Genomic DNA, 72,089 nt, shown 5'->3' on the forward strand with positions numbered 1-72,089 from the left:
AATCCTATATTTTTTACTCATTACGGATGGTCTTTCCAATGAGAACCTTTTAATGCATATGACAATAATGTTAATCAAAATTACGCACATGAAATACTTAGAACTTTTCAAGTCTCATCCACTCATTCTAAATCATTGCTGAAACAAATTCGGGAATTAAAATAGAAATCCTCCCCAGTGGAGTCGCCAAAAACTGTAGGGAATAATTTCAAGCCTTTAAATCCCACAAGCTCGAACCCACTTTGATCATAAACTAAAGTACGGTGGCGTCCAAAAGTGAAGAAGATAGAGCAAAAGAGTCGCCAACAAGTTTTTAAGGAACTTGTAAACCGATCACGAGGTGAAGGTTACACCCCTTAACGATCCTAGAGATCGTCAACTCCATAAGGTCATGAACCAAATAAGGGTTCGGGGATGAAGGTACAAATCCAACCTAAAAGAGATTGAACCTGCCCTAATAATAGGCCTCTACTTTATTCTGCTCGTATTCATGTGCGCTTTCTGATTAACATGCAATCAATAGGATTAACCCTAAACCTGTTTAATCTATGTTGGTTGAATATAATGCACAAATAAACTATTATTGGCGATCACTTGAATTATAATCAAAGTTAACCTAACAAGATTATTAATTATCTTATTAAGCGTGATTACAAGTACAAAATTCCCTTTAACATGCATAAAAGGCGTGATCAAGCAATAAAGAATAAATAAAGTATCAAGCAGCATAATAAATAATCAATATCATGAATAATAATCATCATCAAAATAATAATAAATTACAACAATTATAATCATAATCATGTTCATGTTAACATTAGAGCATAATTGAAATAGCAAGATCCTAGGCATGATACTAACAAGATTAATAACAAACCCTAACATGTCACTAAGCAATAAAAATCAAAGCTTTAGCCCTAACATGATACTAACAATCATAAATATTAAATATTAGGAAGAATATAGGAAAAATCGCAAGAATTATATTTAATATTAAAATTACCCTAGACATGATACTATGAATATCATAATAACAATGTAAACATGATATCTACATCATAATATCAATTAATCAATTAAAGTACTTACTTTGATGCCTCGTACCTCTTTCTAATAACAAAATACACACGTTAGTAATTTCAAGGAAAATAATAAAACAAAACAATTAAATTAAATAATTGAAATAGAGATTTGGGACCAAACCCTCAGAAATTAAACCTTTCACGTCTAGGGCGAAGGCAACTTCGAATATGGCTAGGTGTTTCTAGATCTTGTGAATGCGGAATTTTGTATGAAAAAGCAAGAAAGAATTAAATGCTAAAGAATACTAAAGAATTAATGATTGTTGATGATAACTTGTGAATGAATAGAATTGGTGAATGAAAACGGAATTTTTGATACGATATTTATAGAGAAAATCAGCCAAAAAAGATAATTTAACAAAACAGAGTCTGAAGATCGCAAAAAACAGGATTGGCGCCAACCCTGGCTAGCTGGCGCCAGGCACCAATGGCTAGCGCCAGGCGCCAAGGCCTGGGGTTGGACGCCAAATTGGATTTCAACGCGTTTTAGAAAATTTGATAAATTTACCATACTGGAAGATAAAATTATATAATTTCTTCGAAAATCCTATTTGATCTTGATTAAAACTCTGAAAAGTCAACAAAGTCAACTTATCAATGCTAATTGGATTAGGAATGAAAAGAACCTTCTAGAAGATTATAGAAGACTAAAACCATTCCTAATTACATTAGGAATGATAAATCACATTAGGCCCTCCCCTAGATCATTGGGCCGTACATAAAGCTCAAACCGGGCCCAGTTTAGTAAATTGGCCATAACTTCCTCAATATTCATCGGAATTGGGCTTATAATATATCGTTGGAAAGGTCTTTGCAAGCCCTATCCAACTACACAACTATTGGACCCATATCATGGACCAACCAAACTGGATAGGCTGTTTTCTTAAAATAAAGTTTTCCAAAACAGGGAGAAGAGAAAAGAAATAAAACTTTCCGCAACACTAGACCTTTCCACACTTTCGTTTCATTCGATTATGATTCGACGTGAAAGGTACTCATCACCGGGTTTGGTTTTGGGGAGACAAAAATGGGTGTCTACACCTTGATATATATGTCAATGTACTAGTTTCATGTTATATACTTAATTTAATATAAAATAAAATAAGTTGATTTTATTGAAATTTATAAAGCCAACTTTTAACAAGAAAATTTGTTTAAATTCGTTGTACAGTAATATTACTGTATATCGGGGTAACTTTTATTGAATTTAGGATAACTTTTACACTTTTTTGGGTAAGTTTTATCAACAAAGTATAAATAACTTTTATTTATATCAGGGCAACTTATATATAGTGGGTAACTTTCATTCATTAAATGGTAACTTTTGATCATTTTAAAGTAATAACTTTGTAGCAAATGTACAATAATTTATTATACATCCGAGTTTCTTAAATGTTTGTGATAATGTACCTATTCAACAAAATATTTCATTATAAATTTTTTTAAAATTTATGAAAAAAAGGTCAAATGGACGGTAGCAATTAGTGGTTTGTTGAGGTGGATGTACCATGCGCATTGTACATCCGTTCCAAAAAAAAGGCAAAAAGAACATTGTATAGAGATGTAAAGAACATTTAGCTAAAATGAAAAGAATATTTAGTTAAAGTAAAAAAGAACATTTTACAGAATTGTAAAGATTAAATAACATACATCTAAAGTGAAAAGAGCATATTGTTAAAATGTAATGAACGTGTTAAAAGAACATGAATAATATAACAAAAGAACATAAGAAATATAAAAAGAGCTTTTACTAACAATGAACATAACACTATCTTATATAGAACATCATCTTCAACCTTTGTCATATTATTCTCAAATTCAACATCCGGATTCCAAATTTCAAAAAGGAAAATAAACAATGAATTTTATGATTACAAAAAATTCTATTTCAAATCTAAAATAACACAATTAATGAAAAAAAAAATTCAAAATTACCTTCGATCTTTGATTAACAAATCCACATATTCACCTTCATTAAACAATCATTCCAATTAACAAACAATGATCTAAAGCACCACGAAACTCGATCTAGATACGCATCCATCGTCTTCTTGATGGGTGTCATAAATGACACCCATTTGATGAGCATTTAGGTTATTTTTATCTTCTTTTCATAGCTTTTCTTCTTAATAAATGCTTAGTTTTATGATTTTGCTCTTTGTTGTACCTTTTCTCTCTTACTTTGTGGTTTTGTGCATTTTAATGGTTTTTCTAGTCTTTTATCCTTTATTTGTTCTCTTTTTCAGAATTGTAGGTGTTGTACGAGGTTCAAGTCTTGATATGGATGGATTAATAAGGTGGAATATGCTTTTGGAGCAAGCTCATGGCAATAGGAAAGCTCAAGATGCAAGGAAGTAGTGGATTCTCCAAATCTAGCTCTTGCACTTTCAATCCGTGCTCTCATGAAGATGGGGTGTTGAACCCACTGTCAAGTGCTTTTTGGGACTGGCACTCTTGGTGTCCATCATCATCATTCGGTGCGCTCATTTGAAGCCATTAGCGAATGCACGAACCATTGAGAAGAACCGAAGAAACCCAGAGGAGCACGGACACGCCCCTCCGAGTCCCTGCTTTGCTCGGTTTCGTTTTGCGCCTCCTATTTAAACCTTTGTAACCCGATTTTTGTAATTTTGATTTAGATTGAAATTAGATCATAATTTTAGCTTAGTTGAGAGCTTCTCTCTTTAGTTTTAGGGTTAGTTTAGGAGTAGATTTTAGAGAGAGAAAGTGAGGAATTTCAATGGTGATTGAGAGATTGAAGATTCAATGGTGACAATTGTGTTGAAGATCTTCTCTATTATCAATGAGCATTTCTAACTCTATCGCATTTTATTGCCTTGTTTAATATTCTTGTTGTTTAGATTGATTTTGATGCTTGATTAGTGTAGTTGTTCTTCATACATTGTTGATTCTTGATTTCCTTAGTTTTTAATTGATTTGATGGTGATGTTAGAGTAGTTGTTTTGCTAGGGATTGGGTAAAACTTGTATGATTGATTGATTGTGCTTAATTTGGGGATGGATTGTGTTGATTAATTGTTGAGATTAAAGTGATTAATGGAAATTATGCATGTATGTAATTCGATAGGCCTTGAGAATTATGCTAGATTGCATTGTAATTGCTAATGATACGGACCATTGATTTAGGAATTGCAATTGTCGATTCAGTTTGATTAGTGACGTTTCTAGTTAGTGTCTCTCGTAGTTGGCGCTAGTTAGACCTTTAGGAGATAGCTTGTCGAGCTCTTTTGATTATTCTTACCATTAGTCTTCGCAACCATTGATTTGCATGTTGTTCCCGAGTTGCTACAATTGTCGTGATTACTTATAGATCCCCATTCCCTAGTGCTTTATTTGTTTGGTTTCTTTGTTTGTTAGTTGTTAGAGTTCTCTCTTTATCTTTGTCTTCGACCTAACTTAAGCACATAATTGAGAGCGTTTGAACATTACCGTTCCTTTGGGTTCGACCCTTGACTTGCCTCTATACCTATATTTAGGTTTGTTAAGTGTTTATAAATTTAGTTTGACCGAGGGAGGATTAGTCAACGGCCTAGTTTTACCCCTCGTCACTTCTATTTGTAGAATTTCTTTTTCTCTATAAATTTTCTATTTCACTCTCTAAGATTTTTATTCCTCTCTCTAAACAATTCAAACAAGTGGAATTAAAATATGAAGAAATATACAAATTTCTAATTGAGATTGGGAAATAATTACCAAAACTCTTCAATTATGCAACAAATAATTCATTTAAAAATTGAAAAGATAGATTTTCTTTAAAAAATACTATTTATTTCTTTCGGTTTCTTTTTGTTGAATAAAATAATATTCATTACATTATATCATCATGTTCTTTATTAATATTACGGAAACAACTATATGTTCATTACAAAACAAGTATATATGATGTTCTTTATATAATAGCTAGTAAAACTTTTGTATACACCCGTTTTACACTAATATTAGTTTACATCGAGTAGTATAAGGGTAACTTTTAGCTAATTTTAGGGTAACTTTTTGCCTTTTTTTGGGTAACATTAAACATAATACAATTTTTATATAAATAGACAATAAGAAAAGTTTTACAAAAGTAATTTAATTACATTCAATCACCAATAATTGATTTTTAGTCACTTAAAATGCGATTATTTACTACTAAAGCGTAGATAATTTTTATTTGTATTGGGTTATTTTTATGCATATTGGAATAACTTTTATTCATATCAGGGGTAACTTTTGATCATTTTAGGCTATCATTATAATGGATGTACAATAATATTATACACCCGATTTTTAAAAGTTTGTGAAATAGCTATATATTCTTTACAAAAGAACTATATGTTCTTTACTAAACAAATATATGTTCATTCCACCTTTTTTAAAAAAAAAGAAATCCGGATGCACGGAGCACGGTGCATCCGTTTTTAGGGAAAAAATTTCACGGTAGTAGAAGTGTCAAAACTTAACCTAACTTGAAATCAACTTAAAAATACATATTTCATTTTATAATCTATATTTAATATATTAAAAGGCGTTTATAAAAACGTCCATGCGCCACGTAGACTTTTCCAAATTACGCCACGTCACTTCACAAACAATTCATGACGCAACGTCAATTCACAAACACTTGATGGCGCCACGTCACCTACCCAATATCACAACATGCCACATCATCACTAATATAAAAAAGTATAAAGATAAGAGGATTTGAACCCCAAACCACTTACAACAAAATTGACTATTTAGCCATCTAAGCTAATTATCAAACATGTTATAAATATGAAAACATGACTCAATTTTAAAATAAATTCATCCCAACTGAACCAAACTCGACGTACAATTGACACCTCAAGACGGAATCACAAAAGGCTTAATAATAATTATTGATGATTTTTCCTTGCTTAAAAAAAAATAAAAATTCAAAAAAAAATTGTAAAAAAAAATTATCGATGATTTCACAGGAAAAAGAATATTCCAAATCAAAAATAAAATAAGAATAGAGGTGCATGATTTGGATTCTAATAATCTATGATTTGTGTACAGAAGATGGGGGACCCTACCCGTTTCAATGAAAGAAAAAGGCAAAACGGAGGCAGCTGAAAAGGAAAGTGGGTCAAACCATATAGCGTATTTGGGACGTGAGATTATATTATAAAACGTCGGCTATCAATGAATTCAATGGGATAAGATAGTAAGATACATACAAGCAAGAATCTATTTTCACACATATGGTTCTCATTTAAGCTTTTTCACAATTAATACTAATCAATTAACCTGGTCTTCCTTGAGAGTTCTACTTTAACTTTAGTTCATCGAAGGTGATAGACAAGAACCGTTTTATATAGGGACAAATTGGTATGTTAGTTGTTGCAATGTGGCAGGATATTTTGAGATCGGTTAAATAACTTAGAAATACGGGTATAAAGAAACCTTCTATTGTTTATTGTATTGGATGAATGTTAACTTATTTGCTTAGTTAAAATCTTAAAACTGGATCAAATATTCTTTACATCATTATCTTATTTGTGCTTTTTCTAAAATAATAATAAAAAAAAAATTGTACAAGTTTTTGAAATTTGACACGATAATAAATAAGTCAGAATTTAATAAACTCAAATGGAAATGTTCCATTTAATTAGTCATATACCAATTTGAATCGAACATGCAACTGAACCATAAGATTGTGATGTTAATGAGATATGCGATAAATCGAAGCATGAAAAGACAATCTATTTCCAAATAGAATTGAACTTTTACATTATCTTGCTAGATTTGTTTGACCAAAAGAAGACTCTACACACACTTACGTTTTCTCCTACCTCAAATTAAATATAAACATGTTGACCTTCTCAGCAGCAATATAATTGTACAATAAAATCTAAAATGTTAATACGATTTTGCACCTTGGAAAGATCATGAATCTACCAAGGCATACTATTGCATGCCTTAGTAACCTTACATAGAATTCTTTTAATTATTACTTCTATATTATTTATTTATCACAGTACCAACTTAAAAAACAAATTTAACCTATGCATTAAAAGGTTAGCTTATGAACTAATCAGAGTATTATAATGGTCCAACATTTTGATTAATTTTTCCCAAACTACTCCAAATCAATTGGCTAAGCGCTCTAAAAATAGTTATCAATTAATTTAATTATATTTAAGAAAGCTCCATATATATATATATATATATATATATATATATATATATATATATATATATATATATATATATATATATATATAGTCTCAAAAAAAAGGTCTCCAGTTTGGGAAAATAAAAAAAATAAAAATAAAGTTGCAAAACAAAGGCCTTGTTCTTTTCACCTTTAAAATATAATATTCTGTAAAAAGTTATTCAGTTTTATATATATATGTTCAATAAATATAATTTTTAACTAATAAAATTGATAACGTAGATGAAATATAATATCGAATCAGTAACATTAGAAGATTATTCGATGACAAAGAAAGTGTATTTTTTATTAGTTTAAAAATAATACTGAACTTATAAGTTAACACAACTACCCTTCTAATTAGATTTTTTTTTTTTTTTTTTTTTTTTTGACAAAGGAAGTTCACAATGCTTATAATAGTTGCAAACTTATTACCTAAAAAATGGAAAAACAGAAATATGCAATAATAATAATGGTCAATGGATGCTGTGTGCCTTTACTCTTCCATAGTTACTCTACCATGGATGTATTTGTCACCTCAGATTCTCAAGAAAGAGCTATCTTATGTAAATTTTTGTCAGTCACCTGCTCCTTTATTTCACATATGCTGCTATTTTGCGAATCCATTGCAACCACCGTCACCATCATTGTAGAAACTTTCAAATTAATTTTAGCCATAGACATTGTCCGTTTTTTTTTGGTTGTTGTTATACCACAGTTGTGATATTGACCATATCGTACTCTTTTCATTAACTGAATTCTACTCGATTAGACCAAGAAAAAATGAAAATAGGTATACATGCATGTGAGTACTTTTGTTAAATACGGATTTGGGACATAGCTGCAAATTAAGAGATAGAGTCCCCTCATAAGTCCAAAGGAAAGTCCATCCTAAAATCATATGGCAATGAGAAATTGAGAGAAGTAAGTCCTTTAACCTTAAAAAATGAACATAACTTTCTCTTTTTTTCAATCTGGGACAACACTGTCACTTACACGTGGGTTTTCTCATAGGCTTAACACTCGCTCACAAATGTGAGTTGCCCATATTACTAGCCCAGATCACAACTCAACTCAACATGGCTTTGATACCATGTTAATTTTTGAGATACTGTAAAATGGACTCTGACAAGTGATAGAATTTAAGAAATTAATTTAATTAAATTGGAACTAAAAAGTATGGTTATCGATGATAAACAATGAATAAAAATTTAACTTAAAATTATAGAAATTAAGCATAAGTAATTAAAACATAAATACAAATGAAAGTAAAAAGTGAGTAAAACTTAAGGAAATGCAGGGAGTGCATAACATTTATTTATGCATGAACATAAAACAATTGTTTTAAAACATTCATCGTTTGTCCTTGGATATTAAACATTCATCCTCCTCGAATGCTCCATTGGCAATTTAGGTGGACCCTATAATTAACCAAAATACCTATAATATATGTTTAAATCGATTTAATTAGTTCAGTTTAGTTTGGTTCAAGTTGGAATCTAAAAACAACTTTAATTTCATTAAATATTAAAAGCCCTATTAAGATATGACTTAGGAGTTAGGAGCAACATGGTGCTAACTTTTCCAACAGTGGACCACAAACTAAAAACTTCATGGGATTTAGAGGCAGTTAAGGACACAAGGGGAGAGCTTCCACCTCTATTGGACTGGATCCTCGCCTAACATTGAGCTGTCCTGTACATTACACAATGGCGCTTTCATTATTAAGAGATCTAATAATGGAGAAATTCCAAACCTATTGGACTATATTCTCATTTAACATTTAAGTGCACATGGTATGCGTCTAAGAGATTAAGACCTCATCCATTTAGGAGTATGCGATAGACTACAAAATCAATCATGGAACTCCAATCGCTAACTTAAGTCTTTTAGTTGAATTGGTCCTTTAACATGAAGGTCACAGTTCAATTCTCATTCACACCACCCCCTTTTAGTGTGGAATATTTAGTACTGGGTGTAAGGAGATCTAAGTTGCATCCACACTTCAAAATCAAAGTCTCTTTTTATGTAATTATATAGCTCAGTCTTAGGATTAATAATTAGTTAATGCTTTTTGTGTATTTCATTTGACAATATGAGATCCTGTAATTCCTTCACTTCAAAAAAAAAAATATATATATATATATATATATATATATATATTCTGTATTTGAGACAGGATATAGATAAAGAAAGAGCAAAAAAAAACTTTAACTTTTTCTAAGACTAATCAAAATAAAATAGCTTCAAAAGTAAACTAGTTCAATTAGTTTTTTTTTTTTTGGTGCTTAGAGAGCCACAAGGGCGGGGGTGATGAAAATCAATCCCAGGATTTTCTGGAATCGGGAGGAAAGCTCTAACCACTTGAGCTACCCCTCACTCTCAACTAGTTCAATTAGTAAGACAATACATACATGTTCTAAGTGAATTTCATTATTATTCTTTATTCTTGGTTATTATCAAACCAAGATTATAAAAGCCACGAATTTCGCATAATCAGCAGAATTTAACTCCGTTCAATTTTAATACAATCCAATCAATAATATAATTTCAATTATGTGATCAAGGGGAAGAGGACATGACCTTATCCAATTAATCTCTAACCTAAAACATATTTCCAAAACAAAAAAACTAATAAACATATATATTAAAAGCTTGTTTATTGGACCATGTGGCTACTTCACATTATGCAAATAATCAAGAATCCACTGGGATAATCTGGTCCCCTTCCTTTCTTCACTTGTTTTTTGTGTGTTTTGGGGTGGGGATTGGGGTGGGGTGGATGTGGGTCATCTTGAGAATTTGGCTTCCCTCTATCTTTAAACTATGAATTGGAATTTGGAAGTCAAAACATCAAAACACAATTAACTCAGAATCTGTCAACTCAATTTCCAGAATTGCCTTTAACAAGTTTTCACAGCTCCTTTTCTATATAAACTACAGAATTTTTTACATATCATATACTACAGAATTTACTGATGCACTTCCTTCCTGCACCACCATTCCACCAATACTAGTCGTACTCGTTAACATTACCATTACCATTACCATCGATGTTAACCGTAAGTCTGTAACATTTCTTCCAGTTTACATCAGGAACCTGTTGGTTTTTTACCCTATAAACTAGCAATTTTCCGAGTGCTTTCCCTATTTCTCGTACCCATGGACCCAATAAAATTATACCAGCAAAAACTTAAAACACAAAAGAGACGTATCTCTGCCACATTAATTGCTCTATATCTCTCTATAACCCCACCCATGATCTTTCTTCTACATACACAAGATCTCTTCCTGGTCCATTTGTACGTATACTTGCTTGCCATTTCTATTGAGACATGTAAAGAAAGTTCGCGTTCACTAAATTTCTTCATCTGTACAAGTACATGGCAGCTACGCGCTACTTCCTTGCCATAATACAGTCATCTGACAAATACAAAAGATTCAAGGAATAGGAATAATAGATTCTTACCTCACTATATAAAACCTTCCAAACACAGCTTAGAAGCCTGCACAATAACTTTTGGACGCTCTTTTACTACGGCTTATCTGCTCTTGAGCGCCACAAAAATTCTTTTAGCACTTAAGCATGTCCTTTTCTTGCACAAAATCATTTTTCAACCGCTTCTACACAGATGAGCTGAGGATCGAAGGAAGTAGCTATGGTAACGTTTTCTCTAGTGATATCTTGCCATCTCTTGGTGCTCGAATGAACCAAGCCATAAAACACAAAAAACATATTGTTTCACCTTTTGATCCTCGCTATAGGTAAGATAGCCACACCCTGCAAAAATGAGAACATATTCTATGGTATATATGCAGTTTCTCATTGCTTACTTTTTAATATTTTCAGGGCATGGGAGATGCTTCTAGTTGTCCTGGTTGTGTACTCGGCATGGATCTGCCCTTTTGAATTCGCGTTCCTTACATATAAACGGGATACAATCTTCATCATTGATCACATTGTCAATGCCTTTTTTACCATTGATATAGTTCTTACCTTCTTCGTTGCATATCTTGATCGTAGGTCTTACCTACTTATTGATGATCATAAGAAAATTGCAGTCAGGTCAGAAACAGGAAGTCCTTTGTCAGTTCTGTCATTTTAGCTGCTGAAATTTGAGCTAAACTTTTTCTTATATCTTCATACAGGTATCTATCAACCTGGTTTATTTTCGATGTCTGCTCAACAGCGCCTCTTCAGACATTCAGCCTCATCTTTACGAACCACAATGGTGGACTGGGGTTTGAAGCACTTAACATGCTCAGACTCTGGAGACTTCGAAGAGTCAGCTCACTGTTTGCAAGGTCCAAAACAGAACTCGGAATAAACCATATTTTATCTATCTGTGTTCTGCATCACATTTCAGAGTTGACAAAAGATACTCATCAAAATTATTTCTTCTTTTCTATTATTGGACTTCAGGCTTGAGAAAGATATCAGATTCAACTACTTTTGGACCCGCTGCACTAAACTTGTCTCAGTAAGCCATCATGAACTTCACTTAACTTTGTCATAGTCAACTACAATAATTGAGTTCAATCATTGAGACGAAAAAAATTCTCATGGCTACGATTTTATTCCAGGTAACTCTATTTGCTGTTCACTGTGCTGGATGCTTCTATTATCTCATAGCAGATAGATACCCTGATCCGAAGAAAACATGGATTGGTGCAGTAAATCCGGATTTTAAATCACAGAGCATAGGGAAAAGATATATTTCCTCGATTTACTGGTCTATTGTGACACTAACTACAACTGGTTACGGTGACCTACATGCTGAAAACACAATTGAGATGATATTCGACATCTTCTACATGCTGTTCAACCTCGGACTCACATCTTATCTTATCGGAAACATGACAAACCTTGTTGTTCACTGGACCAGTCACACCCGAACTTTTGTAAGTAGCTTCAATTTCGCATCTCCTGCCAGCTTTAATTATATTGTAGAATAAGCTCCAATACTGCTAGATAAAAACTGAAGAAACAATACATAGTTCATACCATTCGCATACATTATAACTGAATTGTAGCTTCAAGCCTGCAACGTAAACCTTGTGATTAATTTAAGAACTGCATATCTTCCTTGAGTAAAAGAAAACAAAAATGCTACAACTGTCTTACTGATAAGAAAATAATATTAAATTTTCAAGACTCCGAACATCTTGGATAATAGAATGCACTAATTAGTCTAGAAAAACCAAATAAAATAATGAAAAGGGACCAGAAAGATAGATGTTTCAGACAACGACAATGAGATGGGGAAAGTATACAAAAAAAAAAAGAAAAAAAAAAGAGAGAGATAGGCATTAATTTATTGCTCGTTTCAACTGAATCTACAGAGGGATACAGTCAGGGCTTGTTCAGAATTCGCAACACGCAATCAGCTTCCTCCACGAATACAGGACCAAATGCTGTCACATATTTGTCTGAAGTTCAAAACAGACAGTTTAAAACAGCATGAGACCCTGAATGATCTTCCCAAAGCTCTTCGCTCGAACATTGCACAACATCTTTTTTTTCCCATTCTCCAGAAAGTACAGCTTTTCCGTGGAGTATCACAAAACTTTTTTTTACAACTGGTAAGATATCTTCTAGCTCGTCAAACTTCAAAACTAACAGTAAGACGCTTAAAAAAGATTCACTGCAGGATTTCTTCTAAAATGATGATATACTTATGAAGTCCTTGTATACAGTTTTCAGACATAGAGGCTGAATATTTCCCACCTAGAGAAGATGTCATTTTACAAAATGAAGCGCCAACAGATATGTATATCCTTGTGTCCGGTTCACTGGTAAAGTCTATTTGTCTCAAGCGCTTTAAAATGCCAGGCATTCACAAAAGAGCTGCTAGACTAAGGAACTGTTTTGGTTTTTTTTTTTTATTCACAGGACATGGTAGCTCACATTAATGGGCATGAACAGGTACTTGTGCTTTCGATTTAACAGTGACAGCATAAAGGGTAATCAAAGTTTCATGATGTCTGACAGTGAAAAGAATATGCAGGTTATTCAAAAGATACTTGCAGGAGATATATTTGGAGATATTGGAGTCCTGTGTGACAGACCGCAGCCCTTCACAGTTCGGACCACAGAGCTGTCTCAGATACTAAGGCTAAATAGAACTTCGATTACAAATTCTTTTCACACACACAAGGAAGACGGACACATCATTATGAGCAATCTGTATCTGGTAATTAAGCTAAAGAGTAAACAGGTTGGGCTTGGTTTTGGTGACAGAGTGCTAATGTCATTCTCTTAATCTTTTTTTGCAGAAACTCAAGTCTCTAGAAAGCCTAGGTTGTTTAATGCAGCCAGTAGTTGAGGAATACCTTTGTGGTGGATGGTTTCATGGTCCACACAGATGTAAAATGTGCTCTACAATTGGATGTGAAGCCCGATTCCATGAAAGTTCCTTGACTAATGAAGGATGGAAGGCCACGTACAAGGTGGACGCTAAAGAATTCCACAATCCAACTACATGTGGCATGGGAATTCAATCAGAGATCCAAAACGATCAACCAAAGTTTGGTTCAGCTGTTCAGGATAAAGAACTTGGTGCAGTTAAGATTCTGGTCGATGAAGGTGCTGACACGAAGTGGGGAGCATCAAATTTCTCAGTGCAACAAGGAAGTGAAAATATATATAGTGAACAAATACTTCATAGAAAAAGAGAATCAAGTGATAGGATTAGTGTAGAGGCTGGTGAAATACAATCACCAGGGTTCCAGAACAACCATGAGAACCGAGAATGCAGCAAGAACTATTGTAGCCAGGCAGTAGCAGAGATGTCTAGACCAAGCTATTCTGGAGTAGCAACTACAAACTTAAACAATAATATTAGAGTTATCATTCACGTGCAGTCACAAAGTGACCGTATAGAGAAGCAGTTTGGAAAATTGATTGTTCTGCCTGATAGCATTGAAGAACTGTTCAGTATTGCAGGTAAACTCCTCTTTTAAAAACCTTTACTTTAGAAAGATACAGTTGAATATGATGGATCAGATCTCACTCTTAAACTCAATAGCGAAACTTATCTTTTCCTGCTGCTTCATCTATTGTGTATCCTTCTGATGTCAAACACCTGTGCACTGCAGGCCAGAAGTTCGGTGGATGCTTTACAAGAATTACCAGCACTGATAATGCAGAAGTAGAAGATGTTGGTGTCATTAGAGATGGAGATCATCTATTTTTTCTGCAATAATCGAGGTTCCAAAGAGTCCAATGCAATTTAGCTGCATAATTAGAATGCAAGTTGCAAATAAATGGAACTCTTCTAACCTCCTTCCAAAATAAATTTTGAGGAAATGAAAAGTGTATCATAGAACAGATGGGATAATTGGGTAGGAAACTTGTAAATCAATTAAGTTCCTTAACTTACTGAAATTGAAAGGGGAAGCCCTCATTTGAGTGTTTAATACAACAGTAGATTATTAAAGAGGTCCTTGAACCTCTTCTTCCTTGTGACTGTCTATCAGTATTGTATAACAATAGTTTTTGTTCTACATTGCATTTAGACTTTACTGAAGTGGACTTAACTTTCCACAGCAATTGTCACCAACAATTTGTCATTCAAAGCAAGAAATTCAGTTTGGTCAATTGCATGACTGTATGATAAAACGATGCAACAGAAATTTGAAACATATATATATAAAGTCACAAGTACCCTTGTGCATTAGTCTCCAAATTACAATGGGATCAGTATGCACCTTTAAGGCTCTATAAAATTATAAAATGACGTACTATAAAGACAAGACAGGCGGATAGCTGGTCTTGCATAATAAGTATACCAAGTTCTCACACTATATTATGACATTCAATTATTACATACATATAAAACATCTAAAATTGTTAAAGCCATACCTGGTAAATTCATAGCATAGCCAAAGATTGGCGATACATTAAAAAAGATTGTAACAATCAACAGGCTAGATAATTACATTCGTTCATCATTTCGAATCATGTTTAGTAAATAAACATATCGATGTCCTCCTAAAGGTCCTGCCAAATTAATAACACTAGCATACATATTTCCAATGATAATCATTTTGAACAACATTGAAATTACTATCAATCAGTGATCCAATTCCCTTTACTATATTTAGCAAGCATTACCTTAGTATATAATTCTACACACAAAAGTAAGCAATAAATGGAACAAACACCATTAGTAATAAACCATTTACGTCTCCAACTTAGTCATATAACAACAAACTAATATTTTCCTTATGCAAGGACTCCCTCCTAGCACAATCAATACCTCATTTCTTCGACAACCACCTCATCTACTTCTATATTTAGAGAAACACTTGTGTATGATCGTCGTACTCGACCACTTTTGTAATTAAGTCATGCATGTGACTCTATACCGGTTTTTCTCTTCCTTGGCTTAACGCCCCAACCCACCTACAAAGTGGTCTTATGATAGTTAATTGGTCTAATTTTTTATAATTTGTAATTTTTTTTTTCATTTTCTCTTTAACAAGTAATTAAAAGTGTAACAAGAAAATCGATTACCTTTGTACACTTTTAATTACCTGTCCGCAACAGATTTCAAAACGGAATTAAAAATATGAGTACGATATCCATCCTTTCTAAACTAAACTTTTTAACTATCCTCTAAATTGACCTAGTTTACCTTTCCCTTGAGTAAATGAAACGGTTAGCCATCATACCGATAATGGTGTACCTATTTGGCTATTTCCACATAATTTGTTTAGGAAAAAAAACGTCCCAAAGACAAATGATGTAAACAAGATTTAATATCAGATGTCATGAACCATGATCAAGTACCTAGCATAATTAGCACACACTATTTTGTACCAGAAGTCCAGAAATATCAAGTATCTAAATTTGACAAAAATGTAAGGAAGCAAAGACAATTTCGAAAATTCAAACATGCTGGAATAAAAATGGCACTGTCACTGTTTCAATCAAATGAGATGCAAATGCATTACAAACCACTATAATAAAAACAAGGGAAAAGATATTTACCAACTTTGTTGATTTATAGAAAAATACAAAATAAGTAAATGTAGAAGAAAGCGAGATACAAAACAACGTGCTAGTAGTTGAGAAATTGCGCTCAAATTGCAAAAAGTGAGCAAACATGAAAGAAAGGGAGGGGGTAGTGTCAATTCGGTCCCCAACAAACAAATGATCAATTTAGGGAGCGCCCTTTTTGTGTAGTCATTAGTCATCAGCTGTTTTTGTGTATCGGCCAGTTTATATATGGACCGGTGGGATGTGCGGGAGGGGCTGCCTTAGTGTCTTGCCCTGCCCTTTTCAGGACCATTTTGCCTTTGTTTCGGCTTACACAAGTGGTCCTTGCTATAGGATACTTGTTTCGCTTTGCATTAGTGGTTCAGCTCCTGTTTCTTTTTGTTTACGCCTAGAGGTGATTATGGGTCGGATCGCTACAGGTGAGAACTTGAGGTAACTACATCATGCGAATATTATCAAGTACTTTACACTTCACATAAGATGTTTGAACGTGTTTGGTAGAGAAAATTAGCTTATCTGACTAATATTAGCTAATTAACCACTATAATAAGCTAATTGAGGTGCTTGGTGGTGGGCTGATTCAAAAAGCTTATTCCACTAAATAAGCTCCTTTTCAAAAGGAGCTTTTTGCTTATTCATATGTTAAGATGTAATTACACTTATACCCCATTACTCTAAAACATTATCTCTAACTACCTGTAAATTAACTTATTAGTCATCTCATATACTCAAATAACTTTAAGCAATCAATTATTTACCAAACACTTTTATACAATTAGTTAATACAATCAATTAATTGACCAATGTTAATTGACTGACCACTACAATAAGCTAATTGAGGTACTTGGTAGTGAGCTATTCAAAGAGCTTATTTCACCAAATAAGCTCATTCTTATAATGATACTTGGATGAGCTTTTTCATTAGCTTATTCAAGTATTTTAAGGTGAAATGATAATTATATCATTTAACTAACCCAAAACCCTACCACAATCAAATATATCAATGTCCTTATTGGTCATTTTGCATACACAAACAGATTTAAAAAAAAAAAAAAAAAAAAAAAAAAAAAAAAAAAAACTATTTATCAAACACTTTTATATAATCAACTAATACAATCAGCTAGTCAAATCAATTTACACAATCAGATAGTCAAAATTGGCTAACATAATCAATTTCAACATTCAGCTTTTCACATAACATGCGAGCAATGTCAACCCACAAAAAGTCAAATCAGGTCTTCCGGTTAAAATTGAGATAATTACACATACCAATCAGCATTTAGGTAATGTTAATTTCCTGCAATTTATCATTCAAGACTTGCCTGCAATTTATCATTCAAGACTTGCTCTAAAGCTAGTTATGTTCCAACAAACAAAACCAACGATCAGCGGCGTATTGTGCATGAATCAAAACCGCCTACAGATTAGAAAAATCTTAACATACAGCTTTGCTGATCCAACCTATCTCCTTCAAATTCGGAAACTATATAACAAATTTCAAATTAATTTGATGATCCTGCAAAATTATTTAATGGCTTATGGCTTCTTTCTCAACCTTATCAACCAGCAAATCTGCAATACTCTAAATTGTGTGGATGATGCAATTGCTATGTTTGGATAACAAATTAGAAGGGAAATGGAAGGGAGGGAAATAGGAGGAAGGGGAAGGAAGGAAAAGTGGAGGAAATGATGAGCTCTATTTTCCCTCCAATTCTCTCCAATTTTGAAGGGATGGTCTTTATTAAAGGAGGAGGGAAAATGGATCCCTTCCTCCCCCTCCCCCTCCCCCTTCCCTTCCCTCCCCCAACATATTATCCAAACAAGGAACTTTGTCTCCCTCCCTTTCCCTTCCCTTCCTTTCCTTCCATTTTTTGTTATCCAAACATAGTCTAAAGGTTTAAGAGGGGAACAGAGCAGCATGCGAATACAGATTTCTTTCAAAGATGGTGCATCAAATTATCAATAATTCAAGCAGTCCAAAGCAAATTAATTGCAGAACTACAAAAACAATAAAGCACAGTCCCAAACTGATTTAGGTTCAGGGGTCAGCTTACATGAATTGTCACAAAAACCATCGCGAAAAATGGAATAAGGTAAAGAGATAAATTGAAGACACTAATCAAAGAAAATTGAGAAAGTGAAAGTGGGAGAGGGAAAAAAAAAATTAAAAAAAAATCATTGCTGAGCATAGAATTCCAGATAAATTGCAACTCTATAGATCACTTGTATAAAATGGACGGTGTCTAATACAAATGTCATTTGGGACAGCAAAATTATGTGAGTCTAATTTGTTTGTGAATAAAGGGGGAAGACCACTATGCGTATAACCTAATTTTCCCGTGCATGTAATTTACAACAAAGTCATGTTGGAAAGTGAACAGTCATAAAAACCACGATTCAAAGAAGCTTTACCGGTTTACCCCCTGGAGCCCTTAATCAGCAGCTACCAGTGTAAATCTGCCCTCCGTTGCATGGGATAGACAGGCTCACGTTTCACTTGAAATTACCGTCAATAGATTGTTCAGTAGTGAGCAAAAAGAAGTATTTGAGAATTTGCAAGAATAAACAATAGGCCAATTGTAAGCGCTAGATCCATGCATACCATATTTCGCAGCAAGGTCAAATGCTTCTTTATCCACCATATAAACTCATCATGCATCACTGCCTTTTGACAGAAGCATTAATAGGAATAGGATGTGCCTCTGTGTTAAAAACATATTTGTCTAGTGGAACGATATTGCTGTCTCCAAACAGTAAGTATAGATACTTCAGTGTCTCACCCAAGAAAAAGGTTTCCATCTTGTCTCTTTTATGAGGAGGAAGAGAAGTCACGTCATCAAGAGAAGTATACCCGCCAGAATCAACCTTTGTATATTTCTCAAACGCCTCAAATATCTGCCATCCCCATTCACGGTACCTGCAGAGTAGAAAGTGCTTTTAAATAAAGTAAAAAAAAAAACCCAATAAATCTCTAATAAACAAGGTATTAAAATTTGACGAACTTTGGATCTTCTGTTATGCGGTACAAGACAAACAAGGATTCCACTGTTTCAGGACGTAACAGATTGTGACGGTCAGCAGGCTTGATAATTATGTCATTCAGAAATTTTGAACTCTTGTTTCCACCATCAAACCCTTCTTCAAAGTAATTCTGCTTCAATTGAAAAAAAATGGGTCATAAATCTCTATCAGACAGCAGCCACATATGTATAACAAGGGAGATAAAAGGTGCAAAGTAAAGCAATCAAAACTGCTGCAAGGAAAAAAGTTTAATACTTTCGACAAAGTAACATGAAATCACTGACCTCCACATGAAAATAAACAATTTCTGGAGCAAGACCAGTGGAAGTTACGAAATACGTTTCAACACAAGTCTTAACAAGGTCTTCAGCAAGCCTTAAATTTTCCAGGTCCTCAGAGCTTAGCAAGTTCTCTTTCATAGCTTTTGACTTAGTCATGCCTTTGGTGGCACCAAGAGCAAGAGTGCCCGGAAGAAAACACACCTAAAGGCAGAAATAATAATACAAAATTAAATACATTCAAGTAACTAGCAGCCAACGTAAAAGACCTAAATTATGCAACCTTATTGCTAAATTAGTAAAAAAAAAAAAAATTACTTTTATTATATACGTGGTTTTCCAAAGAGCCAGCAAAAAAGAAGAGGAAATTTAAATAAAACAAAATAGGAAAGAGTCAATACGGGCTATATATGAAGTATTATAAATAAAAGATGTAAAATTATACTCCCTCCGGTTTCAATTATCTGCAACATTTGCCATAATTGGATGCTTCCTATTATCTGCAACAAATTTTTTTATTTCTATTTTTAGTAAAAAATTTTGTGTTAAAAGACATATTTGCCCTTAGTTTTTCTGTTTTAATGTTGTTTAACATTTGTAAAGTATACACACACAATTTAATGACTCCCACCAAAAATTAAGCCCCTTATACCTTCTGATTTCTAAACCCTTTCAACTCCCAACCACCTCATTGATTGATCTTCATTGAAAATGTATCGATTTTGCTACCCTCATTCATCATATCTGGAGGAAATTATTCATAACCCTTCACCCTTATTTCATTTTCGTCACTCTCTCTCCTGTTTTCTCTCGTCTCTCTCTTCTGTGAAACCCTAATTCCATTTTTATTTCTTCTCTCTCTGTAACTATGGACGGAAACGGCGATGAGTCCCCTAAAAACACCACCCCAGAACGTAGATATGAGGGTTCTACGATGTACAAGTTACAGCGAGGCACTGGTATTGCGAAGCCTGTTCGCCGTTGCACAGCTTTTTTCCGCCGTTACACTCGAGGGAAGATCGGAGCGAAATTGAGCGAATACACTTCCAGTGATGAGGACGAGGAGAAGAGGGGTGCTAACTAGGGTGGAGGAGTTCCACATCTGGCCGGAAAACAAGGTACTGATCTAGAAATGGGTCCCGTTGTTACTGCGGAGGGTGTTGTTGGGCCTTCAAACGCTCTTGCTGTGGTGTCGGAGTCCTCTGGTGACTCTGAGGTGGTAGAGGTTGTAGTTCCTCAACCCCCTATTGAGGTGGTGGTGATTCCAGACTCACCAGGGGGAAGGGGAGGGTTTTGCCTGAGTCCCGAAAAGAGTGAGATTTGTCTTCACTCCGGACTACAACGACTGGGACACTTGCTATATGGCTTACCTTAGGGACAAGTACCCTAATGACTTCCCCCCCAACAACTGATCTGCGCAGCGTAACTATTCCTTAACCCTTATTTAATTTTTTTGAATTTTTAAAATTTGTTGGTTGATGTTGAAATGGAAGTAACTACTTGTGCTGCCTTCTTATGTTGATGTTTATGGTCGATGTTGAACTGGGTTTACTGTCCTTGTTTGTTGCCCTTGTTTACACTACTTGCTGGTGATTCATATGCTGCCTGTATACTAAATGCTTGTTCCTTGTGTATACATGTTGTGATGTTGGTGATTAATATGATGGCTGTTTACCGATGATGATTATTGCTGCTGGTGTATGCCTAATTCAAGCTTCATGATTGTGTGAGTCCCACGTATGTTGATGTATGCCTATTTCTGGCTTTATGATTGTGTGAGTCCCATGTATGTTGGTGTATGCCTATTGTTGTCTTCATGATTAGCCTAGGGAATGTTGATGTATGATGAGGCATGTGTTGGTGCCTAACAAGTCCCCATATGTATTTGCCTAAGAGTTCTTGCTAGCCTATGCCTAATAAGGATTTGAGATTGAGTCCCTCATTCACTTTTGTATGATTGAGTCCCTCAGTCAATGATGTTTGATTTGTGACATTCCAAATGATGAGGGGACTCAGTTTGAGTGGGATTTATAGGTTAATTTAGCTCCAACAACTGTCTTGTACAGATGTTGTTGAGGTAACAACCCACAACATCTCACTGAAAATCAACTTATCTATCTGATGGAATATAAATTAAACATAATTGACAACAACACAAACATTTCATGGCAACTGTTCTATTCTAATCATTCAATACATGACTGCCTAATAAAGATGACAGGTAATCTACCAAAATACACATAACCAAACCATAATAAGCATGAAAAAACAAACAGTTGCTTACTTTGACAAAAACAAAGGTTTGAGTACTTGTGTGGTTATGTGTGGAAGTCATGCCTGGCTTGAATGATTTTCTTGTTTTGTCCCTAGTCTGCATCCACCTCATTGGCTAACAGGGATGAATAGAGTGTTTAGGTGGTCAACTGCTTGTTGAATGAGACCCCTTTCACATTCCAATATTTCTGGAAGTAGACCTAGACTGTCTAATCTATACTTGCCCATATGAGGTGGGTTGAAGTTGTTACCCCCTTCCTTTTCTAGAATTTTCATCATGACCCCTTGCAAAGTGATCCATGTATACTTGTTTAGTATAGGATCAAACCACTCATATGCCTCATACACTTTGTCTATGAGTTCATCCAGGGTAGTAGGGAATGACTGATATTGTAGTGATTGTATGACCTTGAAAAGACCCAAATCCAGCACATTTAGGTCTAGGGATTGTGCAACACCATTTGAATGTTGAAACCATCTGATGTGCAGGCTTCAATGAATTCCTCATCCATAAGAATCTGATGTGGCCTAGCATTGTCCCACTGGATGAAAATGTCTTTAGGCAGACTAGGATGCCATTGTCTTTTTATTGCTGGAATGATTTTGTGTTGTAGTATTTTCCTGATTTCATCCTTGTTCACACTCTCCACAACCTTTGTTTCCATCACCCCTGCATCTCTGGTTTTGCTTTTCTTTTTAGCCCTCTGTTGGTAAGTGAATGGGAAAATACCAAACTTTCCATCATGTAACATCTGTCCATTGCAATCATACAAGGGTTTCCCAATGACCCCCATAAACATGGCTTTAACTTTGTATCTCTTTGATTGTTGGCATCTATAGGGGTTTTCTTCCTTTGGTAACAGGTAAAACCTCCTTGTCTCAGGGTTCATATAGAACCACTTCTCATCAATGTGTATATGTTGTTGCATATCCATGAAAGTTGGATTACCAACTGCTGAAATTGGGTGTAGATGTTGTAATGCCCATTTCAATCTTGCCACTTTGTGGTTAGATGTAAGGGTTGGATGATTTGTTGCTGTATGTGTTCTTAACCTGCCTTTTTTTTTTCAATTTATGGAGAAAGGAGTGTGCAATTTTGAGGGCTGAAGCATAACTCCTTTCTGTTGTCCTTTTATACAATGGCACAGACTGCAAGAACTCATCAGTGATGTCCTTTGGTTTTGGACCTGTTTTACCAAGTTTTTTGCTTCTGACATCTAGAACATTCCCTTCTGCTATACTTTGCTTGACAAATTTCCAGAGCCTAAGGGTTGTACTTCTGTGTACCCCATATTTTCTAGCCATGTCTGAGAGAAATCCTCTCTTCAGTTCCCCTTCATGCATGTTGACTAAAATATCATCTACCATTTGTCTTTTTATGTGGACTGTTACTAGTTGCTTGCTGTTGTTGTGGTACATCCTCTTCATTGTTGTTTTCTTCTTCATCACTGCTGTCAGAATCAGAATAATATTCCATGTACTCATCCTCACTTATGTACTGAAGTGGTCCCTCATTCAGTAATTGGTCAATATCAAAAAATTCTTGATCAAAGTACTCTTCCATTTGGTTGGATTCCCTTTTTTTTTTTTTTTCCTTTTCTGCAGGTGTGAAGGAAGGTGATGAAATTTATTATGGCTGCTGAAGTTTTTCTGAAGTGCTGCTGGAAGCGGAACCCTAATGCTGCCCTTAGTTTAGGACTAATTTTAGTGTAGGCAGTAAATATTTTGGACTACTCGAATATGTAATTAATGGGGATTGTTTTTTTTGGGAACAAATTTGAATTTTCAGAATTTGAAGGCCATAGTGGCTGATGGTTTGTAAGGAATGAACATTGAATGCTTGCTGCCTTTTATAAGGGCAGTTCTGAAGTTAATGTGTAGGTAAAAAATTGAAACATGTTAAAATTTGAAAATTTTGAAATTTTTTGGGTGGAAATGTGAAAATTTCAAATTTTCAATCCAAAAAAAAAGAGGGAGAATAACTTCCCCTCTTTTTTTTGGTGACAGATTTCCTTCAAAAAGTAAAGGGGAGTAGGGGACCACATTAACCCCTCTTTTTCCCACTCAAATTACCCACATGCAACACTAAGTCCCATGCACTCCTTTCTCTCTCCTATTTCCCTCCTTTTTTCCATCTTAATTAAATACCCTAATTTGTCATTAAAATTCCCTAAAAGTTTTGCCTAGGTTTCCGTAAAAGTGCTCTTTGTTGCAGATAATTGAAACCGGAGGGAGTACTTAAAAAATTACAAAAAAAAATAGGATAGCTTAGAATTATCGCCTTAATAATAAATAATTATATTTAACAAATCATACAAGCTTCAGTGAGCAAGAAAAGACAAAAAAACTTTGGCAGATTAAAAAGCTTCAGTAGGCAATATACACACTCATTTATTCACAAACAACATTAAATCTAAGGAAAGCAAAGTCAACAGACATTTCATTTAAAAACACATACCAGATGATCCATCTTAGGACTGAAAGAACCACTGGCTCCATAAGGTAACTCCCCAACAAAAACAATCCCATTTGGGATTGATTTTCGGACAAGGAGGTGTCTAACACCCTTCATAGCCTCTTCATACATATCATGTAAATATGTTAAATTTCTGCTTTGACTTGCTCCCTGTTGCAGCCAAACTTTCAATAGATATTCATAATAGCTGTCGCCACGTGATCCCAGTCTAATATTTTCTCCACTAAATTCACCTGTTTGAGGACTGCAAACACAAAAGTTGAAGCAAAACAAAAGAGCTTGTATCAATAACAATAAAATAAAAAAGACTGAGCCAAATCAACACAGCTATCTTTACTTCCTAGGAAGGAGACAAGATGACATAGAATCCAAACTGTAACTAAAAACTGGTTAGTCTTATCTAAAGACATGCATGTGGCTTCTTAGTTCTATGTAAATAAAACCATTAGAATGCCTATTAGCAGCATTTTGTTACTAAAATATCGCCGTAGAAAACACAACGCCTATTAGCAGCATTTTGTTACTAAAATATCGCCGTATATATAGAATGACTCAATGCAAAATTAGAGCGCCTTAGAAAACACATAAGGTGCAAAACAACAATGATTATTAAACTGTACATAAAGATGAAGTAAAGTGACAACACAAACATGCAAACAATCATCAATATACAAACCCAAAAACTACAACATGATTCAGAGTTTGTAAGAAGATCAAAATGACCATTAAATCAAGCAACACATACCATTGAGTCTAATGCCTCTCAATTAATTTCACAAGCAGCAATTAATGGTACCACTGGTAATGGATCTATAATGTAATTTTGTAAGGAGATCCTCATTCCAATGTTTATGGTGATGTTTCTCTACTCCCAAATATTTTTTTTTCCCCGTACACTTTCATTACCACCCATTTCTACTTCTAGAAATGGGATAGGGTAGCAATGGAAGTATATGAAGAATGAGTATTTCTTATGAGATTACAAACAAATTAATCACTATTACCACTTCTTATTACCACTAGACAAGGGGGTCAATTTTTTTCTCCGTGTGCAACATAATCATGTTCCATAACCTCTCTTCTGAATAAACCATTCTAGACACACTAAAGATGTATGGTAACATCAACTATTGACCATACCAACAAATCAGGTTGATGGGACAATTGCTATCTGTCGACTTTTCTTTACTCCTGTCTTATAAGCATTTCTCAATTCAAAGCAAGATGAAATCCATGTATCTAGTGTTGTGTTTCTTATCTCTGAGTATTTCATTTGTGTTATTTTTCACACATTAAAAATTTTGAACCCTGACACAAATGTTCTGCATTAATTCATAAGGACATAATGATATTATCCAACTTCAAAGTACATAGAAAAGGTAAGCATCGGAATTATAAATTTTTCTAGTGAAAAGAAGCATGTCTTCTCAATCTATACACTTTCCACCACTCTATGATAGCAATTTTCTTTTATAGAGGGTAATGATATAATGCTGTTAAATTGACTGTGAAGAGATAAGTAGAAAAAGTTAGTAACTTCTTTTTATCTCTAGCCATTAGATATTTTACAGAATATTCTATTCATTTCAATATTTCATATGTAATTTTCACAAGCCACGAGGGAATACATTAGGGAGCTAACTGAACTGTGAGGCGTTGGGCTTCAACAAGATAAAAAGGTTTACCCAGGGCCAAAATTAAGCATTGTCTAGCTAGCATGATAGACTGATAGTACTACATAGCACATAAACATGGTGAGTGGCATAAATGCATAAACAAGATCCATAAAACATTGAATAGAAACAAAGGCATATGCAATTAGAGCTAAAAACTCAAACCATCTTTTAACTGATGAAGTTTATATTCAATCTAAATTCAATACCTTATATAAATAGGGACTAGCCCTTCTACCTTTGGTAGAGTCTTCATGTGCTCCAATACCTTCATTGCTTCCAAGCTATACTTTTGGTCACCCAGTACATCGCTGAGATAATTGAATTCAAGTTGTAGTGTAGAAGCTTCTGATGTACTACTTAATCCATCAGGGGCAGCATGTGCCGTGTTGTCACGCAGTATAACATCACTAAAGGGAATGGGAGTTGGGCTAGAGGTAAAAGCAGTAAGCAACCTATCAGCTAAGATTGTTGCAGTTTTGAGATATGCACTTGGTTTTGGCCCCACAGATGGAGATGATAAATTAGCTCCACCACTTAAATGATAAGCGCTTAGAAGACCACCTAAAACACGTATTGTAGTTTCAAACAAATTAACCTGGCCTTTCTGACTGATCCTTTCTGCAAGGTGAGTTTCAATCCAAGATCCAGCTTCATTAACAATATCCTCTACACCCATTATCATGGCTGTATCCAGAGCATCCACAACTGTTGCACCAAGACCACCTAAACCATCTATTCCCCTCTTACTTAATGGCATAAGTTCATCAAAACCCATTGCATACTTTTTGTAACCAGACCATGCATGAATAAAAGCCCCTTTAACTTGCTGCTGTTTTCCCATCCATTTTGATGTGTCTGCATCTAGCTGATGGACAGATTTATTATTAGTATGCATCTCATCAGGTGTTAATCGAGGGGGTAGCCTTGGTGGTTTTCTAAATACTCTCCTCAGTCGGGTACTAGTGTTCACTGTAACATTGGCTTTATCCTTTATCCCGTGGGAAGAAACAGCATGTGTTGGTTGTCTCAAAATGAGATAAGCAAGGCCAAAAAGCATAATTATCACCAGAAACTTCCCAGTGCTGCATCCCAGACATTTACGTTTAACATCCTTGGTCAGCATTGTCTGGTTAAGAACCTATGAAATAACAATATCCATTAGTCAAAGTAAATGTACAGCAATGATAGCTTTAGTAACCAAATTTTTCTGATGTACCAGTATGTGAACAAGCAAATGTATATTAGTATATGTTGCAGAGAAGGATAACATAAATTAGTGGCTTACTGACTTCTACTAGCCAGAATGTGCTTATCAGTTTCACATAAATATGATGGTTGCAAAATTTATGAATATTGTTCCTTAAAGAAAAGAATGTACCAATGTATTGCATCAACAAACCAACTACAAAAGAACCAAAACCATTGGAACAGCATGATCAATTCTTCAATTTATTAAAGACCTTTTTTCCACTCTACACTGTACACTCTTTTTTAAAATACAAAGGACAACAGCTCAGTCAACAACTATTAGAACTGGAAATGCAAGAGCTACTTACTAGCTATCTGACAGTATTGAAGATATGCAGAAGAGGGAGCATGCGCTACATCGTGTAAACACAGTAGTTGACGGAATATTTGAAGTGAAATAGTGAAAGACTAGTTGAAACAGTAAATTGTTGGCTGAGGCACTTCTTGGCTCTAATGACCATTCTAGATATCCAAGAATTCAGGTTCTAAAGCAGAAATGAGTAGATGACGTCTCTATACTACTTTTCACTAGCAAGGGATAAATTCATACATACCAAACACCTCAAGTAGGTAATCCATTGCGAGTCTCATATAGGATGAAAAGTTGATATCTAAACTTGTATATTGTTTGGAGTCCTATCTACTCCATCATAAACAAATCCCAAAGATTCACATTCCTCAAAAGGAAATATGTATTTTTAGGATAGGATTTATATATTTTTCTTCTTACTATCGTATCGTAAATAAGAATTCGGAGTACCTAAGCCTGACAAGAATTCGTGAATGAAGTTTAATCCTCAGTAGCAAATTTTACTACCAGCAGTAATTTCAGTATATATTCCACATTCAATTGCATAGTTAAAGCGATTTGTTTGGTTGGAAAACTCATCATCATAATTACTGTTCTACAATTCATTTACACATAGCTGTAACTGACATTCTGTCACAAATTTCACATGTATCCCAGTGAGCTAAATCATGTCTCAATTACCACTGCAATAGCCTCTTACAAAGGTAAACTAGCATAAATTTTACCCTATAATATGCCCCAGTTTGCTAGAGACATTATAGAGAATTTCTCTTACCGTAGAGGCAGGGTATAGTATATTCAGAAGTGGGAAAACTTTCTGTGATACATCAACAGTAATTTTGCAGGGCGAGGTGCAGTAAATCGTTAGTCAATAACAAAGTTAAAGGCTAACCTTAGAAAATGTTGTTAACCCAAATAATCAGTTAGAAGCTGAGAGCTTGATCAATGATCCCTCAGCTACAATTAGATGAGTTGATCGTTACTGAAGAGTTCACATCCGATTCATAAAGCATCTAATACAGGGGTAATGCATTCCAATATCCTTGGTCAGAGTCACTGATCAAAACTTCATAATAGAGTAAGGGTTATGTCATAAAGCCAACCTCAGCAAGTGCAGTACACTTGGTCAGAGATGAAGTTAGATATTACAGGCACAAGTTCTTTCTCAGCAACGAACGATTTTTTAGGCAAGCTCTTGTTAAACCATCAAATAAATAAATAAATAAAGCTTGCCGATTAAATATCATCATCCATACCCATTTAACAAATTCATCCATAAATAAAATATTAAGCTCAAAGACCCTTATGCTTTTATAATTGCATACTTCCCACACAAGCACAACACAAAACGTACACCCCCATCTTTGGCACTGAACTTCAAGCGAATTAAAGTCCTTTAGAACTGTAGAAATTTAGTCAGTTACATCATAGTTTAAATATGAAAAAAAAAAAAAAACACACACACACACACACACATTCAACTCTTCACAGAGATATTTTCCCAATAATCCGAAACATAAATGTGTTTTCTCACATCCCAAGAGTGCATCCATCAATGAGATGTAGGAGGTCTTCTTGAAGAATATATGAAGAGAAATATGGAGGAACATGTATTCCAAAGATACGGTTACATCCCTATATCTTAATTTATTTAACCAACTTCATTGTCAACATAATCCTCTGGCAAATATAATCAAACTATTAGGAAACCCATTTGTATCAAGCGTTCTAGAAACAGTGTGCACCAAATTGCTACTCTCTCAAACAAACCTTTTAAACCCGAAAGGCCGAAATTTAGGGGATACAATAATAATTCCTCCATCAAGAACTAACACTTGGGTTGATAGTATAATTTGAACCAGTAATATGACAACTAAACCCAAACACAGTGAAACTTATATATTCTTAGACATCAACAATAAGTAATCAACCAAGATCATGTGACTATCAAATAAAGTAATCACATTGCTAGTCCTAATTACACTATCAACACGACTATTCACTCTGAACCGCAAACACCAATTGCTCCACCATCCCTATTTGTTTCAGGGGCCTTTATTCCTTAATCAAACACTCAAATTCCCATAAACCGAGCTACGTAATTACTTTGCTAGTCCAAATTACAATATCAACACGACTATTAAATCCGAACCAGAAACACTAATTGCTCCACCATCCCTATTTGTTTCAGGGGGGCTTTATTCCTCAATCAAGCACTCAAATTCCCAAAATCCGAACTACGTTATTACATTGCAAGTCCAAATTACACTATTAACGCGACTATCAAATCCGGACCGGATTTTTTACCCTCACAACATCAATTGCTCCACCATCCCTATTTGTTTCATGGGCTTCTTTCCTCAATCAAGAGTCCAAATTCCCAAAATCTGGAATAAGAAATCTCATTGCTAGTCCAAATTACACTGTCAACACGATTATTAAATCCGGACCTGAGCACAATAATTTTAGTAATTGCATACTAATTATGATAAATTTGCTATATAAAACGAAGATCACATTAGAGAAAAATTAAGTGCAATTGAAAAAAAAAAACAAAAAATCAACCAATGAGAAAATTAAGGGTAAGGAAAAAAAAAAGAAAAAAGAAAAAAGAAAAAAAAAAATCAAACCTTAGTGAAAGAGCGTTGCCGAAACTTAGCATTATCATATTCAACATCTTTCATGGAGTAAGGCAAAGATTTCGACATGCTCGTTAAACAAATGATAAAGGGGAAATCGAAAAACAGCTTTGATTTGGGTGTAGTATAAATGTGTAATACTCAAGTTACAGATTTGTTTTCTGGATCAAAATTTACGACGATTTTTCATTCAAAAGTTTTTTTTTTTTTTTTGGATGAAATATTTTAATGATCTTGAGGAAATTGGATTGAATTTTGGGAGACGAAAATTGGTGTCTGAATTGGGTGTTTGTGAGATTCAATTTAGAATATTGTGAAGAGTAATCAGTGTTGTCGTATGGAGCTGATGTAAATTTATACGGGGGAGATGATGAATTGGGTGTCTGAACGTAACTTATCTTTATTGAACTGAAATTATTTTTACTGAATTGAACTTATTTAACTGAAATGAAATTATTTTTAATCTTTTTGATAAACTTATCAAGGGTTATATTGGTCTTTGTACAACAAACAAAACATCACCATTACAATCATGAGCTGCCACTCCAAGCCCCACCTAGCCTTCATCGCATAGAGATGCATCACACCTCAGCTATCCACTTTTTAGGGCTTCTCTTTCTCTTTCCTTTTGCCACCCCATAAATCTTCTCGTAGTAGGTGATGCAATCATCTGCAAAGTGAAACACTCGTTTGGTAATAATGGAATGATGAGTATTCGAACCCTTGAAGATCATATCATTTCTCCTTTCCCAAATGTTCCACAAGAAAATATCTCCCCTGTATTTCTTTTTTTGATCCAGATTTCGCCAAGAGTCAAAAAGTTCCAAAAAAAACTCATATCTTGAGGCCAAAGGGACATCTCGCTACATTCATAATTAATCCACATATCACGAACTGTGTGACAATAAAAAGGGCATGTCATAGAGTTTCAGGCATCTTGCACACCAAGGACGTTCATCATTCTCTATCATGTAACGATACTTCAAGCAAGCTCGCACAAAGAGAGTGCCCATGCAAACTCTCCATAAGAAGTGTCGGACCTTAGGAGTCACCTCTAGCTTCCAAAATTCCGCCCAAATCTTGTGAAAATCATCGAGATTGCACGATTTGCTGAGCATATAAGCTATCTTAACTGAATAAATTCCGTCCATGGAGAAAGACTAAGCGATGATTTCAGGCCTAGCACTGGAGCTTAAGGGAATTTCTAGTATGCTACGAGTAATTGCTAGCAATTTGATGAAAATCTCACTCCCTTGTCTCATGATTAATGAGGTCAATAACACATTCTATCTCATCAGTCCTTAGAGTAGAAATGAATCGGCTATTTCCGTTGACAACCCACGGATCATCCCACACTCTCACCTATTCTCCATATCATACCCTCCTTAATCAGCAATTTTGCAGACCAAATGCTTCACTTGGAAAAATCCCCTATAGCCAACGTTAGAGTCCAAAAAAGACTTTTGTGCATTGTATTTAGCACTAAAAACCTTGCTAAGAAGAGAATCTAACCTAGATAATAACCTTCAAGCTTGACGACCAAACAAAGCATCATTAAAGACATTTAACTCTCTAAAGCCCGTATCTCCCAAGCATTTGGGAGATCACAAATCACGCCAACTCCTCCAATGGACCCGTTTCTTGTCTACACCCTCACCCTAAAAAATCTATCCATTATTGCTTGAATCTCGATCATCGATAACACACATAGAAATCTTATGAACTTCCATATGATAGGTTGGGATTGCTTGTATCGTCAATTTGAGGAGAATCTCCTTTCTGGCACGGGATAAGATTTTTTCCTTCTAACCCATCAATTTCTTCAATATTCAATCCTTGAGAGCTAATAAAACCATCTTTTTTAACCTTCCAACAATGGTTGGGATACCCAAGTACTTCGAATGTTTATCAACTCGCCGCATTGCAAGAATACTCAAGAGTTCCTCTTGCGTTGTGCTACTAAACCTTTGCTAAAAGAAACCTCAAATTGTCATAATTAATTTTCTATACAGAAGCTACTCCATATATGTTGAGAATTTGGACAATCTTCAAGCATTCTCTTCAGTTGACCCTTGCATAGAGTAGACTGTTATCCGCAAAAAGGAGATGAGAGATTTTCAGCCCCCTACGGCTAGCTTTGGCCCCATGGATAGAACCATCTGGCATAGCTTTCCGCATAAGAGTATTATAGTACCCTAGTACTTTACCTATAAATATCCAAACTAAACCTATTTTTTCGACGGTATTATTTAACCCTAAAAAAATTGTCATCTTTCCTCTTTGCCAACATTAAGGGTGTTTAGATCCGAGTAGTCGGGTTTTCGGGTACCATCGGGTACCCAGATCTTCGGGTAGTTTGAAACTCGGCCCATGACCTGACCCGAGAAATCATGTATCCGAAATCCGAATTTGATGTGATAGTAAATTGTCCAAATTGTGAAAAATTATAAACAATCTACAAATTACCACCCAACTTCACACAATTAGAAGAAGTTGAGTACAACTAAAATTACATACAATTGGAAGAGGTCAAGTACAACTAAATTAGATCTTTTACTTTAATGGACATTAAATAAAAAAAAAAAGCCCAGAATTTCGTTAGTAGCTTACATCAACACCAACACCAACACCAACCATCATCATCAACACCAACCATTATACACCATCTTCCTCCCCTGATTCTCACCCAGAAATTGAAGACCCACAATCAACTGCCATCTTTCTTTGATTATTACCTAGAAAATGAAGACCCCCTCACAAAATCAAACCACCCACCTCCTCCATCACGAGATCTACCGAAGAATATTGCATTAAAAAGGCTTGTTTGGTTCACATTATTTTTGTGTATCTGAACTTATCCGATCTGATTTGATTTGGTCCGATATGATCTAATAATCTGATTATCTTATTTGACCAAACTTTGACCTTAAGTGTACAATAATCTATAAGGAAATAAAAAATATATCAAGTGGGGTCTTGTTAGATTCATAATAATGTGTATTATTAATATGTAATTTTCATATTTTTTTTTCATTACGAAATTAAAGATATTTAGCGATAAAAAAACTGCACATGAAACGATGAACTGATCTAAATTTATTTTTTCTAATCTAGTCTGGTCTGAACTTAATCTTTTTTATTTGATATGATCTAAACTAATTTTTTCCCTCCCTCTAAAGGGAAAGTTATCTTAGTACCCTCGCTCCCGAACTCATTTCTGGTTTATGTAGATCAATTTGGGCATGGGTAAACTTACGATTCGTGCTAATTATCCCTTGAACTCTACTTGGGAGAAAGGCATGAACGAGGTTTATGAGTTTTCCTAAAACTCAATGGCGACTCCTACTTATTTCTTATAAAAAAGCGTGATGAGAGTATCATTTATAATTCAAGTTCTCCCAAACTGTCAGGAATTCAAATCCTAATACACCCTAACAAGTGTAAAGTCCTAGGCTTTTAAAGGACCATGGGCATCTAAGGAGAATGATCCCCTACGATGGGAACACCCTCCTTACAGTGGCGACTCCACTGGGGACTTAGAGGTTACAAGATTAGTTCTTAGTTATGATCCAAGGTTTCAAACACTAGGTTGCCTATGGGTTGTAACGAGAACTAACTTGGATAATCTCTAGTTAGAGAGCGAGGCTCGAACGCATAATATCTTCCTTTTTCACAAAAGTAAAAATCAAACAAGTAACATTGCATCACGCATAATCATAGCACACTTTAACCATTGGGGATTGACTCATTGACTAGGGGTTGCCAACACTAGGCTCCTATCCCAAAATCAATAACAATCATCCCACCTATATCGCCAACAAAATGTTGGGAGGGCTATGTTATGGGTCAACACATTGAGTGATTGATTTGTGCATCATCCCTTAAGATATGGTACCTTTGGACACCCAAGCCTTTACCTTAGAATGACATTGTATGCTTTGACGGTTCCTTTTATGTGCTTATGTGACTACATGAATATGTGCTAATGTGACTACATGAATATGTGCTTCGTGTCTAATCTAACTAATTCCAACTTGTTAGATAGAGATATAATAAAATAAAATAAAATAAAAATTGCAAAAATTATGGTTCGAAAAAAAATGTTTTTATAGCTCTTTTTGCGTTTTCGAAAAAAAAATTGTCGAACCTACCAGGTGGCACGCGCAACTGTCAAAGTTGTGTGCGCCCTCAAGCGCAAGTTTAGAAGTTGCGCATGGCACCTCCGCGCAACTCTGTGTCTTGCACGCGCCCACTGTTCAACGTTGACTTTGACTCGCTACGAGCAATATCATACGGAGAAAACGATATTACTGCTTCAAGGTTAATCGTTAAGTAGGTGCTAAAAAAATATCTTTGGCTAACAACATTGTCTAACTTAGTTATCTTTACTTTGATCGTCGTTTTCGTTTTTTTCAAAAAAAAAAGAAAAAAAAGAAAAGAAAATATGTTTTTATTGAAAAAAAAATTGAAATTTTCTTTTTTCGTTCTTTTTGCATTTTCAAAAAAAAAAAATCAAAAAAAATGTTTTTTTCGCAAAAAAAAAAAACGTATGTGGTAGATGCTACTCTTGAAGATGCACTTTCCACCTTAGTGCAAGACGGAAAATTGCGCACGATACTGTTTTTTATTATAACGGTTCGTTTACGTACTTTATAATCGAACTAATGACATTACTTTTATGAGGTTCGTCATTAGAAGTTCGCATCCCATAATAGGACGTCATCAATATGTTTATTCTTAAACGTGCCTACTTTCGTGGTTGACAGGGTAAAGTCGTATCCCCTAATCAAAAGTAAATACCTAAGTCCTCTAACTAAAGTAGATAGGGAAGTAGGGTCGATCTCCACAGGGAAACAAGTCTTTTTACTCCTAATTAATTATTATAATCTAAATTATCTAAGTAATTAATATTTATAATTAAGTATGAAACTAAACTACAAAGAATAGGAATAGGGAGAAAACAATATATAAAAGGATCTAGGGCATAGGTTCACCAATAAATAATACTCCAGGGTAAAACATAGTAATCAATCATTGACATTGCATAAATAACATGATTAATAGGCTCTCGCAATATATTAATCAACATAGATCTAACAGGCTCTCGCAATTTACTAGATCTAAGTTCTTATTGAAAATAGTCTTTAATATCAAATTAACATCTGCTCGATTCATCAATTTAATATTGCTATACTTTTACAAGCCGCAATTGTAAAACATTAAAACAATCCAATAAGAAATTATCATGCAATACCAATAATCAATAATAGTCAATCATCAATGCATCAATTAACCTGATTGTAAAGGGCTCTTGCTACTTATTACAATCACACAATTAATTTACCGGTATTAAATCTCATCTCTCGAATCTTGACTTAACCATTTATAAATTAACTTGCCTATTGAAACTAGACCTAAACATTTATTCTCATCTCTCGATTCTTGAATCAATATTGTCAAACTCATGCATAAAAGATAGGCCTAATCTAGTCACAGAGCATTAAATCAATCAATAGGAAATTAATCTAGCATTGATAATCAACAACAATAATTTACCCCTTCATATTATTTATTAGATCCCCGTAAACCCTAGAAATAAAACTACTCACACATAATAAAAACTAAACTAATCAAAGTAATAGAATAAATCATGATGAAAGAAATAAAATAAATAAGATTAAAGGAAGAGAAATCGTTACCAAAATAATCTGGAATTAATCAAAGAAATAAGAACAAAGGTTTAGAGAGAGTTTAAGAGAGAGAAAACTAAGTAGAGAGAGAAAGACTTAGGAAGAAGATTAAGAGAAGAAGAAGAAGTCCTAAAATCGTATTACGGAGGAGTATTTATACTCCGTACAAAAATCCTAAACTAAAACAAATTAAAACGACGCTAATCATCCCCTAAAAATACACGCGTCCAATCGGGCGAGGCACCGCCCGATCGGGAGCGCCTTTTTTTTTATCTCTAATAGCAATCTCGTGCCCGGTCGGGCGCATCACCGGGCGCTTCTCCCGCCCGACCGGGCGCGCCTCCGGGCGCCAGCCTTTTTGGCCGGGCGGCTCATTTGGGCCAATATTTGGACTTCGATTGGGCTCCAATTCTTCGGGCCAATCTGGGTTTCCTCTTTGGGTCTTGAATACTCGGTCCAAATGCCTTGGTATCACCTATACCGAGCCCTTAATCACCGGTTCGATGGCTCTAACCGGCCATGGGCTATAAAATCTGGTCGTGTTTCTCCAATGCTCGTGATTGCTCCAAAATATCTCGGGAAAATACTCCAAAAGCATAAATCCCTGCAAAAGTCAACCAAATCTACGAAAACACTGGAAAACACCAATTAGTAATAAAAGTGGATCCAAAGAGGTAAAAACACTACTAATTATGACCAAGGGACGGGGGTAAAATACTATATAAAATGGACACATCAGTGGTCATCATGTTTTAGTTGTAATTGATCAACCTTGATTTAAGAGTATAATTTATTTACCTCTTTTATGTTTAAAAAGAAAATCCCGAGAACCTTACTTGGGATGTTTGCCTCACAAAAAAAAAAAAAAAAAGAGAGAGAGAGAGAAATAGAACAAAAAATATATATATTCTAAAAAAAGAAGAGATAATGAATGATAAAACCAAGAAAATAATTTAATTATTTCTTAGATTTTACATTCGGGGGCCATCATTCTATTTAAGAAAATAGTAATATATTATCCTTTTAAGATGAGCAATATGAGAATCATAATTGAAAAAAAATGATATAGATCTCTATTGCAATCTAAATGATCAACAAATACCATAGTATATTGATCATTTTAAGGAGTATGTTCGGGTTGATTAATATTCCTAAAAATTTAATGAGCATTTTCAATCCAACTTTCTTGTCTTTATCTTCTATCTTTTTCGAAAACAATTCATTTAAAGTAAAATCCTTAGATGATTACCTTGTTGAAGTCAGCACAAATCATGACATTCCATTAATGATTGTTCGTGAATTTTTTGACATTCTTCATCAACAAACTTGCTTAAAGTGAATTCGATTACAAGGATTAAAATAAAAAGAAATAAAACAATTGTTTGAATGCTTGGCAGAAAAGGTTTAAGTGAACGCGCTCAATTTCTCGTGATACACATTAATAGATCATCTTCCACAATCGCGTTCTAGTCCAATCATGGGTGACAAAGCAGCATTGGAGAAACTTAGAGAGGAACTCCAAAACCTAAAGGCCCTACGAGAAGAAGAAGCCCAAAGGAAGGCTCATAAAAAAGCAAAGAAGGCTAAAATAAAAGCAGAAAAAGAAAAAAGAAAACGCTCTGCAAGAAAAAGCAAGAGCCGAAAGAGTAGAGGCCTTGGAGAAACTTGTCCTTCGAGCTAACTCAGGGAATAAGTACTTTAATTATGAGGTTGCACCACAACCTAATGGCAAGATTCTCCCATAAAATTTATTGAATACAGATTTATCAACCTTTAAGGTTACAGACAATCCTAGGAATCACTTAATGAGCTTTATTGGAATTATGGCATTGAAAGGGGTTGAGCCAAGCCTATATGCATGTACTTTTCCTCTTTCATTGCTAGATCATGGTTTCATAACCTCGATGCGAAACAAACTTCCACTTGGAGTGACGTTGTAAAAGCATTTTTAACCCAATATGGAGATAACATCGAGCTCACAGCTACCTTGCACGATCTCGAATTGCTTAAGCAAGGGGAAGAAAAAGGCTTCATTGACTTCTTTTCCAGGTGGCGATCAAAGGTTTTGCTTATTTCACAAAGACCTTCGGATCATGAACTTGTCCCAAAGTTCATAGACAATATGACTCCACCATACATGTGTCATTTACAATACCTTGGTTTAGACACATTTCAAAAAGTCTATACTGTGGGAACATTAATTGAAAGGGACTTGATAAATGAAACCATGAATCATATAGATGGACTTGATTTTTAGAGATGATTTCACCTACTTCGGAAACGGACAAAGCTCAAAGACGCAATCTCAAGAAGTTGTCAACAATTGAAGATGTAGCACCCTAGGCCTTGTTTTGTTTCTTTCCTTTTTTTTTTATGATAGACTAAGAGATTCATGCTGTCGAATCTACTTATTTTATACTCTCATTAATTAATGAATAAAAAAATATATTTTCAAGTACATCTATCTTGTTCTCTTTTCAATCTCTTTATTGTCATTGACTCGAATTAAATAAAACGTTCACATACAAACAGGGAATATCAAAAGGCATACATACTCAACACTTTAAGAATCTTGATGAGCTTTGGCTTACAAGATGTATGTATTGAATGAAAAGAGGCCCATCTTAGGCCCACAAAGAAAGGATATAATGATTTCACCAACACAGGAAGCAACTTGAAACTCCACAAATATAATCCCATGCTCTTAACCTTGGAGAAAATCCATCTTTTTGGCAACCCATTTGAGCCTCATCAATTGAGCATTATTTATTCAACCTACATTATCCATACCTTGGGATGAGAATTGTGCAAAGAGATACAAATAGGAAATTGGGGGAACAAAACATAAGAGGGGGACACAAAGTTAGTCTAAACCCAAAAGCCCAATGCAAAAGAAAAAAAAAGAAATCGTTCTAAACCCAAAACAAAACTTGTCAAAAAAAGAAGAGAAAGAAAAATACAGAGAGGACAAGGAAAAGACACCTAATGTAGGAGTTGTCACACAAAGCAGAAAGGTTTTAATTTGATAAGCACCAAAAGTAAAGGATTTTGGGTGTATAGTTGAGCCTGTCCATTCTTCATAACCCCAAGCCTAGCCACGTTACAACCTTGGAAAGGCCCTCCTTGAGGTATACCATAACCATATACCAAAGTCATCATTCCATGAAAATATGGCCAATCATAGGCCTTTGCACATATGGACCTACTATTGAGTAGTCACGCACATATATAAAATGCATGAAGTGTTGGGTTATGATTACAAGATCATATAAAAAAAAAATTCAAATGATTGGATGATTTGATAGTCATTGGCTTGATTACATCATGTTAGTAAAGCAATCAAATCAAACTAAATTCGATGTTTTCCATATCTTTTTCCAAAGAAAAATGAGATGACTATCACTTAAAAAAAAAACAATCATCTTATTTTCTTTTAATAATAGGGCTATTTATTACCAAGGTAATTCAGGTTCTATATACATTGCCTAGAAAGAAAAAGAGTTAATACAATAAATTGATTTGATATATCGACAGCCTCGACGTCAACTTTAGATGTCTTTTACAACTCTTGAGCATTGGTCTTCTCACTTATCATGAGTAACTAATATATGCCCGCCAGTGTGGGATATCTTCATCTTCTCTAAGCGAGGAACATTGATTGAACATTGATTGCACATGATCGCTACATGAAAAAATGATCGTTATCGCTATCAGATGTATACCTCACAACCAAGTCATCACAATGATTCAATTATTAAGTCAATAATCCTTGCTTTTCGAAAACATGTCCAATTCTCTTTCTTTATTCTTCTATGGTAAAGTTGGATTCCCCTTCCTTTTTATACAAATCTGTCTTTTTTGTTCATTTCTTTTTCAGGGGGTAAGTCGGGATGATCCCTCCCATTTGGCAACTAAATTACTCGAAAATAGTATAAATCTTTTGTTCTTTGCCTCAAATTGGGGGGCTTAAAAAAGCCAAGACATCCCCACTTCTCTCTATTTACAGATTTGAACACGCTATTTATGCTGCGAGATAAATGTCATGCAAAGCTTATTACAAACCATCTTAATAACTTTAAATGACAAAGGGAAGAATACCATTTCCTATTAGTTGACCAAGATAATTAATTATGTTACTTGATCAAACAATTTGTGATAAACATATGCAATATTCCACAAATTGAAAAAACAAGTCTTAGGGCTTTAAATAAACATGAGAAACATCCCCTAGCATATGTATACATGAATCCCAAAAGCCACCTAAGTCTACAATTGGGGGCTTCAAATTAAAAATATAAGTCTCACCTTAACTTTCATTTTAAAATAAGACCATATTTTTAAAAGTGATTCGAATGATTTTATAAATTATTCTAACACTTCACCAAACCTAGGTTTGATAAACATTCATTTTCAAACTATGGTGCTTATTTAATTGAAAGAACTTCCCTTTCAATTAACAAAATATGACAATGATGACAAACAAAAAAACATAAACAAAATCAGATATACGAAAGTTTGCTCACATTTTCATATCTTTGTTGAAATAAGCTGCAAATTACAACTAATCTTCATCAATCTTGGACAAAAAAGTCACACTCAATTACGAGCTAGACTTTTCTTTCCATTTTGGGTCTAGTTTTGAAAATAATATAATTATTGGACCCCTTTTCAAATTTTGAATTCTAGTTCGAAATAACATGTTTCTAATAAAAATAGTATTCAAAATTTCCTTTCTGAATTTTTGTTTTCTCAAATAATAAATTTTCAGATTCTCAATAACCGTTTGGGTAATACATATATACATAAATATTTCCAAAAGGAATGAATTAAGATTCGACTTCTTCTTGACTCGAACTTGTTCTCGCTTAGTTCTCCTGCAAAAATTGGCTAAGGGATGGTAAACAAACCACCTACAAGACCAAAATCAAAGATTGATAAGAACAAAAGAAAATATTTGATGTTTTAAATCAACTTTGAGAATAAAATCACCGCAATGATATTGACAACCGTTTATACATTAGGTAACATTACTAAACCTTAAACACAATTGTTTTTGTTTATAAACAAGCAAAGAACTAACTTGCTTTCTTGAACATGACTTTAACTAAAATGTGAAAGCCATGTCATTGTCCTAAATATCCCAAAACAAAATAGGACATATACATAGGTCCATCTCAGTATCATATGAATGGCCTAAACAATAGCAAGTCATTAGAACTACCTTAAATTGGGGGCTCCAAGACTTGTAAAATAGCAAGAATGCGTATAACCCGACACATGGGGGCTCCAATATCCACAAAAAAAAATCACAACAACAACAACAAGAACAAAATGAGATATTCATGCCATTCGAGCTACTTTCGATAATCTCCTAAGCTACAAATGGTTTACGTAGATCTCGAGCCTTACAATTGTCAAATGCATCACAATGATTTAATAATCATTTAGTTCCTTTGAAAACTAAGTTTGCAACTGAACTTGGCCATTAAACAGGTTACATATTCGATCCATTTTCAAGTTCAACTTCAAAAACTAATCTTAGTGCATAATTGTTGTTTTGATACTTCAATTTACTCTAAAGGTTAAAGAGTATGACTAGTATAGAGCAAAGAAACAAAATCATGATACATAAAAAGATACTTGCTCATACGAAAGTGTAGTACTCTATCATTCAACATGAAAATTGTATAAAGACACTTTATTAACATAAGACAAATAATTTCATGAGTTAAAATGTAAACAAAAGACTCCTAAATTCTAAATTAAGGAGTCTTCATTTAAAATTATTCTATATTGTTGCACACATTGGAATTTCGCAAGGAGGATAACATCTACTTTCTCGAGCTTCAAAACAGTGACAAAATTTGAACTCAAAAGAAAGAATTAAAAAGTAGCAAGAATAGACGAAAAATTTGAACAACATTTCATTTTTCCTCTCACTTGCTCTAATGAATGACCAATATTACTAGACTTAGCAAATTTCCTTTGTTAAAACTATGAATGGTCGAAAACGATTTAAACACACTAGTTTAATCGTTTCCAAGATCCTAGTTGTTATCATAATAAGAAGAAACATAGGATTTTTATACCCATTTCAAGCAACATGAAAGGGTCTAATTATTAACAACAAGAAAATCATCAAAGTCACCCAAAATTAGGGGCTACAACATTCGAAAATATAAAATGGGGGCTCACGAACCCGAAATATAACCAAGCTACACCATTTTGATGATCTCTTCAAGAATTTCCTAAACTAAGGGCCTATTCCGATTGACCGAACTCAGCTAAACTGAACTGAACTGAACTGAACTGAACTAAACTGAGCTGAGCTGAACTGAAATGAACTGAACTGAACTTATTAATTAGTGATTTTTAACTACGGATTAGTGATATTTGATTATTTATTGATTATTTATTACTATGCATATGTGTATATACAAATGTACATATTAATAATAATAATAATAATATTATTATTATTATTATTATTAATTATTGATTATTATTATTATTATTTATTGATTATTATTATTATTATTATTATTATTATTATTATTATTTATTGATTATTATTATTAGTATTATTATTTCAATTATTATTGTTATTATTATTATTATTATTATTATTATTATTATTATTATTTATTGATTATTATTATTATTATTTATTGATTATTATTATTATTATTTATTACTTATTGATTATTATTATTATTATTATTGTTATTATTATTATTATTATTATTGTTGTTGTTGTTGTTGTTGTTGTTGTTGTTGTTGTTGTTGTTGTTGTTGTTGTTTTTGTTGTTGCTGTTGCTGTTGCTGTTGCTGTTGCTGTTGCTGTTGTTGTTGTTGTTGTTGTTGTTGTTGTTGTTGTTGTTGTTGTTGTTGTTGTTGTTGTTGTTGTTGTCGTCGTCGTCGTTGTAATAAGAGCTTAAAAGAATGAAATTTGGCTTTATATCATTAGCAATATCATTAGACGTAAATTAAGAGCTGAACTGAACTGAACTGAACTGAATTGAACTGAGCTGAGCTGAATTGAACTGAACTAAACTAAACTGAATTTCAACGGAAGATAACAGGCCCTAACTAGTTTTGTGCAAATCTTGAAATTATAGTTTTATAAGTGAATAATAATAACCATCGGTTATTTTTATCATTGATAAAGCCAATTTTGCAACTTACGCATGAAAAAAATAAACATGAGTCGCAAGAACAAATTCATGCTATTATCAAAGTTCAAAATTTCATTTATAATTTTAATGCATAATTGTTGTTCTAAACACTTCAATTTACATTAAAATTAACAAGTATAGTCTATGCGAGCAAAAAAGAAAAATAAATTTCAAGCACAAATTTAAAATTAGAATGAAAAAAAAACACATATATGCTTGACATGCTCATACAAGATCAATACTTTACTACTCGCATGAAATTTGTTGCAATATATTTCTTAAAACAACGACAAATAAACAAATTCATGAAAACAAGTCGAATTTAAAACCCCAACTCCAAGTTAGGATTCTTCATTCGATTTCTCCATTTTATTGACCAAGATCAAAGTCTGGTAAAATAAAAGGAGCAAGATTTACTTTCCTTAGCTTTAAACGACAACCAAAAAAATGGGAAGAGATCAAAATTAGAGAAAGAGGAGAAGAAGAAAGTGAGCTACAGATCGCGCTTCTCTTACTCTTTTACTAATTCAAATGTTGCGCGCAACATATCAAGTTGCGTGTGGCATCCCAACGCAACCTAGTTTCTTGTGCGCGCCTGGCCATCGCGACTTACTATGTTGCGCGCGGACACTTGTCACTTAAAGACCAGTACTCAGATTTCGATCTGTTTTGAATTTTTCCCAACGGTTTTGTACGTTGTTAGACGTAATAACGCGCGAATTATCGAAATCTTTTTAAATTGGTTCGCATTTTGTAGTTTTTTTCTTCTTTGATAGTTTTTTGCATCATTCTGCATGCACACCGTGCTTTGTGCCTTTCCTAAGCATACGTTTTGAACGTTTTTCGTAAGAGTGTCTTAAGACGTTCCGTAGTGGTGCTTTACGTAAAAGCTCCCATAGACAGGTTTGTCATTTTACTGTACTGACGTTATAAATGACCAACTTTTCTTCTTTTTTCATGTCCACAACAAAAAGGAAGGCGTCATCATGCAGCGTAAAAATGCAAGGCGTTATCATATAGCGTAAAATTGTGTGGCGTAGGTGTTGCGTAAAATTTCACTTCTTCCTCAGCTTTGCGAGATCTACCTCTCAAAACTAAAAGGTAGAGAATTACTTTACTTTAGGCGTTAGCTCACGAGTCGACAGCCACGCCGAACCATTCAGGAACAGGCACTTCTTGATTGGAAGCAAATACGGTAGTTAGTGAGCTTACTAGCTTGTCAGACAGTTAGGGTGTCGTCCACCCCTGTATAAAGAGCGACGAGACGATGTCGCACCTATGTAGGCACATGCCCCCAGTCTCGAGACACGTGTACGTTGTACTCATCTTGTGGACTAAACTACTGAGAGAGTTGCCGATTTTCTTCTCTCTCACAGGATTTGGATATATGTCTCTAGTCTTGAGACATCTATTTCTATCTTGTGGACACCGAGTATTGCGTTTTTACAAGCGAATTGTTAAGAACTCTATTCAGGCTGCGAAAGCCGAAACACTTTTTATCATCTTTTCAAATTGTTAAAATCAGGCTAAAGTTTCAATGACGTATCGAGGGACTTTAGACCAACGATTACATGATTGGGAGGACATCATCCCCTTTTAATCATCTTTAAACCGATTTCTTCTCATGACATGACATCACCCAGAACACCTTTACTTATGAAAGTGTTCTACATTTGCAAAGGATCAATCTATATTCTTTAGCGCACTAAGACTAGAAAATAATTTTTCTTGCCTTAATAGCTACTTGTCTCGAACACTTAGCGACTAAAGGATCGTTTCGACATCCTTAACATTTCTGAAAGATTCTTTAGTCTTTGAGAACTTCGCAGAATGAGTCTCGGATTTATTTCCTTGACTACTTTGATTATCTTCTATTCTAGACTCGATCAAAGTGGGGGCTAATTGTAGACACCTACTTTTGTTCTCTTGTCCCGAAAGGAAGTGCGATGATGTTATAAAAATCCGTTCTTCATGTTAGATCAAAGTTGAAGTGTTTATGGACTATGAAATGCATTATGAAGTAAGTTAAAACTCATATTTGAGACCAATTAATCTTAGAGCCTTTTTTGATTACTAATTAGGCCTAAAACGTGCTCATACATGTTTAAACTTGATTAATAACGGACCCAAATGCGGCAAATGCAATGATTCGATCCAATGGATCTTACATTGTTGAAAACCGAGCTAAATAGATAAAACAACCATCATATTTCCATTCATGGCATATACAGATGGATAGACCTTTCAAAGAGCTATCCAACGGTACATTATAAGCCCAATTATGAGTTAAAATGAAGAAGTTATGATTAAAACACTAAACCGGGCCCTAAAACCGACACTCTTGCACTCCAACGGCCATATCTTTTGATCCATAACATATTTTAACTTTTTCTAACAGCATTGGAAAGTACACATAAGATCTTTCCAATGATATCTCACATGCCTAAATCCGAATTCGCAATCAAAACTTATGGAAGTTTTAAAAACGCGTTTTGGTATAAGGCAAACTGCATCCTAACGGAACTCCGTAAGTTGCGCACGCCAGGCGCGCGCGACTCATTGAGATGTGGGCGGACACCCAACGCAACTCAGAGATTTGCGCGCGCCACCTGATGACGCGGCTCTAAAACCCTAAACCTAGATCCCAATGCCTATAAATAGGGGTCTTCGTTCAGCGTTACGAGGACCGAAAAATCAGAATTAAAACCCTAACAATCTCAAAACCCTAATCTCTCAGCTTCTCTTACTATCTGTAGGGAATATTTTAAACGTTATCCCTAGCTTGAACCCCACTGCGATCATACACTAAAGTACGGTGGCGTCCAAAGGGAAAGAAGATAGAGCAAAAGAGTCACCAACAAGTTTTAGGAACTTGTAAGCCGTTCACAGGGTGAAGGTTACACCCCTTAAAAATCTAGGAGAATGTCAACTCCAATAGGTCCGGAACCATGACTGGTAGTTTAGGGATGAAGGTACAAATCCAACCTAAAAGAGATTGAACCTGCCCTAATAAAAGGCCTCTACTTTATTCTGATCGTATTCATGTGCGCTTTCTGACTAACATGCAATCAATAGGTTTACCCTAAACCTGTTTATCTATGTTGATTGAATATTAATGCACAAATAAATCTATTATTGGCGATTACTTGAATTATAATCAAATTAACCCTAAACAAGATTATTAATTATCTTATTAAGCGTGATTACAAGTATCAATTCCCTTTAAACATGCATAAAAAGCGTGATCAAGCAATAACAATAAATATCATCAAGCAACATAATTATAATAAATAATAATTATTATAACAATTATAATCATAAATCATAATAATTATAATAAAAATTCATCATCATCATGTTAAAGCATAATAGTAGCAAGATCTTAGGCATGATACTAACAAGATTAATAACAAACCCTAGCATGTCACTAAACCATAAAAATCAAAGTTTTAACCCTAACATGATACTAACATGCTATTAGGAAAGACAATAAAAGGCATCATAGAAATCATAATTAATATAAGCAAATCACCCTAAATATCATACTAAAGAAAGCATCCTAACATGATACTAGGAACATCCTAAACATGATACTAGGAATCATAATAACAACCTAAGCATGATTTCTATATCATAAAATCAATATATCAATTAAATCACTTACTTTGATGCCTCGTATCTCTTTCTAATAACAAAATACACACTTTAATAACTTCAAGGAAAATAATAAATAAACAATTAAATTAAATAATTGAAAGAGAGATTTGGGACCAAACCCTCAGAAATTAAACCTTTCACGTCTAGGGCGAAGGCAACTTCGAATTATGATAGGTGTTTCTAGGTCTTGTGAATGCGGAATTTTGTATGAAGGGTGGTTTAGAAAAGAGAGAGAGAGAGAGAAAACTTCTAGCTTTAAGAGAGAAAAGAATTAGAGGATTGATGATTGTAGATGATTGAAACGGAGTTTTTAGGAGGCTATCTATAGAGAAAATCAGCCAAAAAGATAGAAAATCGAACCAGAGTTCTGACGCAAAAAAACAGAGTTAGCGCCAGATGCTGACATTAGCGCCAGACGCTAATCAGGTTTTTGACGCGTTTTCTAAAATCAGATAGAATTTAACCGTACAGGAGGATAAAATCGTATTTTCCTCAAAAACACTTTTTTATTCTAATTAAAATTCCAAAAAGTCAACAAAAGTCAATTTATCAATGCTAATTGAATTAGGAATGAAAAGAACCTTCTAGAAGAATCTAGAAGACTAAAACCACTCCTAATTGCATTATGAATGATAAATCCATATTAGGCCCTCCCCTAGATCATTAGGCCGCATATAAGGCTCAAACCGGGCCCAGTTTAGTAATTTCGCCATTACTTCCTCAATATTCATCGGAATTGGGCTTATAATATGTCGTTGGAAAACACTTTTCAAGCCCTAACCAACTATCATATTAATGGACCCATATCATGGACCAACAAAACTGGATTGGCTGTTTTCTTAAAATAGGTTTTCAAAAACAAAGAGAAGAGAAAAGAAATTGAAACTACCCGCAACACAAGACCTTCCACACTTTCCCTTCATTCGATTACGATTCGACGTGAAAGGTACTCATCACCGGGTTTGGTTTTGGGGAGACACAAATGGGTGTCTACAGAAGCCCCCACTTTGACTGAGTTTGGAGAAACGCAAGTTTTGAAAACAAAAGTCATAGTATCGATAGGGACAGAGAATGATTCAGAACGTTTTGCGATCCTAAATCATTCTTGTAACGCCGATACCTGCAAAACTAGCGTTAGTTAAACAGATAAAAGAGTGAAGAAACGCGTATCTTGCACCGTCGAGCATACGTCTCTGAAGGTAACCGATTTGTTGCTGCATTGTTGTATTTTTGTATCTTTGACGACCTCCTGCAATCTAGAGAATGCCGCCTGAAGACTGTTGCGCTTGTAATTGCCTCCAATTCATCTATGATAGACTTCTGCAAGCTAGAGAACCCTATTGAATATTGCTTCGCTTGAAATGACCTTCTAACATTTTGTGACCATCTTCCGCAAGCCAGGGAACACGATCGAAGACAACTTCGCTTGAAATCACCCTCAGTTGTTTGTGACAACTCTCCGCAAGCTAGGGAATGCTGCCGAAGATATCCTCGCTTGAAGCTATCCTTATTTGTTGCGATAATATTTCGAAGAAAAATTACCGAAGATCCACGCTTGTCGATCTTTAAAAGCTCGCTTGAGCTTTGCTTCCGTTATGCCTGTATGCCGGCGCTTCTGCTGCTTTTGAACCTGTATGTCGGTGCCTTTTGCTGAATGAACCAGTATGTCAGTGCTTTTTGCTGAATGAACCAGTACGTCGGTGCTTTGCAATGAGCCAATATTTAGGCGCTTTAAGCTAAGTGAGACGATCATTCATCAGGTCGATCACTTTATGTAATTGTAATCAAACCGATTACTAAAATCATGTGAAATTGCTTAGAGGGGCTAACTGGCATACCAAGGAACCCAAAATATATTGCAAGAGGTTGAGTGGCTGAACAGTCTGGTGCCGCTGAAATATTGCTAGCGCCGCATATTTGGCTGTAGCGCAAGACGCTGGTACTAGCGCCAGGCGCTAAGCCTTATCGACTGGCGCTAAAGTCTGTCGCTTGGCGCTAGAGTCGGGTTTTTAATAAATAGCCTTCTCTTCTTCATTTCCGCTGCTGCTGCTCATGTTTTGCTCGAGAATTTGCTCAGAACTTCATTTGGCTCGTTCTTGCTCGTTTCTCAACCGAATTCGCTCAAATTTGTTGCAAATCAAAGCTTATTCCATCCATTTTCCCGATTTATGTAATTTTTCTTCAAACTTACCCCGGTTTTAATGAATTTCTTATGTTTTTGTTCACGAATATCTTGAAAATTTAAAACTTAAATTGCTTAATTCTCTTTGTTTATCGAATTTTTTGCCATGAAATTGCTTGATCATGTTTATATATTTCTTTGGGAGTAATTTGAGACTTGTTTGACTCAATTTGGTGAAGAAACGAACAAATCACAATTGTTGGACCTCTTAAGGTCGGGAAGACAATGTGGCTTGTTCTTGACGTTTTTGCTAGCAATTCTTGTCCAATTTGTCACAATAATTACTGTAGTATTGTAAGAAATTGTTTGATTGCTTGAAAAATGCCGCATATGCTCAATTTGAATTCGTGCTCTATTTTAGTACCACGTACTCTGTTTTTCGCGAACATAGTATCATGCGGCTAGGCGAACCTTAGATACTATAAAACCTTAATTTATGATAATTTTGCACAATTTAGCATGGTTAGATAGCGAGGTTCAGGTTCACGGTCTCGAGACGTTCGACGGGAGCACGAGCCCGTAGAGGACGACGCCGATCCGTCCACTTCACTCGGCCGACTCCCTGAGTGGGATGAGCGGACTTTGTACTTCTCTCCCGTCCACCACATTTCTGAGAGGGTGAGACGGGGTATCATAGTTGGGAAGACGCGCTGCCATGGTTCAGGTTGCGATACCTTGGGCGACCTGTACAGGGTGTACATCAGCAACGACGAATGGGGGTCACCATGTGGTTCGTGCTCTGGTGGAGTTCTTTTGGGACACCACCAACACTTTTCACTTCCCTTGGGGTGAGATGATGGTCTCCCCGACCGACTTCAGTCTCATTACGGGATTGGAGTTTAGTTCTATTGCGCTCCCGTTTGACAACGAGATCAGCGTATTTTCTCTCGAGGTTGAGGAGCTGTTGGGTTCGATTGCTGTTCGAGCTCGAGCTGAGGTGGAGTCGACTTAGTTAAGCGGGAAGGGGATTCGCCGCTCGACTCTAGCATCGGCTTTTGATGATGATGCGACTACGCGAGAGCAGCGAGTGCGCATCTTTGTACTTATCTTGCTGTCAGGGATGTTTTCCCCTGACAAGGGTAGTACGACGCTGCTTTACTACCTTCCTGCTGTCCGCTATCTTCATTTGATCGGGACTTAAGACTGGGCCAGCTTGGCCTATGCTGACTTCATCCGAGCGTTACGGGACTCGTGTCGACATCGGTCCTTCACGGGGAACGTTGCTTTATCTGGCTTTTGGAGAGTCGTAAAGATATACTTTATCTCCTGTAAAGTTTAGCTCTAAGCTTTAGTCAGCACTCGCTGATAATTTTTGCCTTTTGTAGATCTGGTTCTACGAGTACTTTCCCTCAGCTGCGCCGGCGAGACCGTCGCCGCGCAGGTTTCCAGTGAGTGCTTCGTGGGGAAGCCGTTGTGTTGGGATGTCCCCTGCTTATGTCCGAGATTGGATCATCTCTGTATGGTTCTTTACATATTTGAAAATTTTGTAACACCTTTGATATATTCTTGTTTGATAGGCGTTCTTGTTTGATAGGCGTTCTATGTAGGAGCCTGACGTGCTGTACCGGCCGTGGGTCGACTTAGCTGTCCCGAGGCTAGCTGCGCAATATACTGCCGAGCGTCGTTATTTATTGGGGACATATGGAGCGATCACGTATCTTGAAGAGAGGGTTGCTATTCAGCATTCCTCGGACACTTTTGTCGTTCCTGCTCCTCCACCGCGTCACATGTTTAACGCCGCGAGCTTGGTGAGCATGTTAGAGGGAGCTGGTACCCCTTGGCAATCTTACACGATCCCTAGGCGGTGCTATGAGGAGGAGCTACTGCCGTTGTTAGCTCCAGTTCTTGTACCTGCTGTGGAGGTGGCGGTATGATTTTCAGCTTTTACCTTTCGTTAAGTAGCCCCCAAGTAATGCTTTACTGATTTTGAATTGCTTTGTTAGGGTGGAACTACTGAGTTCGTGCCACCTCGTATGTCCATCCACTACTAGAGGACATACGGCCCGATTGAGGAGATGATTCCTCTAGCTCCTGAGGGCGAGCGCTTTGTGGAGTGGTCGATTCCTCGTCACCAGACTCGGGTAAGCTTATTTATTTGCAACTTTTGTCCATATATGTTATGCATGTTTACTAACTTTATTTTCTTGACAGTTCTCGCGCGAGGTGGTCGCGGCGATGGCACGATGCATAAATGCCTTTCGGAGCCAGCACGTCCGGATGAGGAACGTGGCTACATGTCGTCGCGACGACGCCGTCTAGGAGGTAGCTTCCCTTCTTATGTTTTGCATTACTGCTTCTATTTTGCATGTTTCTGATTTTGGTTTCTTTTGCAGGGTCAGCCCATTCCTTCTCATACCCGTACGAGACCTGAGGTGCTGACAAGGTAAAGTCGTATCCCCTAATCAAACCCTAGAAATAAAACTACTCACACATAATAAAAACTAAACTAATCAAAACAACAGAATAAGACATGATTAAAGGAATATAATAAACAACTAAGATTAAGAGAAGAGAAATCGTTACCAAATAAATCTGGAATTAAGAATTGATTAAGAACAAAGTATAAGGGAGAGAAACTAATCTAAAAGCTAAGTAGAGAGAGAAAATCTAAGAAAAATAATTAAGAGAGTAAAAAAGTGAGTAAAGAAAAGTACTAAACTCGTTTTACGGAGAAGTATTTATACTCCGTAATAATCCTAAACTAAAACAAACTCAAACGACGCTAATCGTCTCCTAACAATAACACGCGCCCGATCGGGCGCGCCTTTTCTCTATCAGGTATAAACTCGCGCCCGGCCGGGCGCGTCTTTGGGCGCCGACCTTTGCTTCTCTCGCCCTGCCGGGCGCGCCTCCAGGAGCCAGCCTCTTTGGACGGGCGGCTCTCTTGGGCCACTATTTGGACTACGATTGGGCTCCAATTCTTCGGGCCAATGTGGGTTTCCTCTTCGGGTCTCGAATACTCGGTCCAAATGCCTCGGTATCACATATACCGAGCCCTTAATCACCAGTTCGATGGCTCTAACCGGCCCTGGGCTATAAAAACTGGTCTGTGCTTCTTCAATGCTCGTGATTGCTCCATAATATCTTTGGAAAATGCTCCAAAAGTGCAAATCCTTGCAAAAGTCAACCAAATTTATGAAAACACTAGAAAACACCAATTAGTGATGAAAATGGCTCTAAAGAGCCAAAAACACTAATAATTATGACCAAGGGACGGGGGTAAAATACTATATAAAATAGACACATCAAACTCCCCCAAGCCAAACCTTTGCTTGTCCCTAAGCAAAGATCTCATCAATGAATAAATAAATATGCTTCACCCCAAAAAGTAAAAATCAAGCACGATTAATTCAGGGTAAATCAAATAAACATGCTTCAAAATCAACCAATCAAATCCATCCAATTACCTTTCCTCCTTAACAATTGTCAAATAGAGCAAACCACAAGAGCATATAGAATTCAAGACTAGTGCTCACACGCTCAACGCTCAACCTACTAGTCGACTCGAAATATGTCAAATCATAACTTGCATTGACAAACAACACTTTCACATTCATACAACTCTATGCACAAAGGTCGAAAGGTCTTTAAAAATTGTAATGTAAGGTTAGGGTAAAGGGTAGGATAAATTTGGTAATAAGTGAGAGAAAAGCTATGCTTAAAGGGAGCAAATCCTAATAAAACCCATGATCAAAATAAATAATGATCAACATCTCCAACACAGCCAACTCTACAAAAGTTCACCAAACAATCTCATGCATAACAACAATCCCAACACTTACATATTCACTCACAAAGTATAATAATGAAAAAGTGGAGTGAATAAACAAACTTTATTTCCAAACTTGAATTTTTCATTGATGCTCTTATTTTTTTCTTTTTATCAACCTCCAACTAGAACAATTGAACATTGAACACCTTCTTTTTTTTTTTTTTTTTCTTTTGATTGAAGTTCACTTATTTTTTTCTCTGTCTCTCTTTTTTTTTTTTTTTTTTTTTTTTTTTTTTTTTTTTTTCTGAACTTCTCTCCTTTTTTATAACATCATGCTATATTTTTTCCAAGAAAATATAACTTTCAAACTCATCAAAAATAAATATGATAAAAAACAAAACAACGTCTCAAATCCCACCCAAATTTTGCAAATAATAAGCACACTACAAACTACCTCACCTCACTCACTAATAACTTCCCCAAGCCAAGCTTGGGACTAGTAACCAATGGGGCAAAATAGGCTTGTAATATGACTAATAAACAACAAAAAGTCAAGGTAACAAAATGGGTAGAAAGAAGGGAACAAATGTATCGACAATCATCTGGAGGCTACCTAAAAGAATGAACATGTAGACACCTAAAAATGTCTCCCCAAAACCAAACCCGATGATGAACAACCTTTCACCGCCATTATTGGTCGGGTTGAGTATTTAATCTTGAAGTGATTAAATCTATATTTCCATTTCATAAACCAACCCAACTTCTAGCCCATTTCCCCAAACCATAAGTTATTTTCCACTTTTCGTGCCTTTATACCCAAAATAATTCATTTCGTGTCCTTTAAAATCATTCATTTCATGTCCTTTTTATAAAACGTTTAATCCAGTTTATTTTGGTCCATTATCTGGGTTCAATTATTGAATAGTTGTATGGGGATTTAAAAGAGCTTTCCAACGATATATTATAAGCCCAAATCCGAGTTATAACGAATAAGTTATGGTCAATATTAAACTGAGCCCAAATCGAACCTAAGCCCACCTTACCTACGACCCAATGATCATGTGGAGGGTCCAAATTATTTAATCCCATTCCTAAACCAATTAGGATTAATTAGAACCTTCTATAAGTTTCTAAAATATCTTGATTATCCTTTTTGAAAAGATAAGATTAAATAGTTTGAAATTGAATAAAACTCCTTTTTTTGAAAGTCCTAATTCTATTCGAATCGAAAGGCGTTCAAAGATATACCGATATTATTTTCATGCCTCTGTAGGGAATTAATTCAAGCGTTAAACCCCTAGCTCGAACCCCACTGGATCATACACTAAAGTATGGTGGCGTCCAAAAAGGGAAGAAGATAGAGCAAAAGAGTCACCAACAAGTTTTAGGAACTTGTAAACCGTTCGTAGGATGAAGGTTACACCCCTTAACGATCCAAGAGATCGTCAACTCCATAAGGTCTAGAACCAAATAAGGGTTCGGGGATGAAGGTACAAATCCAACCTAAAAGTGATTGAACCTGCCCTAATAATAGGTCTCTACTTTATTCTGATCGTATTCATGTGCGCTTTCTAATTAACATGCAAGCAATAGATTTACCCTAAACCTGTTTAATCTATGTTGGTTGAATTTAATGCACATATAAATCTAATATTTGCGATCACTTGAATTATAATCACAATTAACCCTAAACAAGATTATTAATTATCTTATTAAGCGCGATTACAAGTACCAAATTCCCTTTAAACATGCAATAAAGACGTGATCAAGCAATAACAATAAATATATAATCAAGCAACATAATAATAAATATAAAAATAAATAATAGTTATAATCATCATAATAATAATAAATAAAATAATCATCCTCATAATAATAATAATAATATTCATAATCATCATAAATTATAACAATTATAATCATAATCATATTCATGTTAATATTAAAGCATAATAAAAATAGCAAGATCCTAGGCATGATACTAACAAGATTAATAACAAACCCTAGCATGTAAGTAAGCAATAAAAATCAAATCTTTAACCCTAACATGATACTAACATGAATAAATATTAGGAAAAACATAGGAAGCATCGTAACAATAATATTTAATATTAAAATTACCCTAGACATGATACTAGGAATATCATAATAACAATGTAAACATGATTTCTACATCATAATATCAATAAAACCAATAAAGTACTTACTTTGATGCCTCGTACCTCTTTCTAATAACAAAATACACACGTTCGTAACTTCAAGGAAAATAATAATCAAAACAATTAAATTAAATAATTGAAATAGGGATTTGGGACTAAACCCTCAGAAATTAAACCTTTCACGTCTAGGGTGAAGGCAACTTCGAATATGGCTAGGTGTTTCTAGATCTTGCGAATGCAAAATTTTGTATTTGAAAACAAAGTTTTGAAAAAGAGAAAGAGAAGGATGATTGAAATAATCAAGAAAACTTGATGAGAATTGGTGAACGATTAAGAGAGAGTTAGAGACTTAATGATTGCGAATGAAAACTGATTGTACGTCCGAATTCGTCAGAATTGGCGAATTAAAACGGATTTTTTAATAAGTTATTTATAGAGAAAATCAGCTAAAAAGATAAAATAAACAAAACAGAGTCTGACGCACAAAAAACAGAGCTGGCGCAAACCCTGGCTAACTGGCGCTAGGCACCAACACTGGCGCTAGGCACCAACACTGGCGCCAGGCGCCAATGGCTAGCGCCAGGCCTGTTTCCAGGCGCCAAGCCTGGTTTTAACGCGTTTTCGAAAATCAGATAAGTTTGGCGTACTGGAGGATAAAATCATATAATTTCCTCGAAAATGCTATTTGATTTTAATTAAAACTCTAAAAAGTCAAAAAGTCAATTTATCAATGCTAATTGAATTAGGAATGAAAAGAACCTTATAGAAGAATCTATAAGACTAAAACCATTCCTAATTGCATTAGGAATGATAAATCATATTAGGCCCTCCCCTAGATCATTGGGCCGCACATAAGGCTCAAAACGGGCCTAGTTTAGTAAATTGGCCATAACTTCCTCAATATTCATCGGAATTGGGCTTATAATATATCGTTGGAAAGCTCTTGTCAAGCCCCATCTAACTACACTACTATTGGACCCATATCATGGACCAACCAAACTGTATTGGATGTTTTCTTAAAATAAGTTTTCAAAAACAGAGAGAAGAGAAAAGAAATTAAAACTATCCGCAACACTAGACTTTCCACACTTTCGCTTCATTCGATTATGATTGGACGTGAAAGGTACTCATCACTAGGCTTGGTTTTGGGGAGACACAAATGGGTGTCTACAGAAGCCCCCACTTTGACTGAGTTTGGAGAAACGCAAGTTTCGAAAACAAAAGTCAAAGTATCGATAGGGACGGAGAATGATTCAGAACGTTTTGCAATCCTAAATCACTGTTGTAACGCCGATACCTGCAAAAATAGCGTTAGTTTAAACAGATAAAAGAGTTAAGAAGCGCGTATCTTGCACCGTCGATCACACGCCTCTGAAAGTAACCGATTGCTTTGATGACCTCCTGCAAGCTAGAGAATGCCATGCCGCTTGAAAACCGCTACGCCTGTAACTGCTTCCAATATAAAAGACTGCTTCGCCTGAAACGATCCTCTTCCGCTATGATAGTATTCCACGTCCAAGGGAATACCATCAAAGATTATTTCTCTCGAAACAATCCTCATCCGCATTGATAATATTCCACGTCCAAGGGAATACTATCAAAGATTGCTTCTCTTGAAATAATCCTCAGTTGTTTGTGACAACTCTCTTAAATCTAGGGAACGCCACCTTGCTTTTTCGATGTTCACTCGTCTCTGAACAAAGAGCTTCTTTTTGATATGTTCACGCATCTCTGAACAAAGAGCTTCTTTTTTATATGACTTCAATTTTCGCTGTGATAGTCTTCGAAAAGATCACTGCTTTTTAATGCTTAATGTTGTTATGCCAGTACATCGGCGCTTTGTTGCTTGTGAACTAGTATGTCGACAATCCTCTTTTATTTGGGAATAGTTGCCAACACAACTCTTGTATGATGTATGACAATCCGATTTAGGGAAAGTTGTCAATGCCACGTAACAATCCATCCTTGGAAATGTTGCCACGATGAAGCGACAATCCGTTCCTCGGAAATTTTGCCAAAATCCAATTTTTGGAACAGTTGCCAATGCTTCGTAACAATCTTTCATAAGAACTTTTCTACGATCGACAATCCATGTCTTGGAATATAACTCTTGAAAGTAATCCGCCTTGGAAATTTGCCAACGCTATGCGACAATTCTTTTAGGAAAATATTGCCATTATTGACAACCCGCGTCTTGGAACTTTTGCCGGAATTTATGATGAGTAGAGACCTACGACAATCCTTTGGAAAATTTTGCCATAGGGAACTGGGTGTATGACAATCCAATCTCGGAAAACTTGCCAGCGATCTATGAATGAAAGCAATCCACCTTGGAAATTTGCCAACGCTATGCGACAATTCTTTTAGGAAAATATTGCCATTATTGACAACCCGCGTCTTGGAACTTTTGCCGGAATTTATGATGAGTAGAGACCTACGACAATCCTTTGGAAAATTTTGCCATAGGGAACTGGGTGTATGACAATCCAATCTCGGAAAACTTGTCAGCGATCTATGAATGAATGACAATCCGAACTTGGAAAAACTTGCCAAACAAAGAAGGAGCACGACAATCCACGCTTGGAAACTTTTCCAAAGATGACAATCCAATCTTGGAAAAATTGTCGTTTAAGAAGAATGCACAACAATTCATATTTGGAAATATTGTCGTTTAAGTGCTTGCTTTTAAACCAATTGTAATGAGCCAGTGTTTTAGGCGCTTAAGCTAAGTGAGACGATCTTTTGTCAGGTCGATCACTTAGACTGTAATCAAACCGACTACTTAATCATGTTCAATTGCTTATAGGGGCTAACTGACGTACCAAGGAACCCGAAATTGCTGTATGAGGTCGAAATCACCTTTCTGAGAGGCTTCGAGCTCTATCGTTACTGAAAAGATCTAGCGCCAGGAATTGGAGTAGGGTCTTCCTTGTTTTGCTACGCCTGTATTTATTTTTGACTATAGAACTTTGCCAATCTCTTTAACCATCTTAAGGTTTACCTAAGGCTTAATGTTGATTGACTCAACTCATTGACTTGACACGACTCAAGGTATAAACTTGACTTGTTATGATTGACTGACTCGAGGTTGACTCGACTCAAAGTAAAATGACATGTGTGTTATACTCAAATCAAAGTGATATGACACAACATGACTCAATGTGTACATGACTCGTGTGTGCATTGTAATGTGATCGTGCGACTCAAAAATGCAAAAAAGCAAAAATTTTCCGTCAGTTCTGTGGAGGGTACCGACATTCTCCCGAAAAAGAAAGACGTGAAACAGAATCGAAGTTTTGAAGATGCATGTTGAATGAGATTAGTCAAATGTTGTGCAAGGATTAATCCATCCTAAGCTATCCCAACTTTTGACTCAAAGAAAGTATTAGGGTAACTTAGGCACGGAGGCTAAGCACTTTATACTTTGTGATGCAATGACAATTATGACTGATGAGTGATGTTGATATGATAAGGCATGCTTCAGCGTTGTGTTAAGATTTCATGACAAAGGGTTCCTAAGGGAAGTATATTTGGTCATGTATCTGTGATGTGTGTGAAAGTGACACTAAAGTTAGGCCGCAAAGGCTAAGTGTGTGGAAAAATATTATTATTAGAAGAGTCAAATAATGGTGACTCTTAGGCTAGGTAAGCTAATGATGTAGGGATCAAGCCCCCAAGTCTAGCTCTAAGTGAATAGGGATGAGCACAGGGGATCCCTTGATATGATCAATTGTGAATGTAAATATGAATGCATGTTTATTATGGCCGCACATCGATGTGAGGTTGCCTACGTATCCGTTAGGAATCAGGCCAAACGTAGCTCTAGCCGAACCTCGCACAAGTATGCGTATACCTCAAAAAGGTCTTTTTAAGGGTTGTAACGTGGTTAGGATAAAGGTTTGAAAGAAGAAGGAGATAAAGGCTCAAGACCCTAGATAAGCCCCCAAGGTGTGTAACCTCGCTTTCGAATCTTTATATTTATGCTTGAGTTTCTACTCTTTTTTAGCTCTCTTTTATCTTTTTCTTTAGCATCTATTGTATTTTTATAAGCGTGGGCAATCCCGATCATGCGGTCTATCACTCACTTGGAATTTATGTTTCTCAGGCACGGTACCGAGCACTCGATAAGAGACGCAATCTAAGACGTGTTCATATCAAAGATATTTTCATATCAAAGACATTGGAACACTTGCCCTTTTGTACACTTTTATTATTTCCTTTTTGCTTATTTTTATTTTGATCTTTTGAAATCACTCAAGCCTTTTATGATATTGAAAACTGCATAAGTTACACACCATCCCATCCCAAGGTTAGGTAGATGTAGGTTGAAAAAGAAAGGTCTATCGTTAGACGAGGCTCAAAGTGGTTTATGAAGAAAGGATGTATAATTGAAAGGTGAAAGGGGATATGAGGTGGCTACAAGGGGTGCCTTAAATCATTGGTATACCTTGTTCTTAATTCGACATGGATTTTTTTTTTGTTTTTGTTTTTTTTTTTAATACAATAAAATGAAATGATCATATATAAGTAAATAAATGCTCATTTTATTAAAAGGGAAATAGAAATAATCTACAAAATTAATCTAAGGGAAAAGAAAGGTGCCTATGCTAGACTTATTGGGGAAAGGAAAAAATGAAAAAGAAATAGAAAAAGAGATCATGAAATCTTGTCGTTGAAGCTCGCCTCTGCCATGTGTTGTTTGCTCCGACATCATCCAGTCTTCTCGCTAGCTAGAGGCAATGGGATCTTATTTGCCTCTATGAGATCTTGAATGAGGTTTTAAAACCTGTAGCATTTATCAGTAGTATGACCGCGCCCTCGATGGTACTTGCAATAGGAGTTTGGATTCCATCTCGAAGATCGATTTTCTAGTGTTGGATCCTCGGTAGGGCCAATAGGTTTTATTAATCCTCTATCATAGAGACGATCGAAAGCAGCATCGTAGGTCGTTCCAATGGGTGTGAACTCTCGCCTGGGTTTCCTTTTAGATCCTTGATTTTCCATGTCTAAGACACCATTATGGTCAAAGGTACTAACATTATTACTAGAGTGGGCGTTTTCGGAAGAAGAAGGATTGTCGTTCTTCTTCCCTTTCCAGCCACCGTGGTTACTATTGTTAGTAGCTTTTTGCTTTGCGAGGTCATCTTCGATTTCAATTCCGATGTCATAAACGGCCTTGAAAGTATTCAGATTGTGTTGATATTTTAAATTCTTCGAATACTTATCTTGGAGATTCTTGATAAACATCCTCACAGACTCCTTTTCGGTGGGGACCTCAATCATCTTGGCGGAAGTTTCCCTCCATTTATTAAAGAAAGAAGTAAAGCCTTCATTCTCTTTTTGTCTTAGCATCTCAAGTTGTCTATGGTCGGTTTCAACTTGGATATTACACTTGTACCTATCAACGAAAGCGTTTACTATTGATTCCTAGGTAGAGGTTTTCTCCTTGTCAAGGGAGAAGAACCATTGTTGGCAAACGGTTTCAAGAGATAGTGGGAACAGAGAGGGGAAAACCTTCTTATCGATACCCTTAATGTTCATTATAGTTTCGAAAGCTCTTAGATGGAAGTAAGGGTTATCTGTTGCCTTGAATTTAGGGATGTCAGTGGCGTTGAACTTATGCGGAAGAAGTTCCTTGTCCAGCGAGACCCCTTGTGAACTCATGCCTTGAAATTTATAGTCGCTAGATAGCTTGCTTAGACTCTCTTGCATGAGGTCCATTTGTTGTTGCTTCACGGGATCATCGATCTTGAGTGTGAGTAGCTTCAGTGTCTCAGTCACGTTATTCAGTTGACTCCTAAGTTCATTAACTTCCTCTTGAGGTTCCATTATCTTCTTAGCCTTCCTCTTTTGACGAATCGGTTTATCAAAAAGTAAGACTTGAACAAAGGTGTTGTCCTTGATTAATCGCCCTTCTCTCCTCGACCAAGTACTGTGGAAAAGGAATTTGGGGATATCCATTGTTAATTGTTTGACTCAAGCTTTATTCAACATGCAATGGATGGAGGAAGTGAAGAAATATTGGAATAGAATGTGAAAGAAAAATGATGTAGATGGAGGGGTATGAAGAATTAGGAATAGAATATACCCCCCCAACTCAAATGACGGAAAAAAAAAACCGACTTATGCATGAACTTAAAACATGGTCATGGTGACATATACAAAGTGTGTACTAAGACTAGTGAATGTAAGTGATATGTTAAGACTCGTGTCATGACCATGTGGCTAGACTATGTGACTAGACTCAAGCAAAGACTAAGTTAAGACTTCACGTATATGCATTAAACTGGACAGACTGTGGTATTTTAGTCATAACTTTTTATCTGTGACTCTGATTTGGATGAAATCAACGCCAAATTAAAGATAAAACTCGGGGCTACAGATCCATAGGTTGTTCGTCTCGTATTTCTTCCTATAAATCCGGCTATGACCAAAACAAGTTGACATTTGTGCAGTATACGGGAATAAAAATCCGGGTTGACTTAAAGGAACCATGACTCGATTTTATATTTATTTACTAGCTCAAATTATTTAATTAATTCATTAAACAAATTTCTTTAGTCATTAATTAGTTTATTTAGTCTTAACACAAGTCAAACAAACGGTTAAGAAAACATAGAATATATGCACAACAAATAATGCACAATTAGTCAAGTAGGCACAGTATGATGCAATGAGTTTGCAACCTAACCATGGCTCTAGTTCTCTAAAGTTTGGGATATGGTTTAGTCAATAGAGGGTCCATGGTTAATTGTCCGGATGCACCGCGCGGAAGCCTAACCGTGAAGGGTTGGTGCGAGTGGATGGGACACCGCGAGTTTTAGAAAAAACTCGCTTCCATGGTTTGGTGAATTCAACAATCTCGGATGTACCCTTTGTTGCACGGAGCGTTCAATCGAGTAGATGGAGAATGAATTCCCAGAGGATTATGTCCATATATAGAACGCATATGGGTTTCAGAAAAGTGAGAAAAAATTCAATTAGGAAGTAGAATCGAGCAAACAATACGAAAAACTGGTCGAAATTAGAACGCATATTTCTGGCTCGGTATTGGGGGAAATTAGCGTCAGCAAATAGAGACTGGCGCCAGTTTTTAACTATAGCGCCAGGCACCAATACTGGCGCCAATCTCTCGCCCCTGGCGCTACTTCCCACATGCCTCAGCAGCTTTGTGTGCTCGATAAAATTTTCCAGTTTCGCACGGTGTTATTTCGGTCCTAGTTGTGAAAGATATTTCTCAAATTTCCTACGTGTAAAATCCTATGTTTTTAACTCATTACGGATGGTCTTTCCAATGAGATCTTTTTTATGCATATGACAATTATGTTAATCAAAATTACGCACATGAAATACTTAGAACGTTTCGAGTCTCATCCACTCATTCTAAATCATTTCCAAAATAAATTTCTGGAATTAAAATAGAAATCCTCCCCAGTGCAGTCGCCAAAACCTGTAGGGAATAAATTCAAGCGTTAAACCCCTAGCTCGAACCCCACTGTGATCATACACTAAAGTATGGTGGCGTCCAAAAAGGGAAGAAGATAGAGCAAAAGAGTCGCCAAAAAGTTTTAGGAACTTGTAAACCGTTTGTAGGATAAAGGTTACACCCCTTAAAATCATATAATTTCCTCGAAAATGCTATTTGATTTTAATTAAAACTCTAAAAAGTCAAAAAGTCAATTTATCAATGCTAATTGAATTAGGAATGAAAAGAACCTTCTAGAAGAATCTAGAAGACTAAAACCATTCCTAATTGCATTAGGAATGATAAATCATATTAGGCCATCCCCTAGATAATTGGGCCGCACATAAGGCTCAAAACGGTCCCATTTTAGTAAATTGGTCATAACTTCCTCAATATTCATCGGAACTGGGTTTATAATATATCGTTGGAAAGCTCTTGTCAAGCCCCATCCAACTACACTACTATTGGACCCATATCATGGACCAACCAAACTAGATTGGCTGTTTTCTTAAAATGAGTTTTCAAAAACAGAGAGAAGAGAAAAAAAATTAAAACTATCCGCAACACTAGACTTTCCACACTTTCTCTTCATTCGATTATGATTGGACATGAAAGGTACTCATCACTGGGCTTGGTTTTGGGGAGACACAAATGGGTGTCTACAGCCTCATAGTTTTTATCCAAATTTTATATGGTTGGATAGCCCTTGAAATTATCTTTCCAATGATATATTATAATATCAATTCCGAGCTATAACGGAAAAGATATGAATAAAATGTCAAACTCTATCCAAAACTGACACCGTATCACTATTTCGGTAATATCTTTTATTCTACAAAATATTTTAATCTGATTCCAATTGGGTTAAAAAGTATACTTGAAGAGATTTCCAACTATATCTTATTAATCTTATTCCGATTTTTGGATCAAAAGATATGATAAAAACAAAAATCGCAAAAACTGCTGTCTATAGAGTTTTATTCTGATTTAATTCGGATCTTGTCTTGTTTTTTCGACCCTTCTTTTTTTTCTCTACAAATAGAGGTTATATCACCCCTTTTTCAATCATCAACAAGCTTGATCATAAAGTTTATTCTCTTCTCCCTCTTTAGCCTAAACACTAGCCTCCCCATTCTTTTACTATTCCTTCATTTAAGCACTCCAAGGAGTCCATACAATACCTGAAGTTCTATACTTTAACCAAGGCGTGAAAGGTATAATTAATTGAGGGTTTGGACCAAATCAACTCTACTTTTAATTTAATTATTTCAATTTGATTTATATTTTTATTGAAGTTACTAACATTTTATTCATGATGTAGCAATTCAAGGAAACGCGGAAAGTGAGTAATTAATCACTTAATTACTCTTATTTTTATTCTTGTTGCTAGCATCATGATCAGTACTATAATTTATATTTGATTTGACTAATGATATTATTGTTAAATTGCTTCCAATATTAATGTTTATTCTATTATATTTATTGATCACCATATTGGATGTTAAAGGGAATATGTAATTGAAAATCACGCCTAATAAGATAATTTGGACAAACGGTTTAGGTTCCTTTTTAATCTTGTTGTTAATTGAAGTGATCACAATATTTTAGAATTATATGTTGCATTAATATTAAACCAATTTAGCTTAATAATAGTTTGGAGCAAATTGGATATTTTGTTTGTCTGCCTTTGAGATCGCAGGAATCACTTTTCACTATAAGAATCGAGTAGAGGCCAATACGGGCGAATGTGACTCCATGACTCACTTCGTACCATCATCCCCGATCCTCCTTTCGTGGTTCCGAACCATATGGAGTTAGTAATCTCATGGATTATGAATGGGGTGTAACCTTCACGGGTCAATCATTGTTGCCTATCGTTGTCCCTTTATTCGTGGTTGCCTTTTATGATCCGTGAACGGTTTACAAGTTCCTTAAAAACTTGTTGGCGACTCCCTACTTTCCTTGTCCCTAATCGTATTATGTCAATTCCCACTTCCTATGAGTGCCAAGCATATTTACCACATGCTTTAAACGTAGGCGCACTTCGAGAAACGCCTACAATTTGGCGACTCCACTGGGGAGGATTCTTGGTTATTTATCAATTTGAGTGATCGGTATTTAATTAAGATGAGTGGATGAGACTTGAAAGATTCTTGAATTGTATTCCTGCAATTTAATTGGCATTGTCACATATGCATATGATTTTTTTAGGTTACCTATTTTTCCACAATAGTACGTGTTCTACGTATGTGGCTAGCCCGGGGGATTTATGCTCTATCAACCCGAAAACGCTCATGGCAATAAGGGTTCATCCGATTTTTTAAATCCACCCAAACCATGGAGTCGAGTTCGATATCATCACGAACTCGCGGAGCAGCCTGTTGGCTACACCCTCAAGGGAGGCTGCCTTGCTAACTCTTAACCATGGTACCCTTTGACACCCAAAAGTTGACCATAGTCGAACATAGAACTTGATTTTAGGTTGCGAACTTCATTGCATCATGTGTGACGATATGCTTATGTGTGCATTTTTTATTAACCTTTTTTTAATTATTTATTTTTTTCTCTTTTCAAACATTTTTTTTATTATTAGAGTCGAGCCATAGATTTTTTTTTTAATTTTTGAGTCACCCGGATTTTTAATTCCCGTATACTGCACAAGAGTCAACTTGTTTTGGCCATAGCCAGAGTTCTAGAAAGAGTTACGTGTCGTGCCACCTATGGATCTGTAGCCCCTGGTTTTATATTTCATTTGGCGTTGGTTTTGTCTCAATCAAAGTCACATATAAAAATTTATAACCGATATACTACATCTTGTTCGGTTTAGGTGTCTTTTTAGCGTCAACTTTCTTTTGTTTTATTTTTAAAATTTTTTTTTTATATCTTTTCGTTTCAAGTTAGTATTAGACAAATCCTTTAATCCGTGTCAACTCATATAACATAGGATTATAGATTTTTATTTTTTATTTATATATTTTTTATACCCATGAGTCAGAATTCTTCTAAAATTCTAGTCCTCTTCCTTGTTTCTTGTGATTTTTTGTGCTAACCTTAACATGTGATTTTCTGATTTGATTGTTGATGATCGTTTTTATGACTAATGATTGCGAATGGACCGTTTTCACCTAGTAAATAGCATAAACGTTAAAATTGGACAAAATTAATCAAGTTAGTTTGTCTTTTAGTCTTCCGTGCTATTTGGTCATTGGGTCCTTTGTTTTTCACAACATCCTCATGTCTAGCCATGCGATCATACCATGAGTCTTAATAAACTCACCTAATCTCACATGTTGAGTCATTGCACACACTTTGTCTTCGAGTAATGCATTATATTGTTTATGATCGGACCATGCATGCGTCGTTTTCCGTCGTGATAGGAATGAGTGGAGTTTTCTCACCTGTTTTCAAATGTCTATTTTTTACTTCCTTTCCTATCTTGAGCAATGAGTCAACAATTAAGTGAATTTATTTAATTTCACAGTACTTGGTCAAAGAGGAGGGGTAGATTGGTACAGTTTGAGTCATTACTACATCAACCTCGTAGAAGAGAACTTCACCATCTCCACATCACTCATCACCTTCAAACTACTTTCAATTTGTCCTAGTGGCCACTAAGGAAGATATTGAGAGAATTAAAAAGTCCATTGAAACAATGTCTACCATGTTGCAAGCACTCACTACCAGAGTCAACACAGTAGAGCAAAAAAATGTTTCTGCGGCTGCAATGGACAAGATCAAAGAGCAAATGAGCAAGATTTCTGAGGATTTCACCTATGTGGAACGGCCTCCCACTCCTTTGGATGTGAAGGACAGACTACCTGAAAAGTTCTCCACTGCTGATATTCCAAAGTTCAAGCCTTATGACAATCCAATATTCCATTTGAAGGCGTGCTCTGCTACCATAGCTCTTAAGGGATTGGACGTAACACTCTTCCCTACGGTGTTCCCTCTCTCCTTAGAACATGCTTGCCAACAATGGTTCTATTCCCTAGATGCCAAGCGTACTGCGACTTGGCAAGATGTCACCGAAAGTTTCATGAATCGTTACAAGTGTAACATTCAAGCTAGAACTTCTGAAAGTGAACTCTCCATTCTCAAACAGAAAGAGAATGAAGGCTTCACCGCTTACCGCTTATCTGAACTGGTGGAGGGAAACAACTGCACTCTTGGTAGATCCTCCCAAAGAAAAAGAGATGATTCGCCTCTTCATCCAAAATTTGACTCACAAGTACAAGCAACATCTCAAATTTCTTCCTTTGAACACTTTTGAAGCTGTATATGACACTGGCATCAATATCGAGGATGATTTAATAAAGGCTGCCGGTAGTAACAATAATAACACTTGGAAGAACAAGAAGAACGAACATCCTTCTTCTTCGTCTTCTAAGCACGAAAATAATATAAGCCAAGTTGATCTCAATGAAGTGTTAGCTCTTGATGCTCCATTGCCCAAGAAGTGTTAGCTCTTGATCACACCTATTAGGCCATTTCTAGAGCCAAAACCTGAAGAAAGGAACGCCAAATGGAATCCCAATGCCCATTGCAAGTACCATTAAGGAAGGGGCCACACTACGAAGCAATGTTGGAATTTGAAGGACGTCATTCAAGACTTGGCGGATGCAAAAAAACTTCCTGTCCCTCTAGGGGGCAAGAAGTAATGAACACAAGGCGCACAACAGATCCTTTGTGCAAGATTTCATGATTTCTTTTTTTTTTTTTTAATCATTCATCTCCATTCCCCCATTCATGTGTAGCATAGATTTTCCATTTCAAATTTTTATATGTTCCATGTGTTTTATTAACCTTATTCCATTAATAAAATGAGAAATTTCCTTTACATCTCGATCATAGCATTTTTCATTCACTCATTCAAAAAAAAAAAAAATCAATTACCGAACTAAACACAAGGTACACCAATGACTTGAGGCACCTCTGCAACCCTGTCATTCCTTGTTAACCGTTCAATCACTTTCCATTTCTTCATCAACCACTTTGAGCCTCGTCTAATGTTTGGCCTTCATTTCTTCAACCCACATTTACTTAACCCTGGGATTGGAAAATGTGTAATTTTATAACATTCAAAAAGCAAGTAAAAAAAAAAGAAAAAAAAAGCAGAAAATCAACAATAGAACAATGTCTAAGGGCAAGTGTTCCAATGTCTTTGATATGAACACGTCTCAAATTGAGTCTCTCATCGAGTGCTTGGTACCGTGCCTGAGAAACATGAATGCTAAGTGAGTGATGGACCACATGATCTGAGATTGCCCACATTGATTCAAAAGAATGAAAAAAAAGCAAAAAAAAAAGAAGAAAAAATGAAAATAAACTTGCAAAATTCAAAACAAAAAAATATATGAAAAATAAAACTTGCAAAGTCTAATACACAATTGCATATCTTAAGGGCTTCTCTCGGGTCTTGAGCCTTTTACCCCTTTCTTCCTTAAACCTTCAGCTTAACCACCTTACAACCCTTGAAAGACCTCTTTGAGGTGTACATACACTTGTGCATAGTTCGGTTAGAGCTACGTTTGGCCTGATTCCTAACGGATACGTAGGCAACCTCACATCAAGGTGCGGCCACATTCATATTCACATTTATATTCCTATCCATGCATGATCGAGTCAAAGAATATCCAATGCTTATCTCTATATCCCTATCCATTTAGAGCTAGACTTGGGGGCTTGAACCCACATCACATTAGCTTACCCAGCCTAAAGAGTCATCATCTTTGACTTTTTACACATATATTTCCATCACCATAGCCTTTGCAGCCTCACCTTAGTATCACTTTTACACACTTCTTTCTCACACATTTATATCCATATGAATCATCCTTCTCTTCAAGAGCCCTTTATCATGAAATCCTTTTTCAACACTGTGCATGTTTCATCATATTTAAAGACAACATTCATTAGAAGAAACATTGTATACTTACTTAGCTTCCTGACCTGAGCAATATTCATTGTTTCATGCATTGCATAATGTGCTGAGAAACATTTATATATCAATGATTTTTAATCATACAAACCATATCGTGCTTAGCTCCTTGACCTAAGCAACGTTCACTATGCAATAATCATTTCATCTGTATATGTGCTTAGCTTCCAGTGATGTTCAAGATCGTTTCTTTACACCATAAATGATGCTTAGCTCCAAGACCTAAGTTAATTCATCTATCGTGTCACATGATGTAATTATCCTTAGCCTCCCAGCCTAAGGACATGCATCATGCATACATTACTTTCAAGAAAAGCAATTCAATCCATGCGATTCATTTTGTCTTGCTCAACGAGGTAGTTCAAAACTTCTTTCCTTTTATTCGCGTCTTTTCTTTTGGGGAAGTTTAAAAAAACTTTTTCAAAATTTTCTCATCGAGGGAGTTCGAAAATAAAAGTTCAGTTTTCACATCTTTCTTTTACGGGAGAAAGTCGGTACCCTCCACTCATGACAAAAATTGACGGAAAATTTTTGCTTTTGCATCTTCGTTTGCTTGTGTCTGCACACACACATATACACACACACACTCACAAGTCATACACATGTCATGTCACATCAAGTCAAACTTGGTCAAGTTAGTGGTTAAGTCAATCACAATATATACGAGTCCATTGGCAAATTTATTTTTGCAGATCTCATCTACAACCCACGTTCGGGGACAAGCGAACTAACTACAACCCACGTCCGGGGACAAGCGGACCATGTACAGCCCACGTCCGGGGACAAGCGGACCATCTACAACCCACATCCGGGGACAAGCGGACCATCTACAACCCACGTCCGGGGACAAGCGGACCATCTACAACCCACGTTCGGGGACAAGCGAACCATTTACAGCCCACGTTTAGGGACAAGCGAACCAACTACAGCCCACGTCCAGGGACAAGCGAACCATCTACAGCCCGCGTTTGGGGACAATTGAACCACCATCATTTCATGACGCAAGGTTCTTGATACACAGAGACTTGCAATCTCATCATCTGTCAACTATCCTCAAGCATGGAAAGTATTATCCGGTGGATTTCTTCAAGCATAGAAAACCGCCAAATTCCTTTGTCGGATTTCTCAAGCATGGAAAGCATTATCGGTGGATTTCTTCAAGAATAGAAAAACGCCAAAATCATATGACGACTTTCCTCAAGCATGGAAAGTGTCATCCGGTAGGTTTCTTTAGGCTTAGAAAGCTACCAAACTTATCTGTCGACTTTCCTCAAGCATGAAAAGCATTTCAACAAACGTCATCCAGTGGATTCCTTTAAGCATAGGAAAATACCAAACTCATTTGTCACCGATACACTGGTGTCAGATAAGCGTTATATCCCTTTACTCTTTTATCTGTGGAATTAACATTTTCGGCAGGTATCGGCGTATACAAAGTGATTTAGGATCGCAGAACGTCTTAAATCATTCTCCGTCCCTATCAACTACTTTGACTATCGTTTTCGAAACTGACGTTTCTACAAACTCGGTCAAAGTGGGGGCTTCTGTAGACACCTAAAAATGTCTCCCCAAAACCAAACTCGATGTTGAACAACCTTTCACCGCCATTATTGGTCGGGTTGAGTATTTAATCTTGGAGTGCTTAAATCTATATTTCCATTTCATAAACCAACCCAACTTCTAGCCCATTTCCCCAAACCATAAGTTATTTTTCACTTTTCGTACCTTTAAACCCAAAATAATTCATTTTGTGTCCTTTAAAATCATTCATTTTGTGTCCTTTTTATAAAACGTTTAATCCAGTTTATTTTGGTCCATTATCTGGGTTCAATGATTGAATAGTTTGATGGAGCTTTAAAAGAGCTTTCCAACGATATATTATAAGCCCAAATCCGAGTTATAACGAATAAGTTATGGTCAATATTAAACTAGCCCAAATCGAACCTAAGCCCACCTTACCTACGACCCAATGATCATGTGGAGGGTCCAACTTATCTAATCCCATTCCTAAACCAATTAGGATTAATTAGAAGCTTCTATAAGTTTCTAAAAGATCTTGATTATCCTTTTTGAAAAGATAAGATTAAATAGTTTGAAATTGAATAAAACTCCTTTTTTTGAAAGTCCTAATTCTATTCGAATCGAAAGACGTTCAAAGATTTCCAATGATATATTATAATATCAATTCCGAGCTATAACGGAAAAGATATGAATAAAATGTCAAACTCTATCCAAAACTTACACCATATCACTATTTCAGTAATATCTTTTATTCTACAAAATATTTTAATCTGATTCTAATTGGGTTAAAAATTATACTTGAAGAGATTTCCAACTATATCTTGTTAACCTTATTCCGATTTCTGGATCAAAAGATATGATAAAAACAAATATCGCAAAAACTAGTGTCTATCGAGTTTTATTCTGATTTAATTCGGATCTTATCTTGTTTTTTCGACCCTTCTTTTTTTTCTCTACAAATAGAGGTGATACCACCCCTTTTTCAATCATCAACAAGATTGATCATCAAGTTTATTCTCTTCTCCCTCTTTAGCCTAAACACTAGCCTCCCCATTCTTTTACTATTCCTTCCTTTAAGCACTCCAAGGAGTCCATACAATACCTGAAGTTCTATACTTTAACCAAGGCATGAAAGGTATAATTAATTGAGGGTTTGGACCAAATCAACTCTACTTTTAATTTAATTATTTCAATTTGATTTATATTTTTATTGAAGTTACTAACATTTTATTCATGATGTAGCAATTTAAGGAAACGAGGAAGGTGAGTAATTAATCACTTAATTACTATTATTTTTATTCTTGTTGCTAGTATCATGATTAGGACTATAATTTATATTTGATTTGACTAATGATATTATTGTTAAATTGCTTCCAATATTAATGTTTATTCTGTTATATTTATTGATCACTGTAGACACCCATTTGTGTCTCCCCAAAACCAAAACCAATGATGAGTACCTTTCACGTCGAATCATAATCGAATGAAAGTGAAAGTGTGGAAAGTCTAGTGTTGCAGATAGTTTTAATTTCTTTTCTCTTCTCTCTGTTTTTGAAAACTTATTTTAAGAAAACAGCCAATCCAGTTTGGTTGGTTCATGATATGGGTCCAATAGTAGTGTAGTTGGATGAGGCTTGACAAGAGCTTTCCAACGATATATTATAAGCCCAATTTCGATGAATATTGAAGAAGTTATGGATAATTTACTAAACTGGGCCCGGTTTGAGCCTTAATATGCGGCCCAATGATCTAGAGGAGGGCCTAATATGATTTATTATTCCTAATGCAATTAGGAATGGTTTTAGTCTTCTTGATTCTTCTAGAAGGTTCTTTTTATTCCTAATTTAATTAGCATTGATTAATTGACTTTTGTTGACTTTTCAGAGTTTTAATTAAAATCAAATAGCATTTTCGAGGAAATTATATGATTTTATCCTCCAGTACGACAAACTTATTTGATTTTCGAAAACGCGTTATAAACAAGCTTTGCGCCTGACTCCAGGCATTGGCGCCTGACGCTAGCCATTGGCGCCTGGCGCTAGTGTTGGTGCCTGGCGCCAGTTAGCTAGGGTTTGCGCCAGCTCTGTTTTTTGTGCGTCAGACTCTGTTTTGTTTATTTTATCTTTTTGGCTGATTTTCTCTACAAATAACGTATTAAAAACTCCGTTTTCATTCACCAGTTATCATCAACAATCAGTTTTAATTAGCATTCGCCTACAATCAGTTTTCATTCAATTAATCCTCTCATTCTCTTAATCATCCATCTTTCTTTCTTTCTCTTTTTCTAAACTTTGTTTTCACATGCAAAATTCCGCATTCGCAAGATCTAGAAATACCTAGCCATATTCGAAGTTGCCTTTGCCCTAGACGTGAAAGGTTTAATTTCTGAGGGTTTGGTCCCAAAT

The 72,089-nt window shown here is 35.6% G+C and overlaps 2 protein-coding genes across 2 annotated transcripts; one reads left to right on the forward strand and one right to left on the reverse strand.

Annotated features, from left to right (window-relative positions):
* Window positions 1-10,108: 10,108 nt before the first annotated feature.
* On the forward strand, window positions 10,109-14,821 carry LOC110698317 (potassium channel KAT1-like). Its single transcript, XM_021875729.1, has 11 exons — window positions 10,109-11,024; window positions 11,110-11,325; window positions 11,409-11,564; window positions 11,683-11,740; window positions 11,844-12,161; window positions 12,603-12,842; window positions 12,957-13,055; window positions 13,153-13,185; window positions 13,268-13,453; window positions 13,536-14,205; window positions 14,358-14,821. Exons 1-11 carry the CDS (start codon window positions 10,846-10,848, stop codon window positions 14,462-14,464), a joined length of 2,262 nt encoding a protein of 753 aa, XP_021731421.1. The 5' UTR covers window positions 10,109-10,845; the 3' UTR covers window positions 14,465-14,821.
* A 3,635-nt stretch (window positions 14,822-18,456) lies between these two features.
* Window positions 18,457-30,751, reverse strand: LOC110698318 (mannosyl-oligosaccharide 1,2-alpha-mannosidase MNS3-like). The gene is made up of 6 exons (XM_021875730.1): window positions 30,177-30,751; window positions 26,195-27,126; window positions 24,295-24,556; window positions 19,569-19,766; window positions 19,266-19,414; window positions 18,457-19,180 (listed from the first exon to the last, which is right to left on the reverse strand). The coding sequence occupies exons 1-6, from the start codon at window positions 30,252-30,254 to the stop codon at window positions 18,922-18,924; spliced, it is 1,878 nt and encodes a 625-aa protein (XP_021731422.1). The 5' UTR covers window positions 30,255-30,751; the 3' UTR covers window positions 18,457-18,921.
* Window positions 30,752-72,089: the final 41,338 nt, after the last annotated feature.

This window comes from Chenopodium quinoa, unplaced genomic scaffold, assembly GCF_001683475.1.
Source record: "Chenopodium quinoa cultivar QQ74 unplaced genomic scaffold, ASM168347v1, whole genome shotgun sequence".
NCBI lineage: Eukaryota > Viridiplantae > Streptophyta > Magnoliopsida > Caryophyllales > Amaranthaceae > Chenopodium > Chenopodium quinoa.

Excerpts from the sequence above, each read along its gene's own strand:
- LOC110698317 (XM_021875729.1), top strand. The coding sequence starts at position 10,846 with ATGTCCTTTTCTTGCACAAAATCATTTTTCAACCGCTTCTACACAGAT. Across the intron at positions 11,565-11,682 it reads GTCAGCTCACTGTTTGCAAG|GCTTGAGAAAGATATCAGAT; the intron begins GTCCAAAACAGA and ends ATTGGACTTCAG. Across the intron at positions 12,843-12,956 it reads AAAACTTTTTTTTACAACTG|TTTTCAGACATAGAGGCTGA; the intron begins GTAAGATATCTT and ends CCTTGTATACAG.
- LOC110698318 (XM_021875730.1), bottom strand. The coding sequence starts at position 30,254 with ATGTCGAAATCTTTGCCTTACTCCATGAAAGATGTTGAATATGATAAT. Across the intron at positions 27,127-30,176 it reads GGCAACGCTCTTTCACTAAG|GTTCTTAACCAGACAATGCT; the intron begins GTTTGATTTTTT and ends GTTATTTCATAG. Across the intron at positions 19,415-19,568 it reads TTGTTTATTTTCATGTGGAG|AATTACTTTGAAGAAGGGTT; the intron begins GTCAGTGATTTC and ends CAATTGAAGCAG.